General features: G+C 33.9%; 6 protein-coding genes and 1 long non-coding RNA gene across 8 annotated transcripts; 6 read left to right on the top strand and 1 right to left on the bottom strand.

Annotated features, from left to right (window-relative positions):
* The first annotated feature begins 18,432 nt into the window (after nt 1-18,432).
* On the top strand, nt 18,433-20,112 carry LOC102625648 (hypothetical protein). The gene has a single exon (XM_006464686.4). The coding sequence runs from the start codon at nt 19,316-19,318 to the stop codon at nt 19,748-19,750; it is 435 nt and encodes a 144-aa protein (XP_006464749.1). The 5' UTR covers nt 18,433-19,315; the 3' UTR covers nt 19,751-20,112.
* Nucleotides 20,113-20,880: 768 nt separating this feature from the next.
* LOC102625376 (cytochrome c oxidase copper chaperone 2) lies at nt 20,881-22,835 on the top strand. 2 transcript variants are annotated; one of them, XM_006464685.4, is made up of 2 exons: nt 20,881-21,038; nt 22,335-22,835. In XM_006464685.4, the coding sequence occupies exon 2, from the start codon at nt 22,379-22,381 to the stop codon at nt 22,619-22,621; it is 243 nt and encodes an 80-aa protein (XP_006464748.1). In that variant the 5' UTR covers nt 20,881-21,038; nt 22,335-22,378; the 3' UTR covers nt 22,622-22,835. The 2 variants fall into 2 exon arrangements, with proteins under 2 accessions (XP_006464748.1, XP_024957467.1); XM_025101699.2 differs by lacking the exon at nt 20,881-21,038 and adding an exon at nt 21,066-21,197.
* Nucleotides 22,836-33,338: 10,503 nt separating this feature from the next.
* LOC102625089 (uncharacterized) lies at nt 33,339-34,417 on the bottom strand. Its single transcript, XR_369179.4, has 2 exons — nt 34,017-34,417; nt 33,339-33,782 (listed from the first exon to the last, which is right to left on the bottom strand). It is a non-coding gene; the product is annotated as an uncharacterized LOC102625089 (long non-coding RNA).
* Nucleotides 34,418-37,691: 3,274 nt separating this feature from the next.
* LOC102627978 (uncharacterized) lies at nt 37,692-47,931 on the top strand. The gene is made up of 17 exons (XM_052434092.1): nt 37,692-37,977; nt 38,104-38,184; nt 39,103-39,228; nt 39,423-40,319; nt 40,434-40,497; nt 40,718-40,857; nt 40,945-41,256; nt 42,179-42,487; nt 43,116-43,307; nt 43,381-43,506; nt 44,277-44,414; nt 44,681-45,116; nt 45,325-45,605; nt 45,695-45,758; nt 45,951-46,090; nt 46,179-46,490; nt 47,469-47,931. Exons 2-17 carry the CDS (start codon nt 38,116-38,118, stop codon nt 47,793-47,795), a joined length of 3,933 nt encoding a protein of 1,310 aa, XP_052290052.1. The 5' UTR covers nt 37,692-37,977; nt 38,104-38,115; the 3' UTR covers nt 47,796-47,931.
* Nucleotides 47,932-49,023: 1,092 nt separating this feature from the next.
* LOC102627693 (uncharacterized) lies at nt 49,024-55,495 on the top strand. Its single transcript, XM_052434093.1, has 6 exons — nt 49,024-49,059; nt 49,120-49,318; nt 53,750-53,971; nt 54,074-54,456; nt 54,551-55,008; nt 55,234-55,495. Exons 1-6 carry the CDS (start codon nt 49,024-49,026, stop codon nt 55,493-55,495), a joined length of 1,560 nt encoding a protein of 519 aa, XP_052290053.1.
* Nucleotides 55,496-59,215: 3,720 nt separating this feature from the next.
* Nucleotides 59,216-60,454, top strand: LOC107175602 (uncharacterized). Its single transcript, XM_015527202.2, has one exon. It carries the CDS (start codon nt 59,216-59,218, stop codon nt 60,452-60,454), a length of 1,239 nt encoding a protein of 412 aa, XP_015382688.2.
* A 5,364-nt stretch (nt 60,455-65,818) lies between these two features.
* LOC107175601 (uncharacterized) lies at nt 65,819-68,560 on the top strand. Its single transcript, XM_015527190.2, has one exon. It carries the CDS (start codon nt 65,819-65,821, stop codon nt 68,558-68,560), a length of 2,742 nt encoding a protein of 913 aa, XP_015382676.2.
* The last annotated feature ends 3,529 nt before the right edge of the window (nt 68,561-72,089 follow it).

A 72,089-nucleotide genomic window follows, 5' to 3' on the forward strand; every position in this document is an offset into this window, starting at 1 on the left:
CAGTGTTGTGAACAGTAACGTAGTTAGTACCGTACACGTGAATAGTACCGTACATATGAATAGTGCCATTTTTCCTTTTATGCTCCTCCTAAGGTTTTCGACCGTCCTGAGTTCAAAAGTAATGTCCGTTTTGCCGTCTGATCTCTCCTTTATTGTGAAATGACTATAATACCCCTAAAATACATAAAATATTTAATTAAAATAAAACACATGTAATTAAATCACAAGAAGGTTAAATACATAAAAGTAAGGGTTGTTAGTAAGACTTGAAATATAAAATGACGGTTTTCTCCTTTATAAATATGCATTTTCTAACACTCAACAACCAACAATCAACAACATTTCAAGCATAAATCAGTGGTATAACAGCACAACATTTCAAGCACAATCAACAATTTATTTTTAACTGTAACAGCAACAGCAACATTTCAAACATTTCAAACATAAAACAAAGTATAACAGCAACTCACGCTGGTGAATCAAACGAACTGCACTGCTGCAAGCATGCGCGGTGGTGACCAAAGTGCTATCCTTGTAGGACTTCTCACCCAGGGTATCCAACTCAGCAATTGCCTCGTCAAAAGCCTGGTAAATGGAACAACAGAACACAAAAAAGCCTGAGTTGCTGTTAATTAATTAATTAATATAGTGTATTTTGGATCCACATGGTTGAAAAAATAGAATGCTAAACATGTATCCAGACGCTTAGATTACAATTCTAGCTATACCAAGATAGGGATATTAATCTATTTTACTTTTGTCAATGGAGGCAACCAATTAATCAGTAGGGTAACAACCATAATTCATTAATCTATTTATATAATTGAAATCACAAGTTTGATTGCGCCAGGAGGTGGTGTCATTTACTAGCTTTTTCTATTGATTTCATTGTCAAATTTTGCCTTCAAAATTATTGTTCTGGCTTGATTTTGTATGTTTTAGATAGTGTATCGCGAATTGTCACTAAGTGAAAAATTCTCATCAAAATAAAGCCAAAGATGTGTTAACAAACAAGACAGATGCACGCATACATATGCCAAATAACATACGGATAAGACATATACCCCCATATTAATCATTTTTGTATGCTGGGATTTCAATTTGTTGTGCAAAATCTTCTTGCTTAACTACGCTGTTCTAAGTGGGACGAGCTTATGGTTATCTACGTTGGCGTCAGTCAATTTTTTTTCAATATTATCTTTTTCCTGATCCTGATCCTTAGAGTAAGAACATTTCCTGATCCTGGGCTAGACTGAATTCTAAACACATTATGCGGCATGATCTTCGACTGATCCCCAACATTCTCATAAGAAAACCCAACCCAGAAAATTCACACAAGGAAATCAAAATCAACAGTAAAAGGAAATGTAATTTTCACAAGCTTCTTGAACCCAACCTTGCGACGACGGCGAACCCAACCTTGCGACGGTGGCGAACCCAGCCGAGAGTTGTTTGACTTGCTTGTGGGACAGCGGAAGGCGGAAGGTAGCAGCAGCTGCGGCGGCACAGCTAGGGTTTGTCTTGTTTGGGTAAATTGCAATTTGTGTGTTTGAGTTGCGAAATAGAATTAGGTTTTTTAAAAATGTTTTTATTTATATTTACTAATAAATATAATTAAAAATAATATTATCCCAAACCCAGATCCGGACCCGGATTCATCCGGGTTATTAAAACCCATTCCGGATTCGGATTTTTTTCCTCTCCGATACGGGTTCAACCCGGCCCAGATTATCCGGGTCCGGGCCGGGTCCGGGTTATTTTGACATCCCTAATCAGGCATGGTCATAATAATCAATTACAAAATCGGGGCGCAGTCATAATACAAACATGCTACTAATAATATTGAGAATTGTTAAGGCATATTGAGTGATTACACTAAATGTTAATTAATGTTTTTAATTTTTCTACAGAATGGACTAATTTGCTTCATTTTCTATCTGTTGTTGCTCGATATTTTGCTACGGTGTTGGTTAATTATTGCTAATTTGGAGGTGTTGTGATAAATATTGATGGTGTTGGAGATGGATTATTAGCCTTGTTTGTCATGTGGAGATGTTTAATCATGATTGCCATTTGCCATTTTAATTTTTAGATTTGTAATTTTTGTAGTTTTATTGTACTTGACTACATGTTTTATGTTTTATTAACTTTAAAAAGACTTGTTGAAATATTGTTAAGGATGATTTTAGTTGATGTTTATTGTTAAGGATGTTTGGATTTGAGATTTTTATATTTTAAGTGGTTTTTGGTAGAATTTTTTGTTTAAAATGTTCCAACCCGTTTTAACCCGAATTTTTAGAATGAATTGTTCTAACTTAAACTAACCCAAATTAATGTGAACCGAAATTTTAACCCGAATTACCAACCTAATCCAATCTGAGTTACGAACCCGAATCGGTTCGGTTCGGGTTGGTGTTTTCAACCCGATTGCGTTCAATTCTCCAACCTGATCGGGTTGAAACTCGAACAACCCGAACCGAAACCCGATTTTCCCACCCTTACGTGTAAGAACTATGACTTGGCTATTTTTATATTATATTTCTATGCATGGGCTCGTGTATAAACATATTGACCTTTATAGCAAGTTAGCAATTGATATCAAGACATCTTGGCCAGAAATTGACTCTTCACTGAGCTTCGTATTCCCATATATCCAGACACACACACACACACACACACACACTAATTTTTTAAGATTATGTCTATCTCTTTTATTAATGTATATACATAAGATTTGATATGTATTATTAATAAATTATTAATATTTTGCGTAATTTACTTTTATACCACTTGCATTAGGATAACTAAGTCAAAATAATAATTTTGGTAACTATACCTCTATTAAATTATAATCTCTTTCTAACAATAAAACTAGTTTGATCCCAATATTATAACTATAGATAGTTTTACTGTAGTTATATATATTTTGTAATAATATTAGGATCTCAACCCAACAATTGAGTCTCAACTGTTATGTGTCATTATTTTATTGTATGATGAATTTTATAATAATAAAATTAATATTCTACCATTTAATAGGTAAATATCATATTAGTTTAGTGGTGCAATTCTTAACATTACTTTTTTTTTATATAATACAGTCCTAAGAAACCAAATGTGTAACAACATTATTGTGATTGCTTATATCATAAATTTTGGATAAAATCTTATCATTGGACAAGTTATCCATAAATAATTAGCAGTTCAAAAGTGAAACTAGAACATCCAATGGGAATTTAAATTTTACACCATAGCTAAATGAACCCAACTAATGTTAAGTTGGGTTGGCGGACCAACTTCAAGCTTGTTTGATAGTGAGGTGTTGTGCTCTCTTATCTATATCTGTTGTGTGGGATAAAAGCTAAATTTGTCAAAGAAAAGCTTATAAATTATGGTAAAAAATAAATTTTATATTAATTTTTATATTTAACAATTATCACAAAAATTATGAAATAAAAAAGAAAAAAAACCACCGGTACGACCGTACAGCCACAATCCAATAGATTTTACCAAACACCCTAACAGTTGTGTTTTGGTAGCCTACCTGTTAAAAATCAGACCCAAACAAATCGTTCAAGGGTTTTTGCTAATGCTCTTAGGCCTTCATTTATTTTTTATACTTGTTAAATATATAAATTTGTCATGAAATCAGTTGAAAAGTATCCAAACATGTAGTAGCAAATTTGATAGTCTATTCAACCGGCATATCAGTAGTAGCATATACTAGTGATGATAGTGAACTACAATTGAATTTTATCACCTATAACTCTAAGGGTTGATATATATAATATTATTTAATACTATTAGTAATTCCAAAGTAAATGGGTTTAAATGTTCATTTCGTTTTGTTTTTAAAAATAATTTATGAAATTAGAATTAAAGTGCTTGACCCCGTATGCACATAATTATAAAGAGGAGAAACTAAGCACATAAACATTGGATCCCCAATATACGCCAATGATTTTATCTCATGACAACAATGAATTAAGAGGTACATTTGAGAGTCTTTTCTTTTTTAGTTGCATTAGACTAATGTTCATATTACAACTCATATTATATGATATTACAACTGATATTTACAATTAGAAAATTACTGAAACTTTACATTAATTCTTATATAGCACTACCAATATTTTACCCTCTCTAATATTTGAGAGATGTCTACTCTAGTCACATTTCGAAAGGGAGAAGATTGCCTTCACTCAATTATATACCATAATTAAGAAAGGAAATAAGCCTCTACATGCATCACGAGAGCTCGAACCACTGCCCTCACAGTCGTGAGGGCAAGGTTCTGGTCACTCGGCCTTTCAGTCCTATTTTTTTAAAGCAAAATTTGACACAAAATTTTTAGCATTAAATTATAACCTCTTAGACGATATGACAATTGTTCAGTTCAAAGAGCTTGAGTACAGTGAATCAATTCAAAATTATGAAGCACAGTAGAAGCATAGTAGAGGAGATAATTAAATGCTTATGCTAAAAAGAAACAATTGGAACAAAATATGTTTCGTTCCATAACTTAAATGAATTGAAAACGAAATGAAGAGGACATTAATTAATTAAAGGTCTTTAGAAAATTATAAAAGAAAATAAATCTAATTCAAACAAAATTTATTTGCTAAAAAGTTGATAGAAAGCCAATTTTTTTAATAATAAACGGGTATTTTATTTCAAAGATCAACTTACAAATAACATTCTCAAAAGTTTGGATAATCCTCCAACCAAACAAGAAAACCAGAATAGTGAAGAGTGAATTTAGTTAATTCGTCAGCAACATGATTACAACATCTATGAATATATTGAAGTTTGATATCCTACCTAGCTAAAAATAGTATTTGTATCTCTAAAATAATATAGTATAACTTTGTATGTGTATGACATATACCAGAAACAAATTGAGTAGTCTGCAATAAATCTGCCTCCACCACAAACGTAGACAAACTAATCTCATTAGCGAGTCATATGCCAAAGTGAAGAGCTTCAATCTTTGCAATATCTGCATCATCTGAAAAAACATGATGATCAAAGCCCACGGCCATAACATGACCATTACTATCACGTATGACAGCACAATAATCCACCCTACCATTCCTTATATCCATAGCTGCATCCATATTTAATTTATACCAACCTACTGGAGGTACTTCCCCTTTCTAAATAAGGAAAAAACCATTGGATTGGTCACAACTTCCACCAATAGGTTGAAAATAAGGAAAAGATTGGAACATACCTTCAATTCGTGCAACCACATGTGATGGTACCATTTTAATGTTCTCATATAAGCATCTATTACAAGCTTCCCAAATACCCCACAAAGTTAGCACAAATAGATGCAATTTAGCAGTTGTAAGCACATGTTAGCATACTTAAACAGGCCTGATGGGTGTCGAAGCCAACAAAAATAAATTCCTACTCTAAATAAATTGTGTATAGTGATTGAGCAGGGTCGTGTCCACAGAGATCGGTAATTATTTAAATCCTTTTGAAACGTAAAACGTAAAATGGGGGAATTGTTGACAATAATAAAAATCAAATTAAAATAACAAGAATGCAAATTAAAGTTGTAATTCAAATTGGAGAAAGCTCTGGTTGAAGGAATTAACTCAGCTTGATTCGACTACTGATCATTGATTCAAATATATATTATTATTACTTATGAATAGACCGGTTATAGCTACTGAGACCCTCTAATAGCCAATCTCTCCTTAATTAGTCGATAACCAAGGTACGACCGTTGGATATTTCCCTAATCAATAGACAACCCTAGATACGATCATAGGATTTAATCAATTGACAGCCTGAAAAACCAGAGAGACCCAAATCCTAATCAACACATATGATGATTCATTTAAATTAGATTGTTTATTCTCACAACACAACTCTCTGCTATGTTATTTGTCACAAACATTAAATTCTTCATACGATGAATCCTTTAATTGACAATAGATTAAGTCGATAATTAAATAGTGGTCAATTACCTAATTAACAAACATAATCATGAAACTAATTCAGAGAATAAACAAATACCCAAAAAGTAATAAAACAATTAAAGCATAAGAAAGATCTCACAGTAGTGATGAATCAAAGCTTCATTATCCTTCAACCAGAAAAATAGGTTTAGCTCTTCATAGAGAGAAGAGAAAAATTAGATCTAGGGTTTCTTTTTCTCCAATCCAAAATCCCCCCTTTTTCACAATAGATTCCTCCCTTAAATACTCTCTCTCTCTTCTCTTTTAAAATTCTATTTAAAATAAAATACTAATATCTGAAATATTAAATTCGTAATTACAAAAATAACCAAAAATACAAAACACGTTAAACTAAAAAAAAAACTGCAGGTCCGCAGTTGACAGCACGCGCCCACGCCTTATCAACAAAGTTCTTCTGACGCTCAGAAATTTCTCCAAGAGAACAATCCTCCTTAAACATCATCTTTTAGCTCAATTTTATCATCAATCAATAGAATTGCACCTACAAAAGTAAAACACAAGTAAAACATTATTATTAAGTGCAAAACATCGATATTAAGGGAAGTAAACAATGCAAAACTAGTGCATAAATTGCACTCTAACAAATTCCCCCACACCAAGATGATGCTTGTCCTCAAGCATATAACTCAAGATTAATCCCAAATCTCCACTCAATTCTCATCTCAACTCATCCAAAAATAATTTTAAGCAAGCATACCTCAAGAAATTAAGTCGATCAACATTCGAGAGACAAGGATTTTAAAGCATAGAATCTCATAAGATAGAATAAGAACATTCAACCACCAAGAAGATCCATTCAAAATTCAAGTGCAACAAGATGTAATAGCCCTCTCAATAACTTCACTCCATGCACTCAAAGTGTTTAAGGTGTCATTTATCCACTCAAATCAAATCAAAGAATGCTATTACCATAAGCTTGCTCATAAATCACATCTCAATCCACAAAACATGAATAAAATGCAAAAATCTAAGGGTCTTAAAAGGGTTGTAATGGGGTTAAATGGGTTAAATGAAAAAGAAAGGTTTACGAAAGAAAAAGAGATCAAAATGAGAAGAATGAACTCATTGAATGAACTTATGATATCAAAATGCTTATTTCTACTCAAGTCACCAAGAATGTAAACATTTTTTTTTTCCGATTTTTTTTTCGATTTTTCTTTTTCTTTTTTTTTCTTTTTCTTTTTCCTTTTCTTTTTCTTTTTTTTTCATTTTTTTTGTTTGTTTTTTTTTTTCGAATCAAACAAAAGAAACGAACCTTGCACAATTGAATTCAAGCATAATGCTTGTTGATCTAATTGAGAAACTTTAATACAAGGTAGAAAAAGCAACAAAATATATCCATACAATGAGTCCAAAAATCTCCTTAAATTGAGGCTCAAAAAGAAGAAAAATGGTTAAGTAGACGGAGAGAATTAGATGGGTAATGGTTAAGGCTCAAACAAAGGTAGCAAATAAAGGTCTTCGGGTAAAGAAAAAGGAAAATGCGAGAATAGAAAAATGGTAAATGGTTTGCCCTTATCATTTTAATGCATAAAATCCCGTAATGTGGCTTCAACATGCATAATAAAGCAAGTTCTAGAATAAACAAACTAGGATTGATATTCACATAACAAAAATAATTAGAGCAAAGTGGTTGCTCATAGGCTCAAATCCTCACAAAGTTGGTAAATTTGCCATCAAATCATGTACACTCTTCAAATGAATCAATCATCAATAGTGGTGTAGAATGAGATGAAGGTATGAATGAGATATAAAAGGAAAGGTAAAAATGATAATAAACGAGAAAGATGTATGTAGTAAAAAAAAATGAAAGATAAAATGTGAGTGATGAAAGAGTATGATAGGAAAAAAAAATAGATGTAAATAATTTGAGATAGATGGGAAAAAAGTAGTGAGAAAGAAAAGAAAAGATAAAATAATAATATATAAAGCATACTAACTCCAAAATCATTTAAGGATGAGTAGAGTGAAAATAGATGAGTAGAGTGAAAATAATAATTCCAGGCATCAATAATGCAAAAATCCCTCCCCCACACCAATAACTTACATTGTCCCCAATGTAAGATAATCAAAGCTCACATAAAAATTAAAGCGTAAGGATAAAAGATTAAAGGCAAAAACTTCCCTGAATTGTGAGCTTTGATCCTCATAACATCTATGGGCTTGGCGGGAATGGTGGGATAAATCCCACACTCTTGAAGTATGCGGCCAAATTCTGCTCCATCTTGTCACGGATTTCGATTCACGCGGCTGGAATGCAGGTCGTAGGCTGGTTGCGTTGCGATTGCTGCTCGGCTGGAGCTTGCTTGATGGACGCGGGATGGCACTGATTGTGTTGCGCGCGCGCGCTGGGGCTGCTGGATCTGCGCGCTGCGTGGGCTGTGTTGTGCGCGAGAGCTGGGCTGACGCTGGTGCTGCGTTGCGTTGCGTTGCGCGCGCGGGTTTCGCTGGTGGGACTTCGTTGCGCGCTGCTGGGCTGCGAGACACGGGATGCTGGTGCTTGCGCTCACGGGATGGTGCGTTTTCCGGCGGGCTGGTTTGCTGCTGGTGTGCTGCAAGCGGCTGGAGAAGAAAACAAGTTCTGGAAAATTAGGGATTTTGTGAACAGTGAACAATGATTTTCGATTTTTGGTTTTTTTTTTTTTTATAAATAAATAAATAAAAAGAAAGAAATGAACGAAAAAAGAAAAAGAGAAAAAAAAATAATAATAAATTTTTTTTTTTTTATCACTTTGAGACACTAAAAATTTCAGAAGTACTTTTCTAATAAGTACATGGGCACGCCTTATAAAAAATTTTCTTCTGACCAAAATAAGCAAACACATTAAATTTCAGAAGTACTTTTCTATTAAGTACGTGGGCACGCCTTAAAACTATGTTACTTTAAAAATTACAGAAGTACTTATTAGCTAAGACGTGGGCACGCCTTATCAAAAATTTTCTTCTGACCAAAATAAGCAAAATTTTTCTTTTTCTTTTTTTTTTTTTTTTGAATCAAAATTAAAAGAAGATATAACAAAAACCAAAACAAACAAATCATTTGGGTTGCCTCCCAAAAAAGCGCCTTTGTTTTATGTCTTTGGCTAGACACATTTATGCATCAATCTCCATAATTGGGACTCTCGAGAGCCACATCCTCCACAATATTCACCGAAAAACCTTCATAAAAAGGTTTTAAGCGATGACCATTAACCTTAAAAACTTTGTCAGAGGTCGGGCTCCGAATCTCAACTGCACCATAAGGAAAAACATTAGTAACAATAAAAGGTCCAACCCAACAAGAACGTAATTTACCCGGAAAAAGTTTAAGCTTAGAATGAAAAAGAAGAACTTTTTGACCAACAGAGAACTCCTTTCTCAAAATCATTCTATCATGAAATGTCTTCGTCTTTTCCTTGTAAAAAATTTCCTGCGCTATAGGGTTAATAACATCCACAGAAAATACCGAATGTTCCTCACTAGGATATTTCATGGCATCATTCATATTGAATTCTATAACCTCTCCATCAAACTCCATAGTGAGAGTCCCTTTATGTATATCCATTTTAGTCCTAGCAGTCTTAAGAAAAGGTCTTCCTAGCAAAATTGGGATAGAATTAGAGGAGTTATCATCTTCCATATCAAGTACATAAAAATCAGCAGGAAAAACCAACTCATTAACTTGTACTAAGACATCTTCTAATACCCCATCAGGATATGCATTAGACCTATCAGCTAGTTGAATTATCACACCAGTTTCTTTTAATGGACCAATATTCAAAGATGAATAAATGGAACGAGGCATGACATTAATAGAAGCTCCTAGATCTAACAAAGCCTTTTCAACTCTAACACTACCAATTTTACAAGGGATAGTAAACATACCTGGATCCTTGCACTTAGGAGGTAGTTTCTTTTGAAGAACTGCTGAAACATTCTCCCCCATGTGAACTTTTTCATCTCCTCTTAATTTTCTCTTGGAGGTGCACAGTTCCTTAAGGACTTTAGCATATCGAGGTATTTGTTTTATAGCATCTAATAAATGAATATTTACCTCAACCTTGCGAAATGTCTCAAGGATGTCTTTCTCTTGTTCCTCCTTCTTGGATTTTGCAAATCGGCTTGGAAAAGGAGGAGGTATCACAATAGGTAGGGGTTTCGCTTTGGTGGGTTGCGCATCTTGAGATTTAGGTATCAATTCATTCTTCTCAAGCTCTTCTTCTACATGCTTTGCCACTTTCTTACTAGGCTCTTGCAACTCCTTCCCACTTCTAAGGATGACAGCACTAACGTTTTGCTTTGGATTCACCTCAGATTGTGAAGGCAATCTCCCTAATACTTGAGACTCCAGACGGCTCACTGTAGTCGCCAATTGACTCATTTGGTTCTCCAAGTTCTGAATGCTTGCTGTAGTTGCCTGCTGAAATTGTTGAGTGTTAGTCGCAAGTGATTTAACAATTTCTTCAAGAGATATACCTGACTTGGAGTTTGACTGTGGAGGTGCTGGTTGTCTTGGTGGATACTGTTGTGGGAATCCTGACGGCCTAACTCCATAGCTGAAGTTGGGATGATCCTTCCATCCCGGATTGTATGTTTGTGCATAAGGATCATACCTCCTCTGAGGCATGCCTGGAAATCCTCCAACTGCATTGGCTTGTTCAATGGGTTCTTCTTGAAGTGTAGGACACATATCAGTTGAATGACCCATATTGTAACATATACCACAAGTCTTTACCTGCTGCACATTACCTACAACAAACTTTTCCACAAGAGAAGTAAGTTTATCTAAACGTTGTTCAACAGAAGAAATATTTACCTCATTCACCTTCCTTGAAGTGAGCTCTTGCCTGCTGCTAAATTGTTGTGCATTGGCAGCCATATTTGATATCAACTCCCTTGCTTGAGTAGGGGTCTTGTTCACCAACACGCCTCCACTAGCAGCATCTATCATACTCCTATCCATCAATGACAGTCCTTCGTAAAAATATTGAATAAGAAGTTGATCAGAAATTTGATGCTGAGGACAGCTAGCACACAATTGTTTGAATCGCTCTCAATACTCATATAAAGTCTCCCCAGGAAGTTGTCTGATCCCACAAATATCTTTTCTGATGTTGGCAGCTCTTGAAGCCGGAAAGTACTTCTCAAGGAACTGCTTCTTCAAACCATTCCACGTTGTAATTGATCCAGGAGGCAAGTAGTACAACCAATCTTTAGCTAGCCCATCTACAGAGAACGGAAAAGCACGCAGCTTAATCTGCTCTTCAGTCACACCTTGTGGTCTCATACTTGAACACACAACATGAAACTCCTTAAGATGTTTATGAGGATCTTCACCTGCAAAACCATGAAACTTGGGTAATAAATGAATAAGACCAGACTTTAATTCAAAATTTACCTCCAAATCTACATATTGAATGCAGAGTGGTTGCTGATTCAAGTCTGGTTCAGCTAACTCTCTAAGAGTTCTTTCTACAGGTGCAGGTCTATCCATCACTTGTTCTTCCGAATCGCTAGATGATTCAACTAAATTAGGCACCGTATCTGTTTCAAAAAGCAAAGGCGACGAGGATCGTTGCTTAGCTCGCTTAGTCTGTTGTCTCAGCTGGCGAGCTGTCTTCTCAATTTCAGGATCAAACGAAAGTGTACCTGTACGAGAAGAACGAACCATACACCAAGTAAAATGTAAAAAGGATTAAATAAATGACACCAATCCCCGGCAACGGCGCCAAAATTTGATGGGTGTCGAAGCCAACAAAAATAAATTCCTACTCTAAATAAATTGTGTATAGTGATTGAGCAGGGTCGTGTCCACAGAGATCGGTAATTATTTAAATCCTTTTGAAACGTAAAACGTAAAATGGGGGAATTGTTGACAATAATAAAAATCAAATTAAAATAACAAGAATGCAAATTAAAGTTGTAATTCAAATTGGAGAAAGCTCTGGTTGAAGGAATTAACTCAGCTTGATTCGACTACTGATCATTGATTCAAATATATATTATTATTACTTATGAATAGACCGGTTATAGCTACTGAGACCCTCTAATAGCCAATCTCTCCTTAATTAGTCGATAACCAAGGTACGACCGTTGGATATTTCCCTAATCAATAGACAACCCTAGATACGATCATAGGATTTAATCAATTGACAGCCTGAAAAACCAGAGAGACCCAAATCCTAATCAACACATATGATGATTCATTTAAATTAGATTGTTTATTCTCACAACACAACTCTCTGCTATGTTATTTGTCACAAACATTAAATTCTTCATACGATGAATCCTTTAATTGACAATAGATTAAGTCGATAATTAAATAGTGGTCAATTACCTAATTAACAAACATAATCATGAAACTAATTCAGAGAATAAACAAATACCCAAAAAGTAATAAAACAATTAAAGCATAAGAAAGATCTCACAGTAGTGATGAATCAAAGCTTCATTATCCTTCAACCAGAAAAATAGGTTTAGCTCTTCATAGAGAGAAGAGAAAAATTAGATCTAGGGTTTCTTTTTCTCCAATCCAAAATCCCCCCTTTTTCACAATAGATTCCTCCCTTAAATACTCTCTCTCTCTTCTCTTTTAAAATTCTATTTAAAATAAAATACTAATATCTGAAATATTAAATTCGTAATTACAAAAATAACCAAAAATACAAAACACGTTAAACTAAAAAAAAAACTGCAGGTCCGCAGTTGACAGCACGCGCCCACGCCTTATCAACAAAGTTCTTCTGACGCTCAGAAATTTCTCCAAGAGAACAATCCTCCTTAAACATCATCTTTTAGCTCAATTTTATCATCAATCAATAGAATTGCACCTACAAAAGTAAAACACAAGTAAAACATTATTATTAAGTGCAAAACATCGATATTAAGGGAAGTAAACAATGCAAAACTAGTGCATAAATTGCACTCTAACAAGGCCCCACATATCATAATTATTTTCCTGCACAATTAACTCCAAAAACTTAATGAGTTTCCACATGCCTTAGGCCTAACCACAACCCACCAAAATATGCATCACTGATTCCTCCAAATAATTACACATATGGCAAAAAGAATGTTATACAACTATCTTCGACTTTAATTTGTCCATTTTAGGCCAAATATTTAATAGGGCTCGCCAAAGAAAACTTCGTACCTTGGGAAGAAAATTTAACTTCCAAACATCCTACCATTCACATGAATCTTCCCTTGAAAACACACCATACATTGAATCACGTATCTGCACAACCAAATTATAACCTGACTTCATAGAATACTCTAATAGTCTGTCATAATATCACAAAACTCTATCTTCATAAGGTTGGAACGGTAGTTTAATCTTCAAAATCTATTGAACATCCATGTCAAAAAAGTGTTGTCATAACATAGAGACATTCCAGTAATTTCCATCTAAAATCAAATCTTTAATTACAGAATCGGTAAATAAAGTTGGCGGCAAGATAGGCCTGAGAGTAGTTAGATGTGGCAGCTAATTACTACTATATATTCCAACACTCATTCCATATTCCACACTCTACCGAAGTCCCTTCATTAATAACTCCCTACTCTAAATCATACTACGTTAAAAGTACGATGGGTTACTACCCAATTTTGCCTCTAGAAAAGAACATTTACGAAAATAACGAGCCTTTAGTATACGTGGCACCAAATAATCATCATACCCTCCACCTTTGCTTAGCCAACACCACTTGTTAAACAATCCAAATCTCTAAAACCAAGGCCACCTAATTTTTTAAAACGACTCATATGATCTCATGCTCTCATCCCAACCAACGAATCTTCTAATGTTAGCTATTATTCACCATCAGAAGACTATAAATTTCCTTTATAACTCATCATAAAACCCCATGGGTAACCGGAAAACCCCAATTGCATGGGCAAGAACTACTTGGACTATCGTTTTAATTAACACCTCTTTACCCATTTGGCGAAACATTGTGTAGACCACCCATTCGACTTCTTAATCACCCGATGTTGAAGCTCATGAAAATACTCTTTCTTCCGTCCTACCATTGCTGGCAGCCTTAACTATCTCTCATAAATGGGCACTGTTAAGTCCATTATTTATAGAGTTGGCATCTTATGGAAAGTCTAGTTAAATTGGAGTTTTATTTATTGCATATCTTGTAATAGGGATAAATTTATTAATTCCCTAATTTAGTGAGATTCCAATTTATTAGAAATATTTGTTTCCTAATTTAATTAGATGTCTAATTTAGCAAGTCAATTAATGATGTGATTCTATAATTGGCGTATGAGATTTATTTAAAGCAAGAAGTTATTTCGAACAGTAAGTTTATTAAATGCTCTAAATATTTCTTGGGAGACAAGTAAGGTAAGAAAATCAAATTTATTCCTATTGAGATTTATAGGAATTATAAGACAAAAGAAACTCTTATTTGAAAAGAATTCAAGCCTTTTAAGACTTGTTATTTTTTGTGAAACTCTAATGCCTATATAAAGAGATGCATTTCACAATTGAAGGCACGCAACACATAGTATAAAGTAGAGAAGCATAATTCGGTCTCCTCGCTAGAGAATCCAGATTTGGTGCATAATGTTGTGTTGATTTGTTTTCTTATCTTCTTTTCATCTCTGTTGAGAGTTTATGTGGATCTTGGATCACTAGACATTGAAGAGTTGCTATTGATCACTTTGTGAAGTACCTTAAGGATCATGGATCAAAATGGGTCGCAATTATTCAAGAGAAGCATATTCAGTCTAAAGTTAAGTAAACTGTATAGTGATAAACTGTAAGTAAGAGTCCTAAGTTTGGTAAATTCTTAGGTTTTAACATCCCAACTTAGTGAATTTCTTTTCATCTGGGTGGACTCATGGATGTAGGATTGATTAATCTGAACAACGTAAAAATCTCCGTGTCATTTATTTTTTGCAATTTATTGTGTTTTTGGAAAATTAATATTTTTTATGCAGATGAACAGTAATCGTGAACCGTAACTGTAAATAGTAACCCTAAACAGTAACAGTGAACAATATATTTGAAAATTAATTAAGTTGTTAATTCTAGATTTTTCATTACCTACATTTATTTGCAATAGATCTAAATTCCTTTCAGGCACAATAGTAAACGAAAAAAATCTCAATCACCTTTCTAAGAACAATAACACATACATTTGGACTAAATAACATAAATGACTTTACAAAATTTAAACACTGTCTAGATGCAGCAGAATAAATATAAAAAAATCTTTAAGTGGCAGCAATCACTAGTGGTAGCCCAACAAAAAATAAGACTGTCATCCTAAAAAAATAGATGTGACACCATTAGTTCTTTTATAAAACGTACTCCTCGAAAAAGATTTACAGTCCCTATTGCATGAATTAGTGAAGAAAACGCCTCTGAACATATGATAAACAAGTCAGGTGAAAAGGGATATTCTTGTCGCAAGCTCATTTAAGGATGCACCATGCAACGAACCTCTTAATTAAACATAGAAGAAAATGTGGAACTAGTGGTACATGCTAAAAGTAATTGAACACACCTCAATGAAAAACCCAATCTAAGCATAACTTGCTCGAGAAAAACCCTCTTTTTACTAATATCCATATTTAAAGTAACAATCCCACCTTTCCTCAATTCATAGGCTCTCAATTCATGCAAACGCTCATACCCCAAGAAGACTTTATCAGTAACAAGCCTATTAGGAATAAATGCACTTTGAGAACAAGACATGTCATCATGTAAAAACACTTTCAATCGATTTGGAAGCAATTTAACATATAATTCTATATATAACATCACATAGGCTAATAGGCCTATAATCAGACAACACCTTTGGATTTTTAATCTTCAGAATAAGAATAACAACAGTATGGTTTAAATCAGACATATCCGCTCTATTATTTAAAATAAAAGACAAGTAACAATTACTTGCTTACCCGACAAATTCCAATGATTTTGAAAAAAAAAAGTAAGAGATAAACCATCCATCCCAAACACTTTTGACGGGTGCATTTGCATTACTACACATTGAATCTCCTCCCTAGTGAAAAGCTTATTTAATTAATCATTCATAGCATCATACATGAGCGGGCTAAGATGCTAAACAGCTGCTGCCATTTAAGTGTGACTAGGACATAAGGAAGAAAACAAGTTAAAGCAATAGGTACAAATACTATCTTCCATCCCCCTTAAATAGGTAACCCAGCTCCCCTCATTATCTTTCAAACCCCTAATCGCATTTTGTATTTTCCTTGCAGAGGCTCAAGCATGAAAAAAATGCATTTTCGAATCACCCTCTATTAACTATTGAACCCGTAATCGTTGTTTCTACTCCATCAGAAAGCCCAGATTGAAAATGTTAAAAACTTTGTTCAATCCACATTGGTGGATTAAGACGGTGAAGCAACATCCCTTTAAAATGTGGCTCATTAATACTTCCATCTTCCTTATTGTAAATTAGCAAAAATATTATTATTTACTATATATTCACGAGTTTTTCCTTCGCAAGTATTGTTTTTAGAATAAGAATATTTGAATCCATTAAATTTTTCTTTACACCCATTTTTAAAAATAATTTCACTACTAACAATTAAAAATTTAAAAATCAAAATTACCTTTCAATAATTTCTTTCTCTCTCTCCATTACAATTGCATATGCTCTCTCTACTTTCACATTCTACAAACTAAACACTCAATTCATTCTATTTTAAATTTTTGTTTTGGCCTTTTTTTATTATATCATGATCTCTATTTCATATTTTCTATATATAAGATTTTTTTTCTTGATATTCTTCAGTTTTTTTGTTTGGTAAAAATTGATTTCTTGATATTCATTAACTTTCATGGTAGATAAAAATATGTTGACGGTCATTTTTAAATGATAGGTTTTGCTTCTTTGAGTTAGTAATACTAATTATTTGCAAGTAAAAGAATATATTCAAATGAATTAATAAGATTTTGTGAAATTAAAAAGAGAAAGAGAAGAAATAGTTAATAAGCAATTTTTTTCAAAAATTATTTAGATAATAAAATTCTCAATTAAAAAAAAAAGTGTAGAGAAGAAATTTATGAGTTTAAACAGGCCCATCCTAATTTTTATCCTACTGTAGTTATAGCTTAAAAACTGTGGTAGAACACTATCAAATAAGACTATGAGTAAGCTTTTTGACACTTTTCAAAATTCCTCTAATTAACTAAAATGACTTAAATAAGCTAACATAATTAATTTACTTCTTATTTTAAATGGAAATTTAATTAAAAAAATTAGATAAATTAGTTTTTCATAAACTTCTTAAACACACCTTATTTTCATAATTTATATTTATAATCAATTTTAATTGAAGAATATATTTTTTCTGAAAATTTTAAGAGTTTTAAAGTTATGAAGATAGAAATTATACAAAAAAATTAATACAAATTTAATATTTTAGAATTTGTATGCAATTTAAAAAGAAACATATTTTTGGGTAAATTTTTATAAGAAGATGGTTAATTTTGATATATTAATTTGTATTATATCCCAAGGGTATTTTAAGAAATGGAATTAAAAAGTGATGTTACAAGTAGGGTTGGCAATGGGACGGGATGGGATATGATTTACCAATCCCAGTCCCATCCCGTATATGCAAATGGGATGAAAAAACGTCCCAATTTCGTCCCTATATTTTTTTTGGGACAAAAATATGTCTCAATCTCGTCCCAAAAGAGATGGGATCCTGCGGGATCCCATCTCAATTAGAAAAAATTTTCATTCTTAATCGGTAATGAGACGGGATGGGACGGAATTTGTCAATCCCACTCCCGTCCTGCATATGTAATTGGGATAAAAAAATATTCAAATCCCGTCCCAAAATTTTTTATGGGATAAAAATATATTCCAATCCAGTCCCAAATGGGATGGGATCCTGCAGGATCCCATCCCATCGGGAAAAATTGCCATCCCTAATTACAAGCATACTAGAGGGGGTTAAAAGTTTCACTCTAGACTATTAGACTCGATCAAATGTCAACAGCACAGCCCATTATTCAAATATATCTCATGGGCCAATATACCGTCGAGCTTGATTTGGGTCTGAGGCCCAGAGTTCAATTTTCTCAAAAGGCAATACGTACCTGTTGATTTTATTAATAGATAATTCGTTATCACTTGGTCGTTTACATTGTCGAGGATAACTTTGGAATCATTTGAAATTTGATACTTTTTTTTTGTAATTTTTTTTTTAAAATTTAGTAGGATATCATAATAAGATTTCAATTAGAGCATTCCGAAAGTCAAAAGCATTGTGAAAATTTTTGTAATTATGAAGACTAAAGACACAAGAGATCTTTATTGATTTGCTTTTTGGATATATTGTTATAAGTATTATATTTAAAATATAGTGCTAAGCTAATTTGTGTTTAATTTTTTCATAACCATACATGAATGCATATAAAAAGATACTGTTAAGATTTAATTAAATTTATATTTTTATCTAAAAATTGCTAATTATATCCTTTTAAAAGGTTAAAAAAAGTTCAGCTAAGCAATTATTCCAAATCCGTTATTACTACTATATCTATGAGAAATTATTAATATCACTTATCAAATTTACCACTCACAATAGTGTTATTAATACCATACTATCTCATAAACATAAGATCAAAATGAATAAATAACATGACAAATATGGGTTTAAAATTTGATTAAGTAAATCACAAAAAATTCTCTATATTAATTAAAAATTTCCACACAAGATTCCAAATCCGGAAAAACAAAATTATCCCGGAAGATTATCATAATTAAAACTGGTTTAAAGAATACTAACGTAGGCCCCTCAAGACCCCACAAATGCCGAATTGCATTGCAGAACGAACAAGCAAGCAACCAGAAAAGCGATGGCATTTTGTGCATGGGAGAGGTATGGATGTGAGTAATCTAATTTTTATTCCAATTGAAGCAAATAAATATGTCACCCCAAAAAGCCCAAATTCAAATCTCCATCAAGAATTATTTTTTTGGCATTAATTTCGTTGTATCATAACCCTTAGAATTAATGCAAGTTGCAAAACCTTTGTGCTTAAATACCCATTTCAGTTTTATCTCCTTTCAATGTCTCAGCTTTAGTACTTTCTTGGATCTCTTTCTCTGTTAGAGGGTTAAAACTTAAAAAGGGTTCTGTGAGTTGTCGGCGGCATCTGATTGGTCGATTTGGTTCATCTGGTGGGTTCATTTGACTTAGGGTTTCAATTTGGGGATTTTTCTTGCTTTGTTCCATCTGGGTTCTGGGTATCATCTGGCCTTGAAAAAGTTATGGTTTTGAAGACTCCTGTGAAGTCATGTTGGTGATTTGAGTTTAAAAGCTCTCAAATTTTGATTTGTTCGATGGGCTCAGCTGGGTTCTTTTTGATATGCATTCTACACTCAATTATAGCTCTAACGTGTGGAGCTTTGATGATGTTTTACACCAAGGAGATTTATGTCTTTGGCCATGGCATTGAGGTTGCAACCAAGCTTCAAGGTTCGACACCTCACGATCAGCTCTTGATCCAAATCTCCGAGTCGTTTTCGGGGCTGCTGTTGTTTGCCATTGGGTGCCTTTTGTTTATGGTTGCATTTGTTAAGGATCAAAAGTTTCAAAGCTTCTTCGCCAAGGGGTGCGTCCTGCTTCACATTTCAGTAGCCGTTTGGAGGGTCTACATTGAGATAAATCTTGATGATCTTGCCCATGATTGTCTCAGGCAGGTTGTTGGAGATATTGTACTGGCTCTTTCTTGGGTGTTCTTGCTTGTGTATTCATGGAGGGAGAAGTACGATTAGTTGAAGCGAATTGCAAACTTTGCCGGTTGAAGATTGATCGAAATTGGTCTTTTAACTCTGGGTTTCTGTTGTAGATTGTGGAAACAGTCTTAGATTAGAAGTAAATTTTGTGTTTTATTCGAGGCAATTTGCAGGCTGGAATCCGGGTGTTCTGCATCTAGAACGTGCTTGAAGTGTAAGAAAAAGTGGATCTGGATTCGGGGCATATGTGTTTTATGTTGTTGTTCTGCACATGATGTAAAGGTGCTGCTTTAGGCCTTTTTTGATTTCAAGAAACTTCCTGTAAATTTACATGCTGCTGCTGCTTTTTTTTTTTTTTTTTTTGCTGACTATCTTTTATAAATTTGCTTGCTTTTGTGTTAGTCATGTCTCTACTCTTAGCAGTTTCACATTGCACGGATGAATATGTATGTAATTGCACTCTTTTTCTCCAAAGCAGAGGGAGGGATTCGTTGTTCAGTTTTTATCATTCATGGACATTATTGTGCCAACTGGCATTTAACCCAAAGAGTGTTGGCTCGCTCTTTTTACCCCCATGACGTCTCAGCTTTCCAAAAAGGTCCCCAGCAGCATTTGTACCTTTGAACATTTGATTTGAGCTTCTAGTGTTTGTGGTTTGCCAAAAACGTTATGATCTATGAGCAGGGAAGGGATCTTGGTAAGTGACATATGATGTAACTCGCAACAAATTTAAAATTCATAACTTTTCACATGTTACCATTCTTTTCGGCTGTTGTAAATTACATATAATATATTAATATATATGACTTAGCAACTGCCATGAGGATAATACTTGAGGAGCATTACCCCATTAAAAATCTCCTATTTTATTCACAGTTTTTTTTTTTTTACCCAGAAAGCTTATCGGAAAATGCTCAAATATCCAAATAACACTATTAATCTCACGTAAAGTTTCAATTTTCTTATTATTCTTTTTTTAATAATTAAAATTGGAATTTGGGAAAACATAGAAGTAAATCCAAATTGGATTATCCAATATAGATTATAAAAATAAAAAAAAAGGTGATGCAAATGTTAATTTTCAAATATTTTAAGAGGTACCTATTGTTTTACTTTGAACTTAACTTTGTCATCTTTAATTAAAATATTAAAAAGGCATTGTTGTTCAATTGGTCTACATGGGCCAGGCCAAGAAGGCCGAAATAAAACTTTAAATACCCGACCCGGCTCGCCACTAACTTTGTTATTTTTTCTTCTCTTCCTTTGGTTTTCCAGTCTCAAACGTAAGCCTTTCTTCAGCCACAGCTGCTTCTGGAGAAATTCAACTGTGAGACTCTTTCAATTGCCTTGTTTTTACATATTTCGATTTTTTTCAGTTAAATTTTCTCTAAAAAGATTATAAATTTGTTTCTGATAATGTGAAGTAAACGCTGCCCATGTTTAAATATGGTTACTTTATATTCTATACCCGTGTTAAGGCTTATTGGTATGTGGTTTCGTGTTTGATTATTTTTTGTATTTGTGGGTTTGTGTGCGAGTATTTGTTTATTTTCGATTTGGTATTGATTATTTGGAAAATTTACTATGGCTTACCAACTGTTTGATTAAAATCTTAAAAGAGTCACTGCCCAAAAAAAATTATTTTTTAAAGTAAATTTTTAACTGTTTCTTCTGTGTATGCTGGTTTTTAAATTTATTATTAGTTGGTTTAGGCATGATGTTTTTTTGATGCGTGAGTAGTTTGATTAAGGTTAAGTTGGTGCTGTCAGGTTGCTCAGGCTGGCTGCTTCACTAACAAATTAGTTGAATTATAAGAGCAAATGGTGTCTGGAAAAGATTCAAGCCCTTGTTGGAGTCTTTTCTTAATATATAGCTTTGCATTATTAATTTTTCTTCTTGCGTCGATGAGTTATGAGCAAATGGTATCCAGGAAAAATTTGAGCCTCTTATGAGTCTTCAGTTTTGTTTGTTCAGCTGCAAATACATTTGTTAAGATGTTGCTTTGAATTCTTAAGCATTGCAACATTGAACCGTTGGAATAGGAGCACATTTTGTTGTGATTTTGACTATTGAATAGATTACTGATTCTTTAGTTTACTAGATATTTTTTATTTTTCCTTATCGAAGTTGATTTATTAGATCATTTTACTTGATGAAGTTTGCGTTCTCAGCATTGGTTATTTGTTCCCGTTCTTTTATGGATTATAATATTGGCAAATAAAAGATTTTGAGATATCAATAGCAGAAGAATTAGGTCTGTATACGACTTGGAAAAGAAGGACAGAAAAATAATGATGAAAGGATTGATATATGTGGCAGTGATGCAGCATATGTCATTACGTTTCACAAGTTCATTTTCAGTCTTTTGAACATTTAATGTTGTTTTGGTCCTTTATAATTATGTGCTTCCTAGCCGAAAAATGAATACAAACTAAAACTACAATGTACTGGATGCTAAACATCGATGCCTTACATTGCAAACCTGTAGTTATTTCTCTGAATTTTGGTTTTGCATTCATTTTGAAATTCATTTGGTTGAATACTAGACTTATGTCATCCATCAGCATCTCAAGTTTATTTCTGCTTTGAATTTGATGTCCTTTTTTTCCTTTTTGCCCTTTAGCACCATTCATTTCGGCATCTTGAATTCTTGAAAGATTTGTGACGATGGGTGGACTGCCTCTGCAAGATGCTTCCTCTACCTTGGCTTTGCCGGGATCACAGCCGAACCAAGGCTTGGAAGTCACAAAATCTGGTACGGAGTCAAAACCAAAGAAGAAGATCTGCTGTGCTTGCCCCGAGACTAAGAAGCTGAGAGATGAATGTATAGTGGAACACGGTGAAGAGGCATGTGCAAAATGGATTGAGGCTCATCGTAAGTGCCTCCGTGCCGAGGGCTTTAATGTTTGAGATTGTTGGAGATAGTTGAGTTCATGATTGCAACCCACTTGGGCATACTGACATTAAATTTCAAATTAGCAAACCACAGGTGATTTAAACTTAAAGAGGAATAAAGCAAGGAAGAACATATTTCCTTGGCTTTTGATTGCTATACTTGTACTTTTTGATGTGATTTTGTTATCAGAATTTTTTAAAGTGATAATGGCTAAAATTGGTTTACATATTCCTTGTTCTTTATGTTTCATCCAAATTGATGAGAAATGAGATGGTCACCGTAAACATTAGACGTGTTTATCAAGTTGAGTTGAGGTTGGAAATAAAGGTCAAAGCATTACTGATTTTTTTTTAATTATTATTTTTTAAATCTAGTTGTGAAAAATTAATCTATTTTATTGGTAAAGTAAAACAAGCTTATCAAGAGATAATGCACTGCATGTTTTTCTTGAAGCAACCCAAGAAAGAATTTGTTAAATCAAATTGATCAAACAGATAGTTACAGCCAAGTTGAGCTAGGGTGCCCTTGTCCAGAAGATATAATCAGCTACGAGCCCTTTCCAGAAAAATGAAATATAGTAGTATATTGAAACTTCTCCTTCTCATGGATAATCAAAGTTTTATTTTTGCTGGGTTACGGTCTTGATTTGTGTAACTGCATAATCTCGAATAATTAGTAGCAGAGGGAAAAAGGAAAAAAAAAAAAAACTGGTTTATACATATCTTTCCCCTTTTCTTATTACTGAATTTTGCTCTTGCTGCTCATGTCGAAACAACTCCTTGTAGTATTCTTGTGAATTACATCGGTGAGCTACAAATTTGGTACTATATATGTTGATGTTCAAGGGTATGAATCCTTATGTGCATACTACAGCATGTTAATAAAATTCTCCTCCCACCTTCGAGACTGGAAGAAAAATAGGGGATGAGAAAGATAGGGAGAGTTGGCTGTAGACTAACAATAATACATTAAAATTAAACCACACAAGGCCACGGTCATGGCCATGGCCATATATTACATGATTATGAAGAAGGAAACACAAAACATTACGAGTGATGGGTGACACAACACGCACATCACTCCACACACTAGTAGTAGACCATCATAAAAACGAAGTAGAGAATTTTTCTTTTTTTTTTTAATCACCCTTACATTATTCTTAACCCCCACAATATTTAGGCACACTTGCAGCTTCTTATTTTTTGCTGCATGTGTTTGCTTATTAGTGACTACCACAAGTGCAGTTCACACAAGCGCAGGTGGGGCCGCACTTGCAGTTACCTTCAGCCTCAGCAGCCTGAACGTCCATGACAACAACGGTGCTGACAAAGCTGCATACCAACAGAGAGGGAAAAAAAAAAATTACCATCAACCAAGGCCAAAAATAGAACCCCCAAAGAAATCACAGGGTATATCTATTGACTTCAATCTTAAGTTATATAGCTTAGCCCTCAAGTTATGTCGAGTTTGATTTGTTTAGTTTCTTGTTGTGCCTTTGAGAGTTCTTAAAGTAAGTACCTCAAGTCAGTCTCGACGAAGTCAGCAGCATAGCTGCTTCCCTTCTTCCTGCAAGTGCATAAAATATATAGTTCATGAGCTTAGCAGTAAAAGGTTGCCCCAGGCTCCGAAAAATTTGAGCTCCACAACCATGCAAGGATATGAACACAACCACAGTATCACTTGATTGATGAATGAATTCCGTTATACTTACACACACTGGCTCCTGTCAGCGCAGTCGCAGTTGCCGCAGGTGTCCGACATGTTGATTGAGCTTAGAACTTAGAACTTAAAACTGGAAATAGAGGGCTCTTTATTGTACGAAACTTGCTTTGCTTTGCTGTGATGATATGTTCAAGACCTGCAGCGAGCTGCTATTTAAAGGGGGATGGAGAGGCAATCCCAGTGCGGTGGTGATTGGGTCATTTCATCAAAATGAATGTGGGACCAACCAGCATGTGGGGGTTCCGGGGCCCACCTAGGCATGAGAGGAGCACACGCCTCTCGAGGGAATCTTTAATTTTGATAATGGAGGGGATTGGTGCGGTGGAGGCTTTCTTTGGCTTGCTATCGTCCTCTCACGTCAACTTCCCCCTTCTCTACTTTCTCTTCGACAGAGACTCGATGCCTTGATATGATATCTATCTATTTTCGTTTAGCATCATTTTAAATCCGGCTGAGTAAAAGTGCAAAATAGTTTAGACTTGTAAGCATGATGCTAACGTTATGTAAACATGGTATATAATTGTGTATAGATCAAATTCGTAACTTAACATCCACGCTTGATAATAATTATATAGGGTAAAATCTTATTTAGTCTCTATATTTTAAAATTAGTATCCACTTAGTCATTATATTTTTTAAAATACCTCGAAATATCTTTGTGTTAAAATATTGATACCCATACCGTAACTTTTTATTTATTTGATCTTACTTTTACAATATTACCCTTTTATAATAATTTTTTTGTTTAGATATTAATAAAAAGAAAATAATTAAATTACCAATTTAACCGTTAAAAAATATATTAATTTTTAATTGTAAAAATACAAACTACCAAGTGTGCAAATGGTGCTTGCAAAAAAATTAATATAATTTTTTTTAATTTTCTAGGGTTAAATTGGTAATTTAATTATTTTCTTTTTATTAATGTCCAAAAAATCATTATAAAAGGGTAATATTGTAAAAGTAAGTCAAAAGAAATAAAAAGTAACGATAGGGGGTATCAATACTTTAACAACAATGATATTTCGAGACATTTTTAAAAATATAGGATCTAAATGGACATTAATCTTAAAATACATGGACTAAATGAGCTTTTATCCTAATTATATATAGGCTATAAGGATTTTGTTTTTTTACTCATTTATTTGATAATAATATATTTACAGGATGTTGTATTTTAAAAAGTTTAATTAAGAGATAATAATTTTTAAATGTAGATAGTAGAGAGTTAAATTCTTATTGTTTCATCAATGTATGATCATCCACATCCTCTTTGATTAGAATATGTAGTCTTCTATTTAAAATGAGATAAGGGCATTATATATACGTTAACCTCGATGGACATTATCATACAATATTTTATGATACCAATATCTTCATTCAAATAAATAAATTTACTGACAATCAGGTTCTCGGTCTCCATTTTAAACGATAGGAATTTAGTTGTCAATTTTTACATTTTATTTTTGCTTTATGCTTTTTAAATTAGGTCAGAACCAGATGTAGATAATATATATTCCATGCCATATTGAATCAAACAGGTGTAGTAGGTCTGGTCCATTCCTTTTCATGTACAGAGAAAAAGAAAAGGAAATAAAACTGATTTAATTTTTCTATGGATTCCCACATTGATTATCAAATTTAAGTTCCCCCCCCCCCCCCCCCCTCTCTTCTTTTACCATGATCCTGAACTTAGCTCTGCGTACATGCAACAAATTGAAACACATTTTGTATTTGCAATTTTCGCACTATAATTTTACTACTATAAACTATTTTATTATTTCTCTATCTATTATTAATCCTAAGAAATCTGTTTTTTTTTTTTTTTTTTTTGCTTTACAAACTCTATTTTCTTTTTAGAAATGACTATTTAATGCATTCCTGCATTATTTTTGACAAATTAATGAACAAGGCAATTGCAGAAACTTTGCATTTCATATAGTATTTACAAGTAGACAACCGAGCAGATATGGACATCTAGTATGAAAATTAAGCACCAAATTGTAGTAAATTTTTTATGGGAGTAAGTGTAAAACTACAACATCAAAAGTGTATAAAACTAAGATATTGGGCATCTAATTTTAAGATATTGGGTATCGAATATGGCTGAATGATGATTTGAGGTATTGATGGGATAGCTAGCAAGATTTTTTTTAAAAATAAATATATATATAAGATTACTTATTAATTAATAAATCGATATATTTTTTTAAATTTATGGGTAAATGTATATTTATTAATTAAAAAAATTCGAAGTTCAAAAGTCATCATGTATGTAACACATAATATGAACATGTATGTAGAAGCCCAAAGTTAATGTAAATATATTGTACGTAAACATAAAATTAATGTATGTATTTTTTAAGAGAAATTATCATTGCACCACTTTTATTTTACCTTATGTTCATCCAACCACTATAAAATTTTAATATGTACTTTGCACCATATTTCTTTTCACATTTGTATCAACTATCCACTTATGCATTAACACTATTAAATAATTTTACCCTCAAATAAATTAAAATACTATTTTATCTTATAAAAACTTTTAAAATTAAAAAGTATAATAATAAAAATATCCCTAAATTTAATAAAAATAAATCACAAATAGAGGTGCTCAACTGATTTTTACTAAATTTAGATTTTACAAAATTTTAATAATTATTTTTATTAAAAATTATAATTTTGTAAAATTTTATTAAAATAACTGAATTTATTTCTTAAAAGAATAAATCTTAAAATTTTAATAATTTAGGGGATTTTTATTAAATCCCAAAATTTTGTAATTATTTTTATAATTATAATTTATATTAAAATAATTTTTTTAAAAAATAAAAATTCTAATTTTGGGATTTATTTTTATTAAATTTAGGGATATTTTTATCATTATATTTTTTTATTTTTTAAAGTTTTTATAAAATAAAATAGTCTTTTAATTTATTTGGAGGTAAAATTGTCATTTTATTAAAATTATTTAATAGTGTTAATGCAAAAGTGGCTAGTTGGTACAAATGTAAAAAAAAAAAGGTGGTGCAAAAGTACATGTTAAAATTTTGTAGTGGTTGGATGAACATAAGGTAAAATAAAAGTGGTGCAATGATAATTTCTCATTTTTTAAATTTAATACCGTAAAGTGGTTCGGTTTCTTAAAATACCTAAAACATAAATTCTATAAATACATTCATCCATCATCAATTTTATTTTTAGTTTCAAATCATTACATTCAAATGATGAAAAAGAATTGAAGTGAGAAAATTCGATTTGTAATTAAGAAGAAAAAAATCTTAATATTATAAATTTTATATGTTATTCGTTTTCAATATTTTTTTATCTGATTATTTATTAATTTACATTTTCATTGAGCCCTAAAGAATTTGAAAAACAAAATTATTATTTATGCATTTAACTTGATTATTAATTTAGTATATTGACTCTAATCAGGACAAAAAATTAATATTATTTAATCAAGATTGTTAATTTATCGAACATTCACTTATTGGGGAGAAAAAAAAAAACCAATCAATAAAATTAGTTGATGGAAAACAAAAATTGCTTAGTGGTTTTCCACGCAATTGCTTCTCGAAGCAGCCAAGGTTGCTTTCAAAATTATTGTCAGAGAAAATATAGCCTTACTTACATGCGCGTTTCCAATCTATTTATCCAAAAGGAAGAGATGGAAAATCATAATTTCTCCTCCCTTCTTTCCACTTTCCTTTCCCATCCATGTGCAGATCAATCTTTTGTTTTGTTTGGTTGCTTAGAAAAATCAGAGTTAATAAAGTTAGTCCATTTCTCGAGTTTAGTTTCAATTCACTCGTATATATATGATTATGTGGTCCTTAATCATAATTAAATTAGATTATGGGTATCTTAATAATATAAAAATTAATTAAAAAAGTGGGTCTAGAGTAGTAGTTTATTTGTGGTTTCAAATATATACCCATTCTTCCATCTTTTATATTAATATCGACAAAAGCTTTTTATTATTATTATTATTATTATTATTATTATTACTATTATGGCTAGCATATTTTGTATGAACCGTATTGTAAACTTATTTAAATGGAAAAGATTTAGTATTTTGATTTTCTTCTAAAATGGTATGTAGTTCCCTAATTAAAATGCAATCCACAAGCATGTAGTTTTTCTTGATTTTATTCTGAAACCATGTGAACAAACGGCCCAAATTCAGACTCAACCAATCGTCTCTATTTTGCCACCAAATTATTGGTTGAGTCATTCGCGACGAATTATCATTTTCTAAGGTACAAGGCTTATGACTTACCATATCTTCTTGAAAAAAAAACATCACTATTTTGTGTCCCTGAAACACACTTTACATGCATGAAATCAATACATACGAAATTTTTATTTTTTAAAACTTATATTTTTTCTATTTCCTGTCGGCCCTCCCTTCGCAATTAGGGTTTTATCTTACTTTTGCACTTGCTTATTTCTTTCGTTATGGAGATAACTTATTTAATTATATCAATATATAATGCTAAAATATTGGAAGAAATTAAGCTTATAAATAATTTAAATTAACCTTATTAGTTCTCAAAATATCTAATTTATTTATTATTGAATAGTATCTAATTTATTTATTATTGAATAGCCTCAAAATATTGATAAATCAAAGTGTTTGTAAATTAGCCAATGCCTAGCTAATTAACTAGTTAATTATATAATCAATGTATATAATCTTAGCAACCTAACGGCTAAATGACTTGTTGTAATTTTGAAATCCTAAAAATTAACTCGCCGAATGAAATAGTTCTTGTATTTAGGAGGGTTGTTCCGTATCACCTTTTTATGTGTTTTTATTTTATTTTGAAACATCATAACTAACCTAGCATTCTCAACTTTGTGTGAATTTAAGACAAAATTACAGTACAATTATTACATGGTATGTATGTATGCATGTATGTATGGATTACAATTTCATTTTCCCATTCATCTTCGACAAATCAAACCTATAACTTGGGTGGTGGCGTGTTGGAAGGTGTCACACGCTAAAGTGAGGTAGCATACATACACATAAAGATGGTCAAAGCCAATCTCAGCAAATAACCCAAAAAAAAAAATGGCTTCAATTTTCATCGGACATGGATGTTCAAGATTCAATTTTTATCGAATCAATTTCAAAAACTTCCAACTACGGTTGTAATTTCAGAGAATTCCAGGTCTAAAACTAACAACTATGGCCATACAAAAAGTTTGAAGCAAGTAGTGTGAAGGCAACAGGAGCATTTAGGGCGGGCCATAGCCAATTGTGGCCGTGTGAACTTTGAAGCCAGGTCGCCATTGCCAAACATGGCCCAAGAAATGTGGCTGCACGAGTGAGGGTGCTTATAGGTTAGGGTTTAGGATTTTGGGAATTGGATTTGTTGGGTGTTTATAAATTAGTTGAAACAATCTGGATTTATGAGCCAATTTTTTTTATTTTTAGAATTTCAATATTCAACAAGATTGCAGTGCTAATAAGAAATCAACATATCCTACTCTTTCATGATTAGACCTAATAAGGTGACAGCAAAGAAAGACAAAATAGAGGGTACCGTGGTAGTTGGGTCCGATATCATATATAAGTATGCATGTATAAGAAACTTTTACTAAAATAAATTTAAGAAAAAGGTAGTCTAAGAGCTTCCTTGTTAGGCGTTTGAAGTTTAAAATTTTATTAATTTTTAACTTTTTAAATTTTTTTTTTTACAACTTAAGTATGATTTTCGGTCATATATATTTAAATAAAAAAGTGAATTTTTGTAACTTTTATCTGAATGAGAAAATGACTAAATTTAAAGTAAATATTATATCCCAAAAAAAATCTCTTTTAAAATATTTATTTGCCAAACTACAAAACCTGATTCGTTTTTTCTGATTGGATTTAGAAGGGTACAAATTTTTTATTTATAAAAACAAATAAAATACCACTTATAATCAGATATTAAAAAAGAAAAAATAAATTTATCATTTAGAGATTTGTATTTAGATTCATTCAGGTTTTGAAAAAATTCAGACTAATTCAAATTTTAGGTAAGAAAACAAATGCTAACTAAGTATGTCTAATATACTTTGACAAAATTCAATATCAAACAAAAGAACAATTCAATTTTAATGATTTTTATTTAAATATTAATAAATTAGATGGTGAATTTATATAAACTTTTTATTCCATCCATTAATTAACAAAAGAAAGAGAAAAAAATACCACATATCACTATCATATTTAACTTTTCAGAAATAATTAAAGCCTATAATTTTATTGACATTTTAACTTCTACAAGTCACCAACTCAAGCACCGAGCCCTATTAAAAAAATTATTCACAAAGCTCGTACTCATTTATATTATGTGTTGAGCTTCGGTTGCATTCTGTAATATTATATTTAAAAAAATCTTTTTACTTTAACAAATAACAATTGTGTTCACCTTTGGTCGTCCGCGCCGTTTTCTTTCTTTTCATTTTTTGTTGTGTTCATACTCGGTGAGTGGCTAAGTGCTAAGTAGTTTTTGTAATTGATAATCGGTGAGTGGCCAGGTGCTAAGTAGTTTTTGTAATCGTAAATAATTTATTAAATTATTTAATCTTAATGTGCCTAACTTAATAATAATAAGTGATGTGCAAGTTTTATAAAATAATTGAATTAGATTTGATTATTGATCGAATTTAATTGGAGTTTAATTTAGGAAAATTATCACGGGTAATTTTTAAAAACCTCCCCTGAGGTTTGGGTTTGTTGCAAGTAGATGGCGAGAATTGATTTATTTGTAAAAAACCCCCTACCGTCAGTTAAGTTTAACATTGACCGTTAGTTGACCGTGCAAAGACAATATCACCCTTAACAATAGTTTATAAACGAAAATAACTAAAAAAAAAACCAAAATTATTAATTATTTTACCATTTTTAAATTATTGATATTTTCTTAAAGTTCCTATAAAAAAGTTAAAATTAAAAAATTAAAAAATCCTCTTTAAATTATTGATATTTCCTTAAAATTCCTACAAGAAAGATAAAATTAAAAATTTAAAAATGAAATAGTCATAATCTTTACCTATGATATTGTAAATTTTTAGAATTTACAAGGATAAAATTGTCAAGGATAAAATTGTCAAAAAATAGGGTTTGTGCTTTTTGCACCAATAATTTTGGTTTTTTTATAGTTATTTTTGTTTACAAACTATTGTTAAGGGTAATATTGTTTTTGCATAGTCAACTAACGGTCAATGTTAAACTTAACTGACGGTAGGGGGTTTTTTACAAATAAATCAATTCTCGCCATCTACTTGCAACAAGCCCAAACCTCAGGGGAGGTTTTTAAAAATTACCCAATTATCACTCATATACTCTTAAGATACACTTTTATCAAACGTACTATGACACTTTTAATATATATCAGTTGCTCACCCTAAGTCGACAAAACGTGTCTGTCATCCACTAAACTGTTAGCTGTTATTTGAAAGTTAACGGAATTGTAGCAAATTGAGGATTTTGCCCTTAGAACTCAAATTAAGGTAAAGAGAAATTATCACTTGTTTACCTTTGACTTGTCATATTATCATTTGCATGCTCTTAAATTATCCATTGTATCCCTTATTTTCATATGAAAAGATCAGATTACTCCTCTGACGTCATTACATTTAAATGACAACTAACGATTTAATGGATGACAAATATATTTTGTCAACTTAGGACGGATGATTGACACACCGTAAAAGTGTTGTAATATGTTTGATAACCGAGCAAATTAAAAGTATATAAGTGATAATTTTCCTTTAATTTAAAATTAAATTTGATTAAAAACGCGACATTCTTAACCCAAATCAACAGAGCAAAGACACAAGTTGTCCTGACACTTGTTTCCTGACATATGTGGGCGATTTATGCTCTATTGTATATTTGAAAAGAAATAATATTAGGAATACAAACTCATGCGTGTCTTTTTTTTTTTACAAATTCATGTATCAATATACCATTAGTTGGATGATTTTCATTGAAAAAATTGAGCAAAACCATAAGATAAACCCAAATAACAACAAGAGCTATAACTTCAAAGCAAAAAACATGGCTACAGCAGCAAACCAGTGACAACGGTGAATCCGTCAATACAACAATGTCAAGGCATGAAGAAGCACTATCTTAATGACTAATTTTGCTTCTTTAGAAACAATTTTCAATACAAGAAAGACAAAGAACAATGTGAATTGACCTTTAGGATATAATAACTCTGTTGCGATTTGTGAGGTTTGACTCTTAAGTGTAACCGTCTATAACAATAAAAGAAAAAGATAAAAATGATGAAGAAGTTGAAGAGGAAAATCGAGAGCACTATCTGTGTTTATGAGACCTATTTAATTTGGATTAGCTACCCTAATTATAACCAAGCAAATCAAGCCACAAAAGAATTTGATTTTTTTCAATCCTAGTTCGAATCTTAAACTAAGTCGATAATCCCAAAAAAATGTAGAATTGGCCAAGCATACACACATACGTGACTCCCACAATGGGTGCTTTGCATGTGAGTTATCAATTAAGGATGTGTTTATTTCTCAAATTAGAGAATTGGAATGGAGGAATGGAAATAATTTCATTGTTTACTTGCTTATTTTACATGTGGAAATGAGAATGGAATCAATGAAGCCCATCAAATTTGAGATAAGGAATGAGAATCTCATTCTCATTGGGAAGGTAGGAGTGGAATTTCCATTTGATGAACTCACTCTTTTGCCTTCTCCTAATTTATAAAATTTCAATATTGTCCTTAGTACAAAATTAAATAATAATAATAATAATTACTATATAATTTGTAATTATAATTAATTATACTAATAATAATAGTATTAATAATAACTATTATTATTATTGTTGGTGATAAAATTCGGGTGATGCAATTAGAGTTTAGCACATGTAGTCATGTACAATAGCTCCCATGTTTAATATGCCCTTATAAAATGTGAATAGAAAACTAAAAGGGTAAGGGTAAAATGGAAAGATCAAAAGAAAAATGAATGGTCTATGAGCCATCCTATTAGCCTACAAAATACAAAAAATGTCTCTCAAAATATATTAAGGTTGTCACATGTTGATATAGGACCACTATGACAATGACAGACCCTCCACAAAAATTGCTACATAAAACAGATTCATCTCAAACAGCACCAATATTCACACAAAGCTCAGCACAAAGCTTTGCATAAAACGGATTCGTTTTGTGCAAAGTATAAAAGCCATTCACACTTGCAAGCAACAACACCACACACGCATGGAACAAATTCCTCAGCAATGCAGCAACGTTTTTCCTGTCTCCTTCTTTTCTCCCCCACCACACAGTAGTGCAGCAACCATACTTATGCTCATGTTGTTACGAATGATACAAAGCCTCCCATTTAGAGAAACAATTGCTGCTGTCCTTGGCAATCATAAGCAATTTTGAAGACCCCAACCAAGCTAAACTGAGGTGGTCCCTCATGATAAGAACAAAATTCAGGCAACCATAAGCAAAGAAATCAACATTAATCACTAAATTAATATATGCTCTATAAAATAATTTGAAGATCATGATACCCTTAACAAGAACAATAACCATTCAAAATCTATGAGGCCTCAAAAACATAATAATTAATTTTTAATCAATTAAGTAGCATGCATCTTTAATTACAAATTAAAGTAATGAATTTAACACTGACTTTAACAAGCTGTGTTAAGCCGATTGTGTTAGGGGAGAGAGAGCGACGCAGTTGAGATCGAGAGAATGAGACAACAGAGTTGAGAGAGTGAGGGAAATCAGAGCCGAGAAAGTGAGGGAGAACAAAGCCAACTGAATCAGCGAGATGCTTAAGGCAAGGGACAAGAGAGCTGTCACTGTTACTGCATCGTGAGGGAGAACGGAGCTGAGATCGAGCTTGTGTGTACACGGGAGAGAGAGGGGAAAACCTTGCTGTGTGGTGGGGGAGAAAAGAGGGAGATGGGAGAGAGAGACGGGAGAAACGTTGCTGCACTGCTGGGGGATTTGTTGTGTGCGTGTGTGGTGGTGTTGGTTGCACGTGTGAATGACTTTTATACTTTACACAAAAAGGTATAGCTTTGTGCTGAGCTTTGTAAGAACATCATTTTCCCATCTCAAAATATCTCCTTAAGAGTTATATGCACCAAAAGTAAGAAAAGAAACCAATTCAACTAATGTATGAGCCACTAACAGTGGAGTTAGCAGCTCCAATAGTCTAATTGGATTATTTGAAATAAGCCAATACAAGATTAAGACATTCTATCACTGTGGACAATATCATAGCTAACACATGTCTGGTCCTAAAGAGGTTAAAAGATTCAAGTTGAGTAGTGAAGTTACCCAAAAGCCCCTAATTGAGGAGGAGAATGACTTATTACAGCCTGCCATATGTCCAAAATGATATTAAGATGCAATTTTAGTATAATCGGTTGAGCTTCTTCTCCACAACTCTTAACCTTTCACTTGTTTTAGGGTTTCTCTGAGACTCATCGTCCTCTCCAACACTTATTTAACTTTCGGAGTGCCGTCATAGGCCACTGTTATTGTCGCCTTTAACGACTATTTTATGTTAATTTTAGAACCATCTAACCTTTATTCTTCCTCAATATTTGTTCTAAGGTGAATCAACACCTATTATTCACAAAAAAAATCACCCCTCAAAATCAAGCTCTCATAATTTTTTTGAGCTGAACCAAAATTAGGCCACAACAATTACTATTAATAATAGTAGTAGTCGTCGTCTCAATGTTATATTTAAGGACATTTTTGTAACTCGTAATAATCTATTTCGATTATAAGATAAAATAAATATATTAATGGAATACAGCTTATTATAATTTTGATTCTTACAGTTCAAGTTAACAACTTATTTTGATTCTCATTTCTCATTCTAATTCCAGCATGTTTCAATTATTTTCTAAGAAGTGAAAGCACCATAAAAGGTTCTTGGAACACTATTCTCTTTTTTGGGCTTAATCTGTTGGGCATGAAGATCCTCTTATATGGCTTGTTATCACTTTATAATTACATTGCATTTTATTTTTTTAATCCAACTATTGACACATGAACTTGTATAAAAGTTTGAATCAAGCCTTTGAAAAAAATATAAACCTCATCTATTGAGATTGACCGCTCATTATTGTCAAACAACAATTAGAGGGAATGAACATTAAGATAATTCGATAACCTATCAAATTGCAAAATGCAAATCGACATCTCATATGAATGTGAATGTGAAAGAAAGTAGGGTTGGGCAACGGTTCACTTAGTTCGATTCCCAATCATACTAAACTGCCTATTTTTATTGAAATAATATTACAAATTAAATTGATTTGATTTAGTTCGATTTTTGGATTTTAAAACGTAATTTTTTGTATTTTTTAATTTTTAGCTTTTTCTCATATAAATTATGTCATTTTTTTCAAATTATAAAAATTGAGCCTAACTAAATCTTCTGTTCGATTCGATTTTTAGGACATTGATTTTTTTACCCATGTTGTAGGCAAAGTTTTTGATTCGACAAATAGTTGATGCTCTCACTTTTGAAATTATTAGATCATGTTTTTGAGGTTAGCAAGTCAGATTGGGCATTTGGTTCTAATGATTCCATAGATATAGAAAGAGTGTATCTCGACTTTAGATTGACTTCATATCAAATTTGTAATATACATTTGAAGATGCTTATATATATATATATATATATATATATATATATAAAAGTAATTTTCTGATCCGGAATCTTAAAGTGCGGGAAAAGTGCGCAAAAAAGTTTAAAACCACGGTGTTTTAAAAGTTTAAAACTTAAAACATTTAAACCGCACGGTTTATGCGTTTTCCCGGACGTTCCCACACTTTAAAATTCTGAATTGGAGAATATATATATATATACAGTCATTCTCTAGTGCAGACGCCCTCATTTATTTTTTATACGGACACACTTTAAAACTGCGAGGTTTAAGAGAGTTAGTTTTTAACTCTTTAAAACTGCATGATTTTATAATTTATTTAATAATTAATTCTTTTAAACCATACGGTTTAAAAATGAGTCTGCATTAAAAAAATGTGGGCGTCTGCACATGAGAATGATTATATATATATATATTTGTGCAAAAAAAAGACACTTCATCTTCCACAACTAGTGCTACTAAGTAAGACGTTTCATGTCTTCAAGGGCGTGGTCGGGTTGGTTGCAGTGAAGCTATATCCTCTACCAAAATTTGATTCTTGAGGGTGGTAAGGGGGGTAAAAAACTGTATTTATGCTTACCCACCCCCCTTACCGTTAAAAAAAAAGAGGAAGACGTTTCATGTTAATTTTACACTCCACATAATTAATGATAACAAAGAAAAAAATAAATCACACACTCTGATTACGATAATAATTTGTTAGTAAAACAATTGGTCTAGAAGCATCCCCTAACCCAGAATTATACACTACGTTTTTTTTTTTTTTTGGTTTAAGCTTAATGCATTTAAAATATTAATTTAGTTGCCCTTGTCACCAATGACTATGGTTGAGAATCTTGAGAATATAATAAAGATTTATTTCCCACAGAAAATTTAAATAATGACCCCAGTCTTTAAATCTTTTTACGCAGCTCCAAGTCATAAAGCACGCCCCACTCCCCACTGATATTTTACGTCATACGTCACCGTTTGGGTAGACGAAGAGAGGAGTAGAGTAGTGCACGTGGGTCCCTATAAGCGTACATATTTGTTTACTAGATTCTCCTTTTGATGTTAGCCGTTGATGGATAACGAACGGACGATAATAATCCACGGCGTGATCAACAATACTTTATTTTGCAAGTCATTGTGGGCTTGTAGGCTGTAGCTTGGCTTCATCACTAAGCATAAGCCTGGATGTTCTACGGCCGTCCTAATTCCGACACTGCAATCAACTCCTTATCCACAAACAAATTCTTTGTGCAATTAATTAATTTTTTTAAAAAATTTTTGAAATAAATAATAGGAAATTTTGAATTTATGGTAAACAAATCGGATTAACATTCTCTCTCGTGATCTGATATTTGATTTTGTTATATATATATTTTTAATAATAATATATAAGTAAAATTTATTTTTTTATTTATTAACTATGAATTACTATTTTACATTTTTACTCGTAAGGAGAGAACCTGATCCAACCAATGTCCCCCAATATCCCCTTTGTAATGATATTAATCATAAAAAAACGCGGGTATCAATGAAATTAAAAATTTATTTCAATTAAAGCATATTTACCCCATACTGACGTGGCAGAATCTAATTGGTGTTTGTGTTGAACCGAGAAAGTATAGTCAACGAAGACGAGCAAAAAAATTGGAAAAAAAAATATAAATTTGCATATTAAATTCAGTGGCAGGACAGTAATTAATGCAGAATAACAGAAGAATATTGTACTCCGGCGTCGTCGCAATCTATGTTGATCTCTTTCTTAAACAAAGGCGCGAAGCCGTAAAGTCTGAAAACACTTTTAAGTTTTAACTAATAAACGAGAAGCGATTTTTCTTTTTTTTGTTCTTCATATTTTATTTTTTTAATCGAGCCGCCAAGCCACCGCAAAGCATCGGAGCCGATCATCGATCAACCATTGAGCCGCCGCCGGTGGCAAAAGTGCAATTCTATTTCGTGGAACTCAAGGTCATTTTATTTTTATTTTCACTTTATAAGAAACGTTTTGAAAACTTTGTGTTCGCTTTTTTTTTTTTTTGGTTGGCTTTTTTCCCCTCTCGTTTTCTCTCACTTTCTTAGTAGCCAAACAAGCAGGGATAAACTTTTATGGACCCTGAAGTGATCGAAATTCCGCCGCCGGTTTTTCAGGCTCCGAGAAGGCGCAATCGAAAACAGGTGACTTATTTACATACTTTTATTTATTTATTTATTTTTGTTAACAAAATTTGAAATTTCTATTTTTCTCTCTATTGATGTTGTTGTTAACGTCAAGCATTTACTTCGGCGATCATGTTGAATTTAATTTTTGTTTGTTGGGTTTCTTGTTGGGCACTTGAAGTTGAACAATGTTAGTTTTTTTTTTTTTTTGTTTCTTTTTGGTCCAATCTTGTAGGATTGTCAGGGGCACTATGTTTACTGTTTATAGTGCTATGTGTTTTGAGACGATTCTGATGACACCAAATAAGTGTAAATTTTACGGTAGTGATTTAGGAAGAGCAAATAAAGTAAATGTTATTTGGGTTTGCTTGGGATTGAGGTCTTGTTAATCCAAGAATTTGCATACTATAGAATCATTACCTGTCAAGTATGAGTGGGTGGGTAGATGTTAAGTAGAAGTGATGGTCTACCAAATAATTTAGGTGGTTTGCTTTCTTAGTGAAGGAGAAGCCTAACAATTAAAAATATACCAGCTATCGGTTTGCACTTGATATAAGGGGAAATGTCATAAAAATGAATAAAACAAAAATTAATCAAAAAGAAATTGTTCTCTTTGAGCATAGCACCGTCCATCTGAGAATGTACAATTTCTTTGTTTTAATGAGAAAAACTAGATTTGTTCTGTGGTTTAACCTGGGCCTTCAAAAGGCCTTTTCATTACAGTTGAAAATGAGTGTGGTTCTGGCTGACATTGCTTAAGGATAGCTGCCCAACTTTAACATTTACTGAAAAATTTGCAGGACAGAAATTAGGGATTTTGCTCTATCTTCCTTTCCCAGACCCTGTATAATGTGTTTAACCCACTGCAAGTTTGTTAGTTGTTCCCTTGTTTTGTAATGTGATTATGTCAATTTTATAGAATCCATTCTCCTGTAGGTAATTGATCTTGAGAAAGATGAAGATTCTTCTGATGTCATTCTGCTTGATGAGATAGTGAAGGCAGGGAGGAAAGGGAAGGCAATAAAGAATGATTCTGATGGTTCTGTTAGCTATCAACCTAAGGTATCGGCTACATTTATTGAATAGGGCAAAAAGGTTTTTACGCTTAATATAATACTAGTTATTGATTGTTTTTCTCTTTACAATTGTTGTTCCTTGTATTTAATGCGTAATAAAATGTCGGTGCTTTAGAGATGAAATTTCTCTATATTTTTTCTTTATCGTTGTTAAAATACTTTTCTTAACATTTCCACCAGGAGGATTCCAAGAGTTCTGTCCCAGGATCGCATAGTATAATCAATCTTGATTTTTATGATGACAAGCATGTTAATATTGATGATTTCATCGATGTTGAGGATTACACCTTTGTGCAAGCGTATTTTGACAATGCGAATATCCCGGCTGGAGTGGAGGCACCTGTACCATGGTTAGCAGATCCTTCTCTAAGGAAAGAGAAAACGGCTAATGGAAGTAATTTGGTACATGTAAATCCTGCTTCAAAGAGTAGTTCAAGTTTGCAGAAGAAGGTGGATGTACCTTCATCCTGGTTACATCTACAATCTGCCCATAGTAAGAATACAGCTGCGTCTCAAGATGTCGGGAGTAGTGCTCAGAACGGTCCATTTCATGTAAAATCATCAAATCCTCTATGGATTCATGAGAAGAGCAAGAGCAATGGTAAGCTGAGTGCTTCAGGGATTTCAACTAACACTAATTATGTAAATCAATTTGATCCTATGGTACATCCTCCTGGAGTAGGGCCATCATTATGGACCCATGGTACCCTTGCTCCTGTACAGAATCAAGTTGGTTCTAGTAATTTATTTTATTCTGGTATGCCTGCACTTAAGGACACAGTGAATTATCCTCCTGCTGTAGGATCATTCATGCCTGCGTGGCATGGGTCTTTGCAAGCTGAACTGAATTCAACTTTTGCTAACTACACTACTCATCCAAGTTTCTATGATCCATTTGATACTGTGCACATGTCTCCTGAAGAACCTGCAGATACCCCTAGTGGTCAAGATTTTAGTGATAATAAGGAAAGTTTAGATGAAGATGATATTTTGAGGAAGTTCGATCTTTTTAAAAAGTTTGATGCTGTTGAAGATCATTCGGACCATCATTATGCTTCGAAGGCTTCTTTGAAGCAGGTGAGTAGATCAGTTGGATGCATTTCATGTCTTCTTTTTTTTTGTAATGATGATATTTATTGTTGTTGTTAATTTTTATTATTATTAGTTTTTATTTTTTTTCTTTTCTGATAGCCTACAAATAAATGGGCGAAGCGAATTCAGGAAGAGTGGAAAATCCTGGAAAATGATTTGCCAGGTAAGGTTTAATGCTTTATACTCTTGTTCTTTAATAGCCACGCCTCATAAATTGATATCCCAGATTCTTTATCATGATTATTGCCACTAACTACAATATAATAAAAAAAAATAACCATGGAATAGTTGTCTTCTTCTCACTCACCCTCAACAAATCTCTGCTCAATATTATGCTAATATTATCAGCAACGCTTTGTTTGTCCAATTTATTACTTGAATAGATACAATTTTTGTGAGGGTTTACGAGTCAAGGATGGATCTTTTGAGGGCTGTAATTGTAGGAGCAGAAGGCACTCCCTACCACGATGGCCTGTTTTTCTTTGATGTTTTCTTCCCTAGTAGCTATCCTAATGTACCACCGGTATGCTACTGTGCTTTGTTTATAAGTGGGATTATTTTACACCTGTTGGATGCTTTCGGTCTGATGACTAGGATTTGGTTTTGTTAGAATGTGTACTACCACTCTGGTGGGCTTCGACTCAATCCAAATTTATACAATTGTGGGAAGGTATGCCTCAGTCTTCTTAACACCTGGACCGGTAATAAGAATGAGAAGTGGATGCCTAATATGTCAACCATGCTACAAGTTTTGGTCTCTATACAAGCACTGATCTTGAATCAAAAGCCTTATTTTAATGAACCTGGTTATGCAAGTTGGAATAACACGGCACATGGTGAAGTGGAGTCTCATAAGTATAATGAAAGTACATTTATCTTATCACTGAAAACGATGCTGTACACCTTGAGGAGACCTCCAAAGGTATGTTATGGCTTATTTTCTGTTTATTGATTCATGCAACTAAGAATTGTTTGATAATCTGTTGGAGGAGTTACAATAGTAGTTCTATTAGCAAGTCTCTCTCATTTTTCCTAGAAAGGTGTGTTATCTGCTCTACCCAGCTACATTCAATAACAATAAGACGATGTAGGTGCAGTCAAGTAGAGTGCGTCATGTAAATTTTAAAACACTCTTGAATTAATTTAATTGTAAGCTGACTACAAATTTAAGATAATGCATAGCATTTTATTGATATCTTAAGCAAAGGTGTCTGTATGTTTGCTTGCTTTTGAGAAGTTTAACCCAGTGCTTGCATCCCATAGTTCTATGGTCCTTAAAAAATTGATCTTTAACTTAAAGCTTCATGTGCAAATAATGGGAAGTGAATCCTCAGACTGAATCCTTAAGAGCATCAGTTTGCAGTAAGTACTTAAAAGGTGTTTGCTTTTGTGGAGATCCGGATCTGGTTATAGGAATTGTGGATTATGTTTTATATTTCTGTTTATAATTTGCAATCCTGAGGGCATCGACTGTCTCAACAAGGACATCTGGTGTCTCAACAATGAGTCAGAAAAAGGTAACTCATGCATTGTAGGACTAGGACTCCTAAAATAGAAAATTGTATATAAATATTTCCTCCTGGACTGATCAAAATATATAGTACAGGTGGAATCTATCATTATAGTAATGACTTGACAACTAGTACTAATACTTTTATGTAGGACCAAAAAACATTCCCTGTTGTGGGATCTAAGAACTGAACAGAGTAAAATAATTGCTGCATCATTACTCCTAACTGAGTTCTTTTTATGTTGCTTCATCGGTTATGGATGAACTAAAAGGGAAGGGGGGCCTCCATTTCTTGTTTTGAAGATGAACTCATCAAGTTCTTCTTTGGGTGCAGCATTTCAAGGACTTTGTTATCGGCCACTTCTACAAGCGTGCACATGATATTCTAGCTGCATGTAAAACATACATGAGTGGTGCTGAAGTGGGGAGTCTGGTCAAAGGTGGCGTGCAGAACATTCATAAGGGCTTAGATGGCTGTACACCGCACTTTAGGACTTCTGTAGCTGGGCAAGTCGATCTTCTTGTAAAAGAATTTATACGTATTGGAGTAAAGGACTGTGAGAAATTCCTTACTCAACCAAAAGGAGGGGTGCCTGGGGGTGATAAAAATAATCCTACAACTGTGAAGAGAAGATCTCGTTCATAATTCTAACTTCAAGACTTGACCTATAGAGGCATTCAAATTAGGCTTTTGACTTGATAATGGATTGGATAATTTAGATTGATAATGCAAGGAGCATATGCTTACACCTCTCAGGTTCTTGCGTATATAGAAATATTTCAATTCAGGATCTTGAATTTTATTGAAGTCTGAGAAAATTATTAAGTCATACGGTTAAATAATTTAATCATCATATTATATAGTTTAATAATTTTCTCAAATTTCAATCAAAATCCAAGACCCTGATCCAGATCAGTATTCCTTACATATAATTTTGGATGTTGTACATAATCATGCATTTGTATTTGGTTGGTTATAACTTATAAAGTTCAAATCAATTGTCCAAGCACATTGTTTCGACAGCAGCAACTTGCTCAGATTATTTCAGTTGATCGAGATTCAAAATATAGGCGTTTTCCTCAAATATTTAGAATTTATAATTGTATAATTTGGTTCACAGCCGAGAACAGGTACCTGAATTTAATATGAAGTACTACTAGTCTAATAATAATTGCTGCATATTAAATTCAGTGGCAGGATGGTAATTAGAGTGCAATAGAATATACACACTCCGGTTTCTTCGCAATCTATGTTGATCATCCTGAACTAGGCGCGAAGCCGTGTGAAGTGTGGAAACACTTTTCAGATCAAAACCCAAAATTATTATTATCTTTTTTTAAAGACAAAAAAAAAAAAAAATCAGTTTTCATTTTTTTTTTTTAATTTAATCGAGCCGCCAAGCCGCAGCAAAACGTCGGAGCCGATCATCGATCAACCAAGGAGCCACTACCGGTGGCAAAAGGTCTTTTCATTCTTTAATTTTAATTCCATTTTCTTTTTTAAGTGAAACGTTACGTTTACGCTCACTTTCTTAGTTAGCCAAACAAACAGCAGACAGGAAGCGCCTTCTCTACGGCGAACGAGAAGTTCTTATGGACCCTGATATCATCGAAATTCCGCCGCCGGTTTTTCAGGCTCCGACGAGGCATAAACAAAAACAGGTTTACTTATTTATTTTATTTGTTTATTTATTTATTGCTTACAGTACTTGAAATCTCAGTTTTCTGCTTTACTGTTACTGTTGTTGTTAACCTTGAGGATTTGCGTTGGCGATCAGAGTTGAATTTAGTTTGATGCGATGATGATTCTGATGACAGCAAATAAGTGTTAATTGTTTTGGTATTTATAAAGAGCGTATGAATATTTGTTCTTTGGGTATGTCTGTGAATGAGTTGCTGTTAATTCACAACTCAGTTTGAGTAGAATGAAACGAAAATCACTGGCTAATAAGTATAATTGGGTGGGTGGGTAGTAAAATTTTTTTTTTGCTTCCAAAAATTAAGGAGAAGCACAGCAGTTGCAAACATTCATACCCTTTGTTGGTTTGAGTTGTTGTTAGAAGAAACATAACAAAAATGAAATGACACTTAATCTCAAAAGATATGTTTGGAAATGTGCGCTTTCTTGTTTGAATGAGGGGAAAAAACTAGATTTCTTCTGTGGTTTGAAGTGAACCTTCAAAGACCATTACATTATACTAGTGAAAATGAGTGTGGTTCTTCTGTCTGGTTTGCTTAAGGATAGCTTACAAGCCTTGTAATCAGATCTTTAACGTTTGGTGAAAGATTTGTAGGACACATAATAAGAATTCTTCTCTATCTTCCTTTTATCAGACCCTGTGTAGTTTTGTTGAGCTGCTGCCAGTTTGTTTTCTGTTCCCTTGTTTGTCATATGATAAGAGTAAATTTTGATAGTAATTATTCTCTTTTAGGTCTTTCACGGAGTCATTGATCTTGATGAAGGTGAAGTCTCTGCTGATGTCATTGCTGTTGATGAGATAGCGAAGACAGGCAACAAAGGGAAGGCAATAAAGAATGATTCTGATGGTTCTGGTAGTTATCAACATAAGGTATGGTTGACAGTTGTTGATTAGGGCAAAACAGGTGATTACAGCTTAATAAAATACAAGTTCTTGATTGGTTTTCTTTTTAATTAATATGGCTGTTTCTTGTATGTTATGTGTAGTAAGAATATCCATGTGCCACAGATGAAATGTCTCTGCATTTTATCTTTATTATCATTCATATTTTTTCTTAATTTTTCCATCAGGAGTGTTCCAAGAGTTCTGTCTCAGGATTGGTAGAATTATTAACCTTGATTTTTTTTTATGACCAGCACTTTAATGTTGTTGATGATGTCATGGATAATGTTGTTGATGATGTCATGGGTGTCCAAGATCATGCAATGTTGCAAGCATATTTTGACAGTGTCGATATCCCTGCTGGAGTGGAGGCACCTGTACCATGGTTAGCAGATCCTTCTCTAAGGAAAGAGAAGACGGTTATTGGAAGTGATCCAATATATGTAGAGCCTGCTTCTGAGATCAGTTCTAGTTTGCCGAGAACGGTGGATGTTCTAGGTCATTCTGCTAAAAAAGATTTCTCTTCATCCTTGGCACATCCACAATCTGCCCATAGCAAGAATGTAGCTCATTTCCACAAGGTACAAAAGAATACAGCAGCTTCGCAAAGTGCAGGGAGTACTGCAGCTCTTCCATTTTATGGAACATTACCGATTCCGCAGTGGGTTGGGGAGAAGAGCAAGAGCAATGGTAAGCTGGTTACTTCAGGGACTCCAACTAATTATAAATATGTAAATGATTATGATCCTATGATACACCCTCATGGAGTTGGGCCATGATTGTGGTCTTATATTCCTCTTGCTCTTGTACATAATCAAGTTGGTGCTATTAATTTTTGTTAATTTATTTTGTTCTGGTATGCCTGCACTTAAGGACTCACTGAATATTCTCTTTGCAGTCGGACCATTGATGCCTTGGTGGCACGAGTCTTTGAAAGCTGAACTGAATCCAACTTTTGCCAACAACACTAATCATCTAAGTTTTTATGATCCATTTGATAATGAGGATATGCCTCCTGAAGAACCGATCGATACCCCTAGTGGTGAAGATTGCAGTAGGAATAAGGAAAGCCTAGATGGAGATGATGTTCTGATGAGATTCAAACTTTTTAAACAGTTTGATGCTGTTGAAGATCATTCAGACCATTACTATGCTTCTAATGTTTCATCATTGGAGCAGGCGAGTACTTTTTTTGGATGCACTTCACATCTTTATTGTAGAAATGATACTTATTATTAATTTCAAATTTATGTTTTCATTTTTCATAGCCATCAAATAAATTGGTGAAGCGAATTCAGGAAGAGTGGAAAATCCTGGAAAATGATTTGCCAGGTAAGGTTTAATGCTTTATATTCTTCTTCAATGTCCACATATCTCAGTTGCTTTATCATGATTGGTGCCGCTAATTACAACATTATAAAAAGTAACTGTGGAACAGTTGTCTGCTCCTACTGACCTTCAGCTATTCTCCGCTCATTTTCATATTATCACTTATGTTTGTTGTCCAATTTCTTACTTGAATAGATACAATTTTTGTGAGGGTTTATGAATCAAGGATGGATCTTTTGAGGGCCGTAATTGTAGGGGCAGAGGGAACTCCCTACCATGATGGCCTGTTCTTCTTTGATGTTTTCTTCCCTAGTGATTATCCTAATGTACCTCCGGTATGCTTCTGAGCTTTGTTTGTGAGTGGGATTGTTTTAGATCTGTTGGACATTTTTGGTCTGATGACTAGTATTTTGCTTTTGTTAGAATGTCCACTACCACTCCGGTGGCCTTCGACTCAATCCAAATTTATATAATTGTGGGAAGGTATGCCTTAGTCTTCTTAACACCTGGGATGGTGATAAGAATGAGAAGTGGATCCCTTCTATGTCAACCATGCTACAAGTTTTGGTCTCTATACAAGCACTGATCTTGAATGAAAGGCCTTACTTTAACGAACCTGGTTGGGAAAGTATGGACAGCATGGAAGAAGGTGAAAGACAGTCCAATATGTACAATGAGCGTGCATTTATCTTGTCACTGAAGACAATGCTGTACACTGTCAGGAGACCTCCAAAGGTATGTTTTAACTTTTAATAATCATTAATTAACATGGCCTCGTTCCACTTTTGTGGTGTATCTTGTTGTCCATCAGTTCCTGCAAATTGCTGAGAATTGCTTGATAATCTGTTGAATTTATAAGTAACAGTTCTGGTACGAAATCTTTCAAGTCTTGCCAGGAAAGCATATTATCTGCAGCTAGCCAGCTATTACTTTCAATACATTGACAGTACAACAACGTTTGTTCGGTAGAGTGGTTCTTGTGAATTTTAAATCACTCTTGAATTGACTTAGTGTGTTTGACATTCCAAATTTCAAAGCATTTTCTCATAGATACCTGATATAATTGTTTCTTGTATTTTTGTTTGCTTCAAGTGTTTTAAATCTATTCCTTGCATCCTGAAGCTCTATGTTACTTGAAAATTGGATCTTTTACTTAAAACCTTCATGTGTTACTAGCGGGAAAATGATATTCTCTTTCAGAATTTTTTTCCCCCTCAAGACCCCACCCTACTACACCAAAAAGACCTCAAGATCTTCAGTTTGTAGTTAGTAAATAAAGGTGTTTGCTTTTATGGAGATTTAGAGCTGGTTATGGGCCTACAATTGTGAATTATGTTTTACATTGTTATTTATAATTTGCAATTCTGAGGACGTTTAGTGTCTCAGCATGACTTAGAAAGAAAACTCACACATTGGAGGACTAGGACTCATAAATTGAAAACTGTGTATAAGTGTTGTCCTGCAGACTGAACAAATTATAATGCAGTTAGGAGGCAACTATCATCATATTAATGACCTAAAAGCTATATGTAGGTCCAAAATACATTCCTTGTTTCAGATCTAAGAACTCAACAAAGTAAAAATTGCTGCATCATAATTTCTAATTGAGTTCTTTTCGTGCTGCTCCATTGGTCAATCGGTTATGAATGAACTAATATGTAAGTGGGGCATTCTTTCTTGATTTAAACATAAACTCATTTTCTTTGGGTGCAGCATTTCAATGATTTTGTTAGTGGCCACTTTTACCAGCGTGCACATGATATTCTGGCTGCATGTAAAGCATACATGGATGGTGCTGAAGTGGGTTCTCTGGTCAAAGGTCGTGTGCAGAAAATTCACAAGGGCAAAAAGAGCTGCTCACCGGATTTTAAGGCCTCCATAGCTGGGCATTGTGATCTTCTCATAAAAGAATTTACATATATCGGAGTTAAGGACTGCGAGAATTTCCTAACTCAAGCAAAAGCAGAGGTGCCTGGAGTTGGTAATGAGCCTGAGTCTGGGAATGAGCCTGAGTCTGGGAACAGAGGATTTCATTCTTAATTCTAACTTAGAAATTTGACACTTAGTGTTATATAATTAAGACATTCATAAGTTTTTATATCCATGTGGTTTTTTCATAGTTGCATATGATTTCTGATACTGTACATAGTTTTTTAAGTAGAGTTTATTTTTATAATTTTTGTTAGTCGTTTTACAAGTAGAATTTTTACCTCAAAATTTTAGTTGTTTGGTTGTTTGTGAGAGCTTTTATTAAAAATTATGATATTACTTTAGTAGCTAAATTTTTTGAAAGTTATGTTATGAACAAAATAATATAGATTGTCAAATAAGAAGAATATATTTTATATGTTTTAATATTTAAAAAAATTTCAACATCTACTTTCAAAAGTTTGAAATTTGAATTTTTGTTAGTAGAGGTAAAACAACTTATTTAATTTTTAAAAATTTTATTGAAAGGACAATCAAACAACATCGAAGATTTTAATAAGAGATTATAGGATTAAATGGATACTAATAACCATTAAATAAGTTATACTAAATATGCACCGAATCTAGTATCTTACAGTAGTGTTCTGATGGCCCAACCCAATCATTATGTGTATGCTTTTTCGTCTCATTTTACTCTTCTCTTGAATCTCGATGTTTCACTGGTAGACTGAGAACAGATAAAATATTCATGGTTTGTGGAATTGTCACCAGCTATAACTGCTTGAGGTGATTTGGTTTGATTATGGTGAGAGAACTTTGTTAAAAACTGTAGCGAACTAATAGAAACAACTTCAATGAAATGGCAATTGACGGAGTTGTTTTCCTTCTATATTAGAATGATAGAATGGATATTTAAGAATCAAAGAAATGGTGGGCCTGCTGAGAATGCTCATGAGCAGCTCTTTTGTAATCCTTGTAAGAAATTACTTACACTTTTGACTTTTGTTGATGCACTTCCCATAAGCATCCTAGGAAACAAAAGGAAACGATCAAAACAAAGCCAGAGAGGAGTGGGGAAGCAAAAAGAACACGATATAGGAATTTTTTAAGCAGCAAGTGATGATTTTTGTATTATGAAAGAGAGGCTTATTTCGGATGATGAGCTCTAGGAAATTCATCTATTGTTTTGTTTCTTCCGGAAATTTCCATGTTCTTGAAACCGTCGCCAAATTTATTAAAAAATAACGACTTGCTACCTATGCGATATAACTTGTCATCTTATATATTTCCTTGGCATAACAAAAGATTGAATTTCCATCTTCTTTCAATCACTTTGATCATGAATTCTTCAGCATTTCAATGGCTTCATACTTTGGTAATTTCCTTTTTCTTAACTCCCTTCTGTTAAAAATCTTTCCTGTCCTCTGCTACTCAGATATCTTATGCTGATGATCATTGCAATTCAACCGTCCATGAATCAAATCTGAACAAATTTGAACCTTCCATGTCATCGTTTGCCGTACTCCATACTGGCCACTACACTGGAGGCAATGAGATTCAGTCTCACAACCCATCTGAGACATCACACTCTCTCACTCTTCGCACCCTGAATGTGTACAGAACTGACAAGAATGGTGAGTTTGCTATTGAAGGAAGTTTGTTGTTACGAAGCCGAAACTCTTACTACTGTGAGGGAGATGTTACATAAGTGCAAGTAGCTGAATCATATCATTCATGGGGCCGGACCCAAGACTTAATATTACCCTATGTTAAATTCAAAAATTTATATTTTGAAGTGAACATAAAAATTTTAAAAATTTAAGTAGAAAAAAGTACATTAAATAAGGGAGGACATAAATAATCTTATTCATATAAATATTTACTTTAAACAAAAATAATTATAAAAAAAAGTAGAAAGTAAAAGACAGTTCATAAAAACACTATTTTTCAATTATGGAATCTGATATTGCAACCTACAATAACATGTAATTACATAAGGGTTAATAAATCAGTTAAGAATTTCAAACTAAAATAAATCAATACATGTAATTACAATCTGTTAAAAATAGCAAGTAAAAATTTTACGTTTGAAGTCAAGCACTTATTTACCAAATTTAAATAAATTAATCAATTAAAATTTATTCATCCTTTTAAATTATAAAAGTATTATTTGTTAAAAGTTTCAATAATAAATTAAACTTAACTCAAGAAAAAAGTACTTAAGTGTTGTTATTCCTTTGCAAGTGCTCTGACTCTCTTTGAAGACCCAAATGTTCATGATTCTTCCATAAAAAACTCCTCATACTCAAATTTTATTTTCTAACTTATGCTCTTAGTTAATGTAATTAGTAAATAAAATCTAAAAATTTACATAAAAAAGTTTATGAAAATGTTGATAATTGTTACTATATGTTGTTTTTTAAGTGCTTTTAATACTAATGTCGGTGTTATATTACATTGTCATACTTTGATTTTTTCAAATAGTATTTTTTTAAAATAAATTAAAGTATTAATAATATTTTATCTCCCTAATGTTTTCAATATATTCAGTAAATATATAATTTATCATTTTATAAAATAAGTCACTAATTTCAATTAGAACAAGGATATAATTTAATTAAGGGCATATTTGAAAATAAAATAAAACTATAATATCATATAAAATTGATGAAGACATAAAGATAATTGAGTAAGGGACATATTTGAATATAAAATAAAAACTCTATTGTTATGTTAAATTGTTGAAAATATAAGGGTAATTGAGTTAACGACAAATATGTAAAGAAAATAGAAACTCTGTTATTTGAAAAAAAATTGATGAAAAAATAAAGGGATGAATGATTTTTTCTGGACTAGACCGAGCTACAACCTGTAGGTCCGCCACTGATCATTCATGGGTCTGGAATTTGTCATGTGAAAGGTTCAGTAAAATTCAGGCTTCATGGCTTTTGGTCAGAATCTTTTGGCAATCTTTGCATGGTGGGAGGAGGTTATACTTACAACAAACATGGTAAGTCACTGAACCTCGAAGCTGTTCTAAAGCTTGGTGCAACACCCGTATTTTGTATTACTATTATTACTATTATTATTACTATTATTATTATTATTACTATTACTATTATTACTATTACTATTATTACTATTACTATTATTACTATTACTATTACTATTATTACTATTACTACTACTACTACTACTACTACTACTACTACTATTATTATTATTATTATTACTATTATTATTATTATTACTATTACTATTATTACTATTACTATTATTGTTATCAGTATTATCATTATTACTATTACTATGACTATTATTACAATCTTGAAAACTGTTTTCCAGAATTGCGAGGGCTGATATTAAAACGAGTTTGTGTTACTTTTTCATTATTAAATGCCTTATAAATTTTACTTCTGATTCCTTATTGTCTACTCTAATTGTCAAAATTGGAATCACTATTTTTAAATCAGCAGTCCTCTATTTATATCATCACGGGTCAATTTTGATGCTTTTGTGGAAAATCAATTTTAGAGATGTTTATGAACTCTAATTAATCTTGTTAAATTTTATATTGAACGTCAACATATTCACAGTAGCTTTTTGTGATATTTATGATTTTCTGACATATTTATAGCTTGTCCAAAATAAGCTCCTATAAGATGATCGGGTGTAGTGTAGTGAATTGATGTATCTAAGTAAGAGTTCATGGTTTAAGAATTTTTGGGTTTTCCTATCAAGGTTAGGATTGAATAAGATATTGATAAGAATCTTGCCTTGATAATAATAGGCCATGAGTGAGCTCGTGTGATTGAGGTTATTGTTGATTGCTTTGCATTGAGGTAAGTGAATTCGTGCATAATGTTTATTACATCTATATACGTAAATGTTTCTGAAAAGAATAATATTGTTTATATGAATTGGCATTTTATGGTTTTGAAGTTATTTTACTATTATAATTTATGATAATAAGTTATACTTTGAATAAAAGTTTATTTAAATTGTTTTCTTAAATTTGTTTTAAAAATGACTTTAAAATAATTGTCTTTCCATAAATTGTTTTCCTTAAAAATATTGGCAAAGCTTTGTCAATTCAATATCTTATAAGAGCGTTTTATCAAGTGATACTGAAAGATTGAAATTGAAAGACTGAAAACTGTATTTAAAGTTTTGGCTCATTATCCGTAATTGTCAATACTGATATAACCGAACAACTAGTTGTATTGTGCGCACTTACTGACAATTATTGAGAGGTAAAGTTAGGGATGAAAAGGGGCAGATATAGATTAGATCTATTCTTCTCCAGATCCATATCCATAATAAATATCGAAATTCGTATCTGCTCAAGATCGTCATGGATCTATATTTTTCGCTCCATATCCAGATCCAAAAAAGAAATAAATATCTATATTTGCTCTAAATTCGAAAAAAATAAAAATCCAAATCTGCTTTAAATTCGTTATGAATTTTAAAACTCAACAATAAAGGAGCAATAATTTTTTAGAATGAAAATTAAAGACTAAAATGTATTGACAACCATTAAATTATATAATTTGTCTAAAAAATATAATAAATATTGTAGCTTATGATTTTATACCAAATTAAACAAGCAAATAAGAAAGATAATAAAATATCCTTTAAATGTAATTGCAGGAGGAAGATCAGTCTACTATTCTACTGTTTTCTTCATCATCCTCATATCCACAACACACCCATCATTACTCCTACAACATTAGATAATGATATATAAGTTAAACATGATTTATATTTAGTGTTTTATTATTTTTATTATGACTATATTATTTTTGTCTTATTATAATTTAAATTTACAAAACTAACATTTAAGTTTTAAGATTTTTTTAATACATGGTAAGTAGCACTAATATCCTATGAATGAAATTTATTATCATTTTTAGTTACACAATTTTAAAGAAAATTTTAAAATAAAATAAAACAATAGGTGAATATAGATCTAGATCTAAATATTAAGATAGATCCAGACCTGCTCCAGATATGTCTTAGATATGCATATTAATATCTAAATCCGATCCAAATCTATTTTAAACCTACCCAAATGTGATCCGATTGGATTTGGATCACGTGGATCTTGGGTCAGATCCGATCCATAGTCATCCCAAGGTAAAGTACCCTGATTGAACTTCTGGCCGAGTCATTGGAAATACAGATGACATTATGTGACATGAGCAAATTAAACAAATGTTTTATTAATAAATGATTATTTATTGAAAGTGATTATAGCGTTATGACTTATGTGATTGCGAGTTTTACCATATATATGTATCAAATTATGAAATAATTACTATTTTCTAATTTATGGTACATTGTAATGATTATTATATATTTTATCATTATTTGTAATCTTATGCATGAGTTTACTTGCCGAGTTGATGACTCACCCTCATCTCCAACATTTTGCAGATTGATTGTAGATATGTATGTTAAGTTTAGTGGAGAGAATTTGTTAGCTGAAAAACTTTGGCCATTTTTTTAAGATAAATAAATTGTTGCTACTTTGGTTATTGTTTAGAGCTGAGTCTTTGGTTTGAAAGATTATTGTTATATTTATTATTTTAGAGACTATGTTTTGACTATGGCTAGTGTTAATTTTCTTTTGGAAATAGCAATAAAATTGATGTTATGAGGTTTCGTTTCAAATTTCTCTTGAGATTCTTGGGTGAATTTGGGGTGTTACACTTGGTAACCTCAAGAATTCGAGTAGTATTACTACTTTGGTTACTGGAAGTTTGGAGAGCTTGGGTTCTGCCAATGATTTGAATTATTTTGAACCAATTTCATTACTTGTTCTTATGGGAATGAGTTATGAGTACACTTTGGCTTCAAAAGAATTAAGTTATTTTATGGCGGAAATGATGTTGTGAATAGTTTACCACTTACGTCACTGCCCAGATCAAGTTTCTGTTTTGTATCTCAAGAGCAGTTAATGAATTTAATTTGAAGTGCACAAAGAACTGCAATTCTGCAAGTATATGCAGTCATTTTGGTGCATCTGCTGTTGAATATTTGCCTCATGAGTGCATTTGCAGTTGGGTATTTGCCTCGTGTTGTTTCCTGGAAGCAAATTCAGTGCTTGGAGGAGGAAAAGAGATTGCGAGTTCTCATGGAATATCCTAACTTTAGCTATGCTGATCTCAATAAAAAATTTGTTGCAGAAGGTTATTGGGATGATAAGATGAATCGACTTTGTGTTGTTGCCTGCCGATTTTTGAACATTGCTGAATCTTTGGCTGGTGGCTATGTTGGGGATTGTACAACAAGGTTCAGTTTAAGCTTCCTTTCAATCTAGTCAATCAGAAAGACTAGCAACATTGTGGGGAAAAGTTGGAGCAAAAGAACTGTGAATAATTCAGGTTACTTCGATAAGATCCTGTTTCGAAATTCTGAGAATTCTTTGGGAACAGTTCCAGTATTGAAATATGAATACACAGAAATCAATAGAGCAAGGCAATTATGCTGGCCAAAGAGGAAGCTACAAAAGAGCAAGGGGAAGAAATATCCAAATGGGAATTCTTACGACATGCAGTTTGGCAACGCAAATAATTCTTCGGGCTATGCAACTCCTCTTTCTGTCGGTGATCAGTTTTATCAGCACTATATAAATCCAAATACTCCCTCGAGTTCAGGTACTTCAAAATCTCTTTTAGTTGAAGAAAACTTCAGACAGAATGGCCATGGAAACATCAGCTACGAAATTGTTATCAGATTGCTACGTGGTAAAACTTTTGGTGGTGAGGTTTATTCTTCTTATGTATTTAGGAGTTATGGTGAAGTGGAGATTTCTACTGAAGGAATTTATGATTGAAAAACAGGACAGTTGTGTATGATAGGTTGTACAAACATTGTTTCGAGCAATCAATCATGGATCAACGATTCTATGGACTGAAATTCTTCTCAGTTTCCAGTTTCCTCCATCAATTCCTAAGGACAAAGAATGCTGTATCAAGGGAAGCATCAAAAGCATGCGGGTGGAATCAGACCCTCTTTATTTTGAACCGATGAATGTTGCCGTGCAAGAGTCCCTTTCCAAGATGGATTGGGGAGATTTCCATGGCTCTTATATCCAACGCATTTGCGTGTCTCTTCATTGGATTGTAGCTTGTCCACATGAGAAAAGCATCCTGAAGTGCTTCGTTCCGTTTTCACTTGTTATGCTAGTGCTTCTTACTTTAGGCCACATGATGCCTCTGTTGCTAAACTTTGAAGCCACCTTCTTGAGAAATCTCGAAGGACTACGTGTTTTGCTTGGTAGAAGTGGATGGCTTGAAGTCAATAAAGCGCTTGTGAGGTTAATAACAACTGTAGCTTTCTTGCTAGATTTCGGACTTCTGCAACTATCACGCCCATCAAAATCAGCTGATAATGCAGACCAACCAGGCTTGTGGTCAGCTGAGGAGTGGACTCTATTCTTGCTTTGCTTTTAGCTCCTCAGAGGTTTCATCCTCAGCCCCAGCAGTGGGAGAGCATAAAGTTATATGCTGGTTTTGACTCAAATGCTGTTTAACATATTTAGAAACTCGAAAGACAATGCTCTGGCCAGTTCATTCTACATTAGAACAACTAGTCTTCAATTGCTGCCAAATGCTTGCAAAATTTTCTACCCTACTGATTCAGATTATGCCTCTGACATCTGTGAAATCGTTGTTTCTTCAGTGTGCCTACTGCTTGCGGCAATCATTTTTCTGCAACAGCTGTTTGGAGGCTGTAGCAATTATCCCAGGAAATGTATAGAGGGGCTGGAATATGAGAAGGTTCCTTCTGTCAGTGAAACCTGATTTCCCTATAATCCGGAAATGTTAGCCTCTAGCAGCTGCAGATGGTGTGAAATTATTCCCTAGTTGTGGTTTTTTTAACTTTCAACAACATTTAAGTTCTATGTTGAAAGCACTCTGTGTTTCTTTTTATATTGCGGTGTTATAGTTTTCAAGCAACTGTTGTAAAATAAAAGTTCAAGACTTGGAGCTGTCTTATAAAAGTTTGTGTTTAATAAAATTCTGTTTCAAATTATGTTAAATAATTAATATGATCGACTACATTCATAATTATTGAATTAAACATATTCAAATAAATTATGACTATAAAATTATTATTAAGCTCTCATTTCCGGTCCTCAAATAAGCATATCAATTTGATAGGTAAACACTGCCTTTGAGCAACTCTTTAAGAAAGGTTTTTATGTAAGTGATCCAAAAACTTGTTGTCTTGTACCTTCAATCTCAAGTCTTGTAGATCGAAATTCCTAAGGAGAGACACATGAATGATGCACAAATAGATTACTTCAAATGAAGAACTCAACTTCCTGTGGTGATTAAATTTTGTTCATAATCTCTCTGCATATGGCTAGCTATCAGTTCTCTTGCTGTGATCACTGTGCTCTAGTTGTCCCCGAGTCAATCACAACTGTTCTAAAAGCTGCATAAATAGACAAACTTGAGGTGACTAGTTTTGAATTGATTATGGTAAGGGGACTTTGTTTAAAAATGTTTCGAACTCGATCGACATAACTTCAATGAAATGGTATGTCCATCAGTGAAGGTGGGTTTTCTTTTAAATATTAAGGAAAAGAATACTTACATCCCTAAAATTAAAATTAAGGAAAATAGTTAAGTAAGCCTCAAGTTTTTATTAAAGAACACTAAGAACCCATTTGGGGTTGCTTTTGTGAGACTTAAAAGTGATTTTGAAAAGTTAAAACTTAATTTTAGTGTTTGGTAATTTTTTTTTAAAATAACCTTTCCTACTACAGATTTTGAAATGTTACTCATTCATTTCTTTCAAGCAATGCAGGAGTAATATTTCAAAATCTGATTTTAAAAATCACTTTTATACTTAATATAATTATATATATATATATATATATATATATATATATCTTTATACATGTTATAAAAATCTAAAATAATCCTTATTAATTAAGAAATAAAATCATTTAATTTAAAGAAATTATTATTATTACAAATTATATTGAGATAACAAATTAAAAAAATTAAAATTAATAATATAAAATATTTATTTTAGTTATCAGTTATTAGATGCACAAAATAAAAATATTTTATATACATGTTTATAATACATATAAATAAATTTTATTCAACAGTATGTTCAATCAATCATTTACATTCTTACAGCAATTTAACAATAAGATTTACTAAACACATACAATTGCTTTTCGATCTTACAACACTTTTAAAAATAAATTTTACCAAATGTTTAATTGTTTCTCTTCACAGCTAATTATTTTTACAGTGTATCCAGCAGCAATCATTTTAAAAGCTTTAACGTTACCAAACTAGCCCTAAGACTTCATTTTGACTATAAAATCCTTTAGCTCTATTAACTCAAAAAGATTGAATATGATATTTTACAACAAATATAAATATAATATTAAAATAAATGTAAGAATATATACATTTTAAATAATTTTAATATTTAAAAAAATTATTTTAATACTTTACAATCTCATATTATATTAAGGGCCTATTTAGAATTGCCTTTAGGAAGTTCAAAAGTGAATTTGAAAAGTTAAAAGTTAATTTTGGTGTTTGGTATATTTTTTTAGAAATCACTTCTAAAAAAATCACCCCGTCTTATAGTAGATTTAAAAAGTAGGGAAGAAATAACTTTGTAAATTTTGATTTTGAAAATCAGTTTTACACTTAATACAATTGCATATATATCCTCATATATAATATAAAAATCCACAATTATCCTTATTACTTAGGAAATAAAATCATTAACTTTAAAGAGATTATAATTATTACTAATTACATTGAGATAAAAAATAAAAATAAAAATAATAATAATAATACATAATATTTATTTTTGTTGTCAATTATTGTATGTACATATTTATAAATATGTGAATAAATTTTATTAAATATTATATCTAGTTCAATCATTCTTATTCATATAATATCTTAACAGTAACATTTACCAAATATATACAACTACTTTTAAAAGTCACACTACTTTTAAAAATAAATTTTACCAAACATTTAATTGATTCTCTTCATACCTAATTATTTTTACAGCATAATTAATAAAAATTATTTTAAAAGCTATAATATTACCAAATTGGTCCTAAACTAAACTTTATAATAAAGGAAAAAAAGGACTGCTAGGTCCTTAATGTTTGAGGAAAGGGACATAAAAACACTTTAAGGTTTTAAAAAAGATATGTAAGTCATTTTTCTATTAATAATTTCGTTTATTTTAAAGGGGAAAAAGGGTAGTATTGTATATTTACAACAAAATACACGGAAAATGACTTCTAGCCCCTAATGTTTGGGGGAAAGGGACATAAAACTTTCTAATGTTTCTAAAAAAGGACATATAACCCCCTTTCCATTAACAAATTTTGTTTATTTTAATTAAGAAAAGGGTAGTAAAAACAATAACAACAACAACAATAAATAATTAAAATAATAAATTAATAAATTTCACTAATAATATAATAACAATAAATATCAATGATAATAATAATTAAAATATTAAAATTAATGAAATTTAATAATAATAATATTATTAATATAATATTAATGACATTCAAAAATAACAATAATGATGATAATGATGATGATGATGATAACAATAACAATAATAATAGCAGAAACAGAAACAACAAAAAAAAAAAAAACTAAAATAATAAAATTAATAAATTTTGTAATAATATAATAACAATAATAATAATATCAATAATAATAGTGATGATGATGATGATGATGATGATGATAATAATAAAAAAATATTAAAATCAATAAAATTTAATAATAATATTATTAATATAATATTAGTGACATTAATAAATAACAATAACGATGATCATGATGATTATGATGATGATAATAATAATATTACCCTTTCTTAATTAAAATAACTAAAATTTATTAATGGGAAGGGGTTATATGTCTTTTTTTTAAATATTAGGAAATTTTATATCCCTTTCCCCTAACGTTGGGGTCCTACTAGTTATTTTTTTATGTATTTTTTATTGTAAATGTACAATATTATCCTTTTTTATTAAAATAAACGGAATTATTAACCGAAAAAGGACTTGCATTTTTTTTAAAAAAAAATTAGGGCTTTTCATGTTCTTTTTTCCAAACATTGGGGACCCAACAGTCATTTTCCCTATAATATATAGAAACATAATATTAAAATAAATATATAAAAATTTAAATTATTTTTCATATTACATAAAATAATTTTAATATTATTAAATCATGAGATATATTTTATTAACTGTAAAATCTATTTAACACAAAGATTTATTTAAAATTTTTATAATAAACACAAATGTATTATTAAAATAAATTTAATAATTACATTTTAAAAATTATTTTATGTATAAAAAAAATTCTAAAATTGTTAGTCTACTAGACAAATTAAACAATTTAAATTATATTTATATTTATTAAAAAATTTGAAGGTCAATTTTTTTAATTACTATTTACAAAGAGTATTACAATCAAAAGAGGGAGTTTAATAAATAGTAAATGGAGAGCTCCGAAAAATCCGGACGTGGAAAAAACCCTAGCGCTGGAGGAATTTTCCCTCCACCGTTCAGGGAAAGTAGAACAACTAAGAAGGCAAGGTTTCGTGATGAGGAGGTTGCAGATGATACCCCTGTACATGTTTCGTACAAGGAAACCCTTGTAAACTCGTCGCGAGCAATGGAGACGGGTTACGATGGCGGCGCAGGGGACTGGGAGTTTGAGGAAGGGGACGTGACGGAAAATAAAGATGGACCTATGCCCTCCATAACCTTCTCGGATAGGGTTCACGAGAAGTTATGTGAACCATGGCAGAACTCAATTATAGTGAAGCTGCTGGGTCGCACGATCGGTTATAGAACTCTCTGTACGAGACTGAATGCCATGTGGAAGACAACAATGACTTACTCGGTGATTGACCTAGAAAACAATTATTTCCTGGTTCGCTTTCGTTCGGCCACTGATGCTGTCGATGCCCTAACAAAAGGTCCGTGGATTATTATGGGGCACTATCTCACGGTGCAGCCATGGACGCCGTCTTTTGATGCCAATACAACGGATATAGAGCAAGTTAATGTATGGATCCGTCTTCCCGGACTCGCTGTTCACCTATACAACTGGAAAGTACTCCAGAAACTTGGAGAATTAGTGGGTACAGTGATGAGAATTGATTCGAACACAGCATCCTCAGCGCGTGGAAGATTTGCACGAATTGCAGTTCGTCTTTCCCTGGCCAAGCCTCTGGTTTCTCAGTTTGTGTTGGATGGGAAGGTTCAAAAGGTAGAGTATGAGGGATTACCAGTGATTTGCTTCACATGTGGAAGATACGGCCATAGTAGTAGCAGTTGCAAGGGATTGAATTCAGCAACTAATTCTGGAGAAGGGGTTCAACCCCAACCTAATATGCAGCCCCAGGGGAACACTGTCCAACCAGATGATCACGGTAATATTGATAGCAATGCCGAGTCCTTTGGACCTTGGATGATAGCCACGAGAAAGGGCAGAAAATTTAATAGTGGCAAGGACATTAACAATGGCTTGACTAAGAACCGAGAAAATACAGGGGCTGGTGTTTCCAGATTCCAAGTTCTTGAGCAGGTCACGGATGACCGTGAGCACCCCACACATGCCGCTGTGATAGACAATCCATCCACTTCTCACCAACCAAACACGGCCAACCCTTACCAGATATTTACTGCCAATCACGAGGATAGAACTAAAACTCCGGCTAGACATAAGTAGCACACCACAACCGTTACTGCCAAACCCCAAAAGAAGACACCAGCTTCCTCCTTGAACCCAATCCGTAACCCTTTTCAGCAGACCACTTTCACTTTAAGAACAGAAAATACAAACTATTTGCCCCATACAAACCCTAGGACCGAATCATGTCTTAACCCTCAGCTCAACCCCAGCCACCAACAAATGTCCCCTCTAGTTACAACCTTGGACCCAAAAAAGCATACGGTGATATTCTGTGATAACCAAAACCGATCTCTTGGAGAGGTAAGGGAGGCGGGCAGTGATCAGAGTAGTCGGCTGCGAAGGGAGGCGGGCAGTGATCAGAGCAGTCGGCTGCGACGGGAGTATGAGCACGTGTCTGACCCTCCAGACGATCAACATGCTGGTTGTAGAAACAACGTAAATGCTCATGTGCATCCGGCTGTATCTATGGGGGAGAATGAAGGGGAGGAGATGTCCGATGAGGAAGACTCGATGATCGAGGAAACGCCTTTGGCGTTGATGCATGACGGGAATGGACAACATTAATAAGGTGTCTATGTTTTCTTTTTTTGCTTTTATTTATCTCATGATGATTAGCATTATGTATTGGAATGTCCAAGGGGCAGCCTCGGCTGATTTTCGGCGCTCATTCAGGACAATTATTAAAAACTACAACCCATCCTTGGTGGTTTTGATGGAACCTCGCATTAGTGGGGTCAAAGCGGATGATTTCATTAAGAAGAGTGGTTTCGACCAGTCCCATCGAGTGGAAGCAGTGGGCTTTGCGGGTGGAATTTGGATTCTTTGGCAGAGTTACATTGAGGTGGAGGTGATGCTGAACCATAGGCAGTTTATCCACTTTAAAATATGTAGGAATAATACTTTTATGTCTTGGGTAACGGCGGTTTATGCTAGCCCAAACCCGATGTTGCGGGGACAGCTGTGGAAGCATATGGATAGCATTGATATGTCAATTCAAGGGCCTTGGCTAATTGGTGGGGACTTTAATTCTATATTGTATGCTTCTGAGAAGCAGGGGGGTGCTACACGGAATTCAGGAGTTTGCGGTAATTTCCGGCAGTGGTTTGATGGGCACCGAATTTTTGATCTAAAATTTAAAGGCCCTCGGTTTACTTGGTCTCGTGGACTTCTGTTTAAACGACTTGACAGAGCTCTCTGTAATAGTGATTGGTTAATAAAATTTGCGGACAATTCTGTTCTTCACCTTCCGAAGGTTGCTTCAGATCATAGGCCGGTTCTGGTTCGTTTTGCGGGAGCTGAGTACAGACACCGGGGGACTAGGCCTTTCCGGTTTTTGGCACCCTGGCTGACTCATGAACACTTCAATTCATTTGTTAAGAAAGTTTGGGATCCTCAAGCCCATTATAGAGATGCGGCGTCCCATTTTGTCCAGGCGGTCCAAAAGTGGAATAGAGAGGTGTTTGGAAATATTTTTCAGCGGAAAAGACGGTTAATGGCTCGTATAAATGGGATTCAAGCAGCCTTAGAAAGGTATAACTCCCGAGGGCTTGTGCGGTTAGAGGCTAGGCTTCGGAATGATTTGGAGACGGTGATGGGTCAAGAGGAAATCTTGTGGTGGCAGAAGTCAAGGAAAGACGAGCTTCTGCACGGGGATAGGAACACGAAGTTTTTTCATCAAAAGACCATTGCAAGACGACGGAGAAATAGAATTGAAGCTATTCAAGATACTTCGGGGAATTGGCTTTATAGTGAGGGAGAGATTCGAAATTATGCTATTGATTATTTTTCGTCCTTATACAAAAGTGAAGTTGCAACCCCTCAAAGTTATCAGGTACCGAATTTATTCCCAGTCTTAAATGCTTATGATTTGGAGAGTACTATCGTCTCAATTTTGGATGACGAAATTAAAAGGGTAATTTTTAGTATGAAACCCCTCAAAGCTCCAGGTACTGATGATCTGCATGCAATCTTTTACCAGTCTCAATGGCCGGTTGTGGGGCCTTCCTTCTGCAAGCTTATAGGTGACATTTTTAGTTCGGGCAAGATCCCCAAAAAAATCAGTACTACTCTGTTGGTTTTGATTCCCAAAGTGGAGCACCCCACTAGCCTAAGTATGTTTAGGCCTATTAGTTTGTACACGGTCGCTTATAAAACAGTGACTGAAATAATTGCTAACCGATTGCAAGCCTTGTTGCCAGATCTCATAGGCCCCTGCCAGACTAGCTTTGTGCCCGGACGCCATATTATTGATAATATTGTTGTTGCTCAAGAAGTAGTTCACTCCATGCGAATGAAAACGGGAAAAAAATGGTTTATGGCCATCAAGGTGGATTTAGAAAAAGCGTACGATCGAATTAATTGGTCATTTATTTTCGATACTCTACAGCAAACTGGTATCCCGATTCAGTTATCTCAATTAGTCATGGAATGTGTAACTTCGGCCCGGATGAGTATTTTATGGAATGGTGAGGCTACAACAGAATTTGTCCCGGGGAGAGGAATCCGTCAGGGGGATCCGCTGTCTCCTTATATTTTTGTCTTGTGTATTGAACGGTTGAGCCATGGAATATCACATGCCGTGAGGGAGGGCAGCTGGAAGCCTATTCGGTTGGCCAAGCATGGAACTCCTCTAACGCATTTATTTTTTGCAGATGATTTGCTCCTTTTTGCAGAGGCGTCAATTGATCAGGCGTACACCATTGATGCAGTTTTAGACAATTACTGCCGGAGCTCTAAAGCAAAGGTCAACAAGTCGAAAACTAAAATTTATTTCTCTAAGAATGTTGGTTCAAGAGACGCTCAGCTCCTCAGTAATGTGTTGGGGTATTCTGCTACAAATGACTTGGGGTGCTATCTTGGAATGCCTCTCATCCATTCGAGAATAAATAGAGCTACCTACCAATCGATCCTTGATAAGGTGGAAAAGCGGCTCATGGGTTGGAATGCAGCTCACTTATCATTTGCTGGCCGAATTACTTTAGCTCATTCGGTGCTCCAAGCAATGCCAATTTACGCAATGCAGACAACTTTATTACCAGCTCCGGTGCGTGGGAAGCTTGAGCAGTCGTGCCATCGTTTTATTTGGGATGGGAAGTCGAAGAGACATAAGATGAGTATGGTGGGCTGGAATAAAATTTGCATGTCGAAAACTAAAGGTGGCCTGGGGTTTAAGAAGTTGGGTGTGATGAATCAAGCGTTATTGATGAAGCTGAGCTGGCAAATAGTTTCGAATTCAGACAAACTGTGGGTTAAGGTTATCTGTTCAAAGTACGGATTGGATCCTAGACACTTGCCGTTGTCCCTCCCTGAGAAACAAGGTTCTGGAATCTGGAAAGCCATAAAGCGCACGTGGTCAGCCACCATGCAGGGAGCTCGCTGGGCTGTTTGTGATGGTTCTCGAACTCGCTTTTGGCTGGACTGCTGGGCAACAAAACAAGGCCCTTTGATCAATTTCGTTGTTCATCCAGTGCCTCATGAATTGATTAATGCTACGGTGAGTGACTTTCTGAACGTGCATGGGGGCTGGAACTGGTCAGCTTTTGAACATTTGCTACCCAATTCTATCCTGATGCAAATTGCCTCGATAATGCCTCCTAGCTCTCTTCTTGGTGTTGACAAAATCTATTGGCGTTATGAGCCAAGTGGCAACTTTACGGTTCGCTCGGCATATGAGTCCCTCGGTCAGCTGGAACTCACTGCTACTGATAATGCATGGAAGCATGCATGGTCCTGGAAGGGGCCGCAAGCAACTCGCATTTTCCTTTGGCAGGCTTTACATGCGAAATTAAAAACCAAGAGTGAACTATCTAGGCGGCATATTCCGGTCTCTCCAAGTTGTGATCGTTGTGGGGCTCCTCTTGAGGATGTTATTCACGTCTTGAGAGATTGTCATTGCATCAAGCGGGTTTGGTTTCGGCTTGTTCCAACTCGGCATCAATCCTCTTTCTTTCAGTCGTCTTTACGAGATTGGATAATTGCGAATTTACAAAATAAGTGGAACATTCCCTCTTCATTAGCTTGGGAGTGTATTTTCGGCGTAGCGGTGTGGAGATTATGGTATTGGAGGAATCTTTTTATGGTGGAGGGGAAGCTGGCGGATAGCTCAACAGTCTGTGTAGATGTTATGGCCAGAGCTAACGAAATCCATAGATTAAACAACTCTCATATAAGTCAACAGCCGCAGAGGAAGGAGATCTTTATTGGATGGCTGCCACCTCCATGGCCTTGGTGCAAATTGAATACGGATGGATCTTGTAGAAAAGATGAGGGTGCAGGTGCTGGTGGTATTATTCGAGACTCGGTCGGACACTGGCTAACTAGATTTTGTATGAATATTGGAGAGAGTTCGGTGTTAATGGCGGAACTTTGGGGTCTGTACCAAGGATTACATCTAGCTTGGGAGGCTGGAATAAAACGTCTTTTGGTTGAGGAGGATAGCCTTTGTGTTACTCAATTGGTCTCGAAGCAAGTGGTTGTGCCTAACGAATTCTATGCTTTGGTCGTTGCTATCCGGGAGATTATTAGTAGAAACTGGCAAGTTTCCATCACCCATATTTATCGGGAAGCCAATTCGGCGGCGGATTTTATGGCAAACATGGCTCACTCATACCCCCATGGATTGCACTTATTTTCTAGCCCGCCTGTGGGCATTTCTCCAATTATTGTAAAAGACTTGTTTGGGGTTACTCAACCCCGTCTTATTCCTGTTTAGCTCGCTAGTTTGAGCCCCATCTAATCAAAAAAAAAAAAGAGGGAGTTTAATGTCCTTTTTTAAAAATTTAAGGGTTTATATGATAATTTCCTCCAACCTTGGGAGTGTAGGTGTCATTTTTCCTAAATATTAAAATGATAGAAGGGTTCTTCAGGAATTAATGAAATAGCCAACAGAGAATTCAAGTTAATTAGCTCTTTTAAATCTTTGTAAAATATTACCTGCACTTGACATGTGTTGACGTACTTCTTGTAACTATTCCAGCTAGGAAACAAACGGAAACGATCAAAAGAAAGTAGTGCGCTATAAACCTCACCAAGACGGCAATTTTTTATTATCTTTTTATGTTTATTCTCTATGGATTGCTTTCAAATATACTTTCAAAACCCAAAAACTATGTACTAGCTTTGAAAAAGCTGTCTTTGGATAATGAACTTAAAAGGAAATACATTTGTTGTGTAGTTTGGCTTGCGGTAATTTCCATGTCTTGATTGAAGCTGTCATTTTCATTACCATCTATAAGAAAAAATAAAATAAAAATAATGACTTGCTATCTACGCAATGGAATTTGTCTCCAGTTTTGATTGAGAGTGCATAAGTAAAGAGGAGATTTCAGTGTCCCAGAAGACTATATGTTTTCTTGGCATAACAGAAGGTTGAATACTCATCTTTTTTCGACGACTATGATCATGAATTCCTCTGCTTTTCAGTGGCTTCGTACTTTATTAATTTCCTTTTTCTTAACAGCTTTCTGTTTAAACTCTTTCCTATCCTCTGCAACTCAGATATCTTATTCTGATCATTGCAATTCTATAGTCCCCGAATCGACTCTGAACAAATTTGAACCTGCCCTCTCATCATTTCCCCGACTCCACACTGGCTACTACACTGGAGGCGATGAGATCCTCTCTCAGAACGCATACTCACTCACCTTTCGCACCCCGAATGTGTACAAAACTGAGAAGGATGGTGTGTTTGGAATTGAAGGAACATTGTTGTTACGAAGCCGAAACACTTATTCCTCCGACGGAGGTGTTACGTATGTGCAAGTAGCTAAATCATATGATCCAGGGGCCATTTCTCATGAGCCAGGAGTTCGCCGTAGGAGAAGTTTAGTGAGATTCAGGCTACACGGGTTCTGGTCAGAATCTTCTGGTAATCTTTGTATGGTGGGAACAGAAGATGAATTACCCAACCTTGCAGCTGTCCTGAAGCTTAGTAATCTCAAGAATTCAAGTGTTGTTACAACTTTGGTAAGTGGAAGGTTGGAGTGCATGAGTTCTGCTAATGATTTAAACTATTTTGAGCCAATTTCTATACTTATTCCGCCAAGAATGAGTTATGAGTATAGTTTGGCTTCAAAAGATTTAAGTAATGAATTTTCTGGTGGAAATGATACTGTGAAATGTTTACCACTTAGTTCACTGCCCAGAACAAGTTTCTGTTCTGTAGTCCTAGGAGGAAATGAATTTAATTTGAAGTACTCCAGTAATTGCAGTTCTGCAAATATATGCAGTCCTTTCAGTGACTCGACAGATGGATATTTTCCTCGTGTTGTTTCCTTAAAGCAAATTGAGTGCCTGGAAGAGGAAAAGAGATTGCGAGTTCTTGTAGAATTTCCTAACAGTAGCTATGTTGGATACTACCATCCATTTGATCCCAACAGAACATTGGTCGCAGAAGGATATTGGGATGACAAGATGAATAAGCTATTTATTGTGGCTTGCCGATTTCTGAACTCAGCAGAATCTTTGGCTAATGCTTATATTGGAGATTGCACCACAAGGTTGAGTTTGAGCTTCCCTTCAATCTGGTCAATCAGACAGAGCAGGAACATCGTGGGGGAAATTTGGAGCAAAAAAGCTGTTAGTGATTCTGGTTACTTCGAGAAGATCCATTTTCAAAATTCTGAGAATTCTTTCAGAACAGTCTCAGGTTTGAAGTATGAATACTCAGAAATCAACAGAGCAAGAGAATTATGTTGGCCGAAGTGGAAGCCTCAAAAGAGCAATGGGAAGAAATATCCAAGTGAGCATTCTTACGACATGCAGTTCAATATTCGTGTTCACAGACCTAATGCAAACAGTTCTCGGGGTTACGCAACTCCTCTTTCTGCTGGCGATCAGTTTTATCCACGGTACCTATATAGTAAAACGCCCTTAAGTTCAAGTACTTCTAGACCTACAGTGCAAGAAAGCTTCAATCGAAACAGCCAGGTCAACATCAGCTACAAAATTGGCATCAGATTACTACCTGGAGCAACTTTTGGTGGTCAGGTTTATTCTCTTGATATATCTAGGAGTTCTTATTCGGGAGTGGAGATTTCAGCTGAAGGAATTTATGATTCAAAAACAGGACAGTTGTGTATGGTTGGTTGTAGAAGCATTGTCTCCAATAATCTATCATCAACCAGTGATTCCATGGACTGTGAAATTCTTCTAAACTTCCAGTTTCCGCCATCAAATCCAAAGGAGAATGAAGATCATATCAAGGGAAGCATCAAAAGCATGCGGGCGGAATCAGACCCTCTTTATTTTGAACCAATGGAAGTCTACTCTGTTAGTTATTCTGCACTTGCTGTGAAAAAGTCCATTTCCAAGATGGATTGGGAGATAACCGTGGCTCTTATATCCAACACACTTGCATGTATCTTCGTGGGATTGCAGCTGTTGCATGTGAAGAAGCACCCCGAAGTGCTTCCCTCCATTTCGCTTTTTATGCTTTTGCTTCTTACTTTAGGACACATGATTCCCCTGATGCTAAACTTTGAAGCCCTGTTCCTGAAAAATCTCGACAGGCCACGTGTTTTGCTTAGTAGAGGTGGATGGCTTGAAGTGAATGAAGTGCTTGTAAGGATAATAACAATGGTAGCTTTCTTGTTAGAATTCCGATTACTGCAACTTTCATGGTCAGCAAAGCTGGCTGATGGGCAAGACCAACCAGGCTTGTGGTTAGCTGAGAAGCGGTCTCTATTTGTATCGTTCTCATTATATGCTCCAGGGGCTATCATATTTTACCTTTTTAACTGGAGGGAGCACAATCATTATCTGGGGTTTCTCTCATCTCCCCAAAGATTTTATCCTCAGCCACAGCGGTGGGAGGGCCTGAAATTGTACACAGTTTTTGTCTTGGACGGATTTCTGTTGCCTCAAATCCTGTTCAACATATTCCGAAACTCCAAAGACAATGCTTTGGCTAGTTCATTCTACATTGGAGTGACCAGTCTCCGATTGCTGCCACATGCATACCATGCTCTCCATACCAATGCAGATTATTTCTCTGATGCTTGTAACATCATTGTTTCTGTAGGAGGTATGATGTTTGCTGCAGTCATTTTCCTGCAGCAGCTGTTCGGGGGTTGTTGCAATGATCGCAAGAAATTTATAGATGGCCAGGCATATGAGAAGGTTTCTATTGTTAGTGAAACCTGATTGCCCATGGAATTCGGAAATTTTAAGCCTCCGGCTGCTGATGCAGATGGTGTGAAATTATTCTCCATTCTCCAGCTGTGGTTTCTTCAAGTTTCAACAATGTAAAAAGAGTTCTACCTTAAAAGCAGTCTGTCTTTGGTTTGATATTGTGGTGCTATGGTTTTTAACGGCTGTTGTAAAATAAAAGCTCCAGTCATCTAATAAAAGTGAATGGTATTTTGTAAATAAATAAAGTTTTAAAATTTTTGTTTCAAATAATTTTAAATAATTAATATGTTTGAGTACACTCATACCAGGTTGATTCCAGAAGAAACATTAACCTAGCAACATTCAGAATGAATCATTTTAAAGAAGAAGCATAAATTGTGAGGCATTGATTGATGCTCCATTTCACGCATTGATATTAATTCAGGTTAGCAAATCTTGAAAGAGAAGTTCAATAAATCGTAAACAATAACTGTAACATCCCACATGACTAGTGAGAGAGTTCTTAGACTAATTTATATATCATGGGCTCTCCTAACTAGGTAGATGTATTTTGGGTTGCACAGTCCAATAATAAAACCGTGATGAGTTGTGCCTAAGGCGAGTCTTTAGAGTGTCACAATTGGAATCAGAGTCGACTTGTGACCTTACGTGTGGATAGATAAATCTTTGATTTTGATTTTTTTATAGGTTAGATTAAAGTAAAATAGCTATTAAATGATCACTCTATATGATAGTATTTTGTTTTGTTTTGTTTTGTTTCTAATGACCCACGAGAGGACACAAAGTCTTTAAGGAGAAAAGTATTGTTGTGCGCGGAATGCGGAATCAAGCGCACCAAATAATTATCGAAAAATAAAGGACACAAGAATTTACGTGGTTCGGTAATTAAACCTACATCTACGGAGGCAAGAAAGAATAATTGTTTATTTCACAATTAATAGAATACAATATTTGAGTAACGAATCTCACTTCCCAGAAACCCAAATATACCCAGTACTCTCACACTCTGCAGGAAAAATAAATTCCCCAGACACACTTCTCTCACTTCTCTCAAAAGCTTAGAAACTTATAAGCTTAACAATTTTGGGATACTCAAGAATGGAAGAAGTGTCATCTATTTATAGGGAAAATAATGGCACTATTGCACCAACCCTTTTACTATTCCACCTAACCTAAGCCAATAGTCAATGGTGTCTATTTGGCAAATTTGACAAATTTGCCAACTTTCCATTTTTTCTTCAAATGTTTGGTAGCCATTTGAAATTTTGCATTCATTTTTGAATTTCAATGTCACGTGCATGACTTTTCAACAATTCTCCACTTCGGCGAAAATTTGTTCAAATCTGAGCCGACTACCAACGAACCCTCATCCCCAAAGTGATCCTTCAATAAGGATCCAGAATGGCTGTGTCGATTCGACTGCCTACGTACCCAAAATTTGGGATCAAACCAACCGTAGTTCAAAATTCTCCAAACTCAACGCATTCAAAGAATTAGTTTCAATCTGTATAAAGATTTACTCAATCTGTACACACGATTTTCCTTTCCAGCAACTCTGAAACCACAAGATTGAATCATATAGATTTCCTCCTCCAAATCTCCATGTAAGAACGCCGTCTTAACATCCAACTGAGCCAACTCTAACTCATATTCTGCAACTAAGGCAAGTAGGATACGAATGGAAGTATGTTTTACAACTGGAGAGAAAACTTCATTATAGTCAATACCTTCCTTTTGAGCAAAAACTTTTGCCACGAGCCTTGCCTTGTATCGAGGAGTTGTTTGATTCGGAGATCCTTGCTTTTTGGTGTAGACCCATTTATTGCCAATAGCCCTTTTCCCCTTTGGTAACTTTACAAGTTCCCAAGTTTGATTTTGATAGAGAGATTTCATCTCTTCCTCCATGGATAGCTTCCACTGATCACTTTCACTGCTGCGTAATGCTTCACTGAAAGTATTGGGGATGTCATCATCAATAACTGGAAGTGCATAGGCTACCACCATATCTTTAGTAAGCCATCCGGGTTTCTTTATCTCTCTTCTTGGCCTCCTTATTGCTATAAAATCATCATCATCTACATCATCAATTGTTTCTTCATTTTGTGGGACATTAGAAGAAACAACTTTTTCTTCAACTCTAGGTGTCACCTCCATAGTTGAATCATTCATTAATGTAGAACTAACTGGTACATATGGAGTTGCATTAAACTCCATCCGCTGCAATACCTCTGTGGTCTTGTTCTCCACCTGCTGAGAACTTGAAGCTTTTATCATTGAAGCTTCATCAAATGTGACATCTCTGCTACACACAAACTTTTTGTCTTCGAGATCCCAAAGCTTGAAGCCCTTTACTCCACCTTTGAATCCCACAAAGATAGATTTTCTAGCACGAGGATCCAGTTTATCATCTTTGACATGATAATAAGCTGGACACCCAAATACACGAAAGGAATCATAGTCTTGTGCATGCTTTCCAGACCACATTTCCATAGGAGTTTTACCTCCAATTGCAGCAGAAGGCAACCAATTTACCAAGTGACTTGCGTAGCTCACAGCTTCAGCCCAAAACTTTTTATCTAAACCAGCATTAGATAACATACATCGTACCTTCTCCAGTAAAGTACGATTCATACGCTCAGCCACACCGTTCTGTTGCGGAGTATGTCTCACCGTGAAATGTCTTTTAATACCCTCGTTCTGGCATACTTACAAGAATGGATCAGAAGTATATTCACCCCCATTATCAGATCGTAATACTTTGATCTTTCTGCCAGTTTGGGTCTCCACCAATTTCTTCCACTTCACGAAAATCTCTAGAACCTCATCATTTGCTCGCATGGTGTACACCCATACACGTCTAGAGAAATCATCAACAAATATAACAAAATAATGGCTTCCACCAATTGATGCAGTCTTGGTTGGTCCCCATACATCACTATGAACATATTCAAGGATCTCACGAGTATCGTGATTAGCTGTACCAAACTTGACCCTTGTTTTCTTGCCTACTACACAATGCTCACAGAAATTTAATTTACAGGTTTTAGTACCTTTTAAGAGTCCATGCCTCATCAGAGTTTGCAAAGACTTCTCTCCTGCATGTCCCAGTCGTACATGCCATAGCTTGGTGGTATCACTGTGCGCCTCAACAACATTTGCTTCATCAGCAGTACCTCCCTTCAAATAGTACAGATTGTGACGCCGAACCCCTTGCAGAATCACCATAGCCCCATGTGTAAACTTCATTGTGCCATCTTCAATGGTAACTTTGTAACCTTTAGCTTCCAAAGCACCCACAAGAATTAGATTTTTCTTTATCTCTGGAACAAATCTAATCTCTTTGAGTTCTCTAACCATTCCATCAAACATTTTGAGCCGAATTGTTTCTATCCCCATTGTGCGACAAGGTTGATTATTCCCCATCATAACTGCACCGGATTCTAGATTACGAAAATCCGTAAACCATTCCTTAATAGGACACAAATGATATGTTGCTCCAGTATCAAGTATCCACTCACTCGAACTAGCCACATATGCTGCA

Source organism: Citrus sinensis, chromosome 9 (assembly GCF_022201045.2).
Source record: "Citrus sinensis cultivar Valencia sweet orange chromosome 9, DVS_A1.0, whole genome shotgun sequence".
Taxonomy (NCBI): Eukaryota; Viridiplantae; Streptophyta; class Magnoliopsida; order Sapindales; family Rutaceae; genus Citrus; species Citrus sinensis.

What these genes read in the sequence shown, in the direction of transcription:
- LOC102625648 (XM_006464686.4), top strand. Translation starts at nt 19,316, where the DNA reads ATGGGCTCAGCTGGGTTCTTTTTGATATGCATTCTACACTCAATTATA.
- LOC102625376 (XM_006464685.4), top strand. Translation starts at nt 22,379, where the DNA reads ATGGGTGGACTGCCTCTGCAAGATGCTTCCTCTACCTTGGCTTTGCCG.
- LOC102627978 (XM_052434092.1), top strand. Translation starts at nt 38,116, where the DNA reads ATGGACCCTGAAGTGATCGAAATTCCGCCGCCGGTTTTTCAGGCTCCG. An exon ending in GGAGAAGAGCAAGAGCAATG is followed by an intron (nt 45,117 to 45,324) that starts GTAAGCTGGTTA and finishes TTCTCTTTGCAG; the next exon opens with TCGGACCATTGATGCCTTGG. An exon ending in CCTGGAAAATGATTTGCCAG is followed by an intron (nt 45,759 to 45,950) that starts GTAAGGTTTAAT and finishes TTACTTGAATAG; the next exon opens with ATACAATTTTTGTGAGGGTT.
- LOC102627693 (XM_052434093.1), top strand. Translation starts at nt 49,024, where the DNA reads ATGAATTCTTCAGCATTTCAATGGCTTCATACTTTG. An exon ending in TGGTGGCTATGTTGGGGATT is followed by an intron (nt 53,972 to 54,073) that starts GTACAACAAGGT and finishes TGAATAATTCAG; the next exon opens with GTTACTTCGATAAGATCCTG. An exon ending in GTCAATAAAGCGCTTGTGAG is followed by an intron (nt 55,009 to 55,233) that starts GTTAATAACAAC and finishes TAACATATTTAG; the next exon opens with AAACTCGAAAGACAATGCTC.
- LOC107175602 (XM_015527202.2), top strand. Translation starts at nt 59,216, where the DNA reads ATGGAGAGCTCCGAAAAATCCGGACGTGGAAAAAACCCTAGCGCTGGA.
- LOC107175601 (XM_015527190.2), top strand. Translation starts at nt 65,819, where the DNA reads ATGAATTCCTCTGCTTTTCAGTGGCTTCGTACTTTATTAATTTCCTTT.